This window comes from Sycon ciliatum, chromosome 5 (genome assembly GCF_964019385.1).
Source record: "Sycon ciliatum chromosome 5, ocSycCili1.1, whole genome shotgun sequence".
Classification (NCBI taxonomy): Eukaryota; Metazoa; Porifera; class Calcarea; order Leucosolenida; family Sycettidae; genus Sycon; species Sycon ciliatum.
The window spans coordinates 34034762-34105904 of record NC_088647.1 but is presented as its reverse complement, the minus strand read 5'-3'; the positions used below and the strand labels follow the sequence as shown (position 1 = coordinate 34105904).

General features: G+C 47.7%; 3 protein-coding genes and 2 long non-coding RNA genes across 6 annotated transcripts; 3 read left to right on the top strand and 2 right to left on the bottom strand.

Moving 5' to 3' along the window:
* Positions 1-20498: 20498 nt before the first annotated feature.
* On the top strand, positions 20499-21395 carry LOC135817028 (rRNA 2'-O-methyltransferase fibrillarin-like). The gene has a single exon (XM_065330129.1). The coding sequence runs from the start codon at positions 20499-20501 to the stop codon at positions 21393-21395; it is 897 nt and encodes a 298-aa protein (XP_065186201.1).
* Positions 21396-23589: 2194 nt separating this feature from the next.
* Positions 23590-29793, bottom strand: LOC135818430 (uncharacterized). Its single transcript, XR_010553681.1, has 3 exons — positions 29506-29793; positions 26219-26282; positions 23590-24466 (listed from the first exon to the last, which is right to left on the bottom strand). It is a non-coding gene; the product is annotated as an uncharacterized LOC135818430 (long non-coding RNA).
* A 239-nt stretch (positions 29794-30032) lies between these two features.
* On the top strand, positions 30033-57928 carry LOC135818428 (RAB11-binding protein RELCH homolog). Its single transcript, XM_065331800.1, is given in 30 exon segments — positions 30033-30355; positions 32511-32672; positions 33760-33801; positions 35177-35220; positions 36037-36150; positions 36956-37081; positions 37491-37582; positions 38214-38553; positions 39296-39457; positions 42843-42938; positions 43113-43154; positions 43156-43226; positions 43433-43523; positions 44189-44260; positions 45995-46135; positions 46767-46931; positions 47526-47655; positions 48569-48610; positions 48949-49114; positions 49719-49744; positions 49942-50039; positions 50578-50623; positions 51113-51198; positions 52339-52439; positions 52859-53041; positions 53262-53325; positions 54112-54250; positions 55261-55377; positions 55765-55853; positions 56398-57928. Coding segments are annotated over 30 exon segments (3537 nt in total). The 5' UTR covers positions 30033-30135; the 3' UTR covers positions 56668-57928.
* Positions 57929-58235: 307 nt separating this feature from the next.
* Positions 58236-68730, bottom strand: LOC135818429 (interferon regulatory factor 5-like). Of its 2 annotated transcripts, XM_065331801.1 has the most exons (9): positions 67896-68730; positions 67198-67310; positions 64632-64860; positions 62654-62736; positions 61521-61691; positions 61110-61161; positions 60482-60738; positions 59610-59779; positions 58236-59087 (listed from the first exon to the last, which is right to left on the bottom strand). In XM_065331801.1, the coding sequence occupies exons 1-9, from the start codon at positions 68581-68583 to the stop codon at positions 58625-58627; spliced, it is 2226 nt and encodes a 741-aa protein (XP_065187873.1). In that variant the 5' UTR covers positions 68584-68730; the 3' UTR covers positions 58236-58624. The 2 variants fall into 2 exon arrangements, with proteins under 2 accessions (XP_065187873.1, XP_065187874.1); XM_065331802.1 differs by lacking the exons at positions 67198-67310; positions 67896-68730 and adding an exon at positions 65285-65462.
* Positions 68731-68839: 109 nt separating this feature from the next.
* Positions 68840-70513, top strand: LOC135818431 (uncharacterized). The gene is made up of 2 exons (XR_010553682.1): positions 68840-69736; positions 70042-70513. It is a non-coding gene; the product is annotated as an uncharacterized LOC135818431 (long non-coding RNA).
* The last annotated feature ends 630 nt before the right edge of the window (positions 70514-71143 follow it).

The window sequence follows — 71143 nt, the reverse complement described above, 5'->3', positions numbered from 1 at the left end:
GCCTCCGACTTCTTGTAAAGTTATTATTATTATTATTATTATTAATAATTATTATTATTAATTCAACATCTATGATAAGTGGAAAGGAAAGGAAAAGAAAAGAAAAAATAGAAAAAAAGAAAAGAAAAATTGGACCTTCCTCCTCCCTTGACCATGTTTACCTTATTTGTCTACAACTAGGCACGTGGCATGTATGAACTATAATAAACACATGGTGCGTCGTGCATTATGGCTGATTGTATGCCCTTATTTGCCCTAGTGCGTAGCCCTCGGTCGTGCACCGTAGCCCGCGGGCCTGCGGCCCTTGGGCTACGGTGCACGACCTCGGGCTACGCACTAGGGCATAAATCAGCCATAATGCCCTCCGTAGTACTCCGTACCATGTGTTATTATACTTGGTGTCATGCAAGGTACTTTTGCCCCCGCAGATCACGTGACTGAAATCCCAGGGATCACTTTCTACTTTCAAAGAACTTTATTTTCTACTGCATTTTCAAATTTTTCGTCTGTTCAAAAAATTTATTTATTAAGGACGTTTAGCAACGCGAAAGTTCGAAAGAAAATTCGAGTCTGGGAGTCTGGGAATGAGTACAAAAACAAAGGTCGAAACTTCGAAAACTTGGACGCGAAGTAGTTGCAGTGATTTGCGAAAGTAACTTTCTCTTTTCTCAGTACGCATTTCACTACAGGGAGTAGTAATTTTACAGCCCCCTGCTTGAGACTGAGCAGCATATACCATGTATACGGTACGGTACTATAAAATTCAAATAGCTTCGAGAAAAAGTCGTTTCGCATTGCTAAACCTCACAAGTTTTCTTTTTCGAAAAAGATTTTCGCGAAATAACGCCACCACCAAAAGTTCGAATTTTCGCTGTCAGACTGCGGCAAATTTTGGTTGCCTGACGAAAACAGAACAGCGTCCAGAATTTGAATCGCGATCACACTACACATGTGGGGAGAGTGAAAATTCAAACTTCCTTTCGAGCGTCAAGTGGTAATCTCCACGAACGACGTCAAATACCTTCACCTTGGGGATCGCCAACACCTTCAGTGCAATCCTTGCAACCATCCTTATGAGTTTTGTTGTTGTCCGTGGCCAATTAGCTCCTCGATATCGAGATGAAAAAATCAGTGATTATCAGCGTCAATGGCGTATCAGCGTCAAATCCTGTTTGGAGCGGAAAAGCGTGGTCCGTTCTTGCTTTTTTTTTGGAGCGTCAACTCTCGCTTTTGCCGCTCTGGCGGCAAGTTACTATGGAGATTCGGCTTATAATCCTAGGATTATTTCGATTTTGCCGCAGTCTGACCAGGGCCTGGTAATCACTGATTTTTTCATCTCGATATCGAGGAGCTAATTGGCCACGGACAACAACAAAACTCATAAGGATGGTTGCAAGGATTGCACTGAAGGTGTTGGCGATCCCCAAGGTGAAGGTATTTGACGTCGTTCGTGGAGATTACCACTTGACGCTCGAAATGAAGTTTGAATTTTCACTCTCCCCACATGTGTAGTGTGATCGCGATTCAAATTCTGGACGCTGTTCCTTTTTCGTCAGGCAACCAAAATTTGCCGCAGTCTGACCAGGCCCTAAACAGGGACTAATTTACTTCAAAAAAATTGCATAGCAATAATTGCTACACACCCCGACGTTTGCATAGCAACGCAACAATTTTGCATAGCAGTTTTTTTCCGTCGACAATGTGCACTTCCACCAAGAGTACATGAAAACCGTTTTTGTTTTCATGTACTCTTGCTTCCACGTATACCGTCAACGAACGCCGTGCTGTAATTCCTCAAACCACGACATGGATGCAGCTAATGGGGTCGCTTTCGGCACTTGTGCCAGTGGTTGTGAGACTTACCTACTCAGGGGCGTACGCCGCTCGCCTCCAGGAGTGGTTCCCATGCCAACTGATGAACCAACATTCCACACAATTGTATCCCACGGAGTTTCTGCTTATTCTCCTCAGACTGGGTGAAATTTTCATCCACAAGCTGCTAGACGATGTCATTGCTATGCATTTTTGATTTTAAAAGACTGAACTTTTTCCCGTTTTATGGATGTTTTGTTCAGCATGACGATTGCATGCAGTCTTGAAAGCTGCCTAAGTTTCGAATCATCTGGAGCAAACATCACACAGGGCAAGCAGAGGCCACCATTGCACGCCGGTCAAAAGACTACTACTGACTACCCAAGGTAGCTCCTGTAACAAGGATAGTTGAAAGTGGCGCTGTTTGCCATCCATCTGGACACGCACAGGAAATGAAATTCTTCGCCTTCGGTGGCGCACAATGATTGTCGGTGACGCCGGAAATCTTTTCCGTGTCCGGCAAATGTCGGGGGACTGGATTCCACTGTGGACGTCGACTTTCAGAATATTCCTTCGAACACATATCCCTTCCAACACACTCCCATGTCACTGAAGTAACAACGGTCGCTCTACAGCTTCGCCGACGATTTCTTCCTCAGCGCTGCTCGATGCATGCAGCCTTCGCTTGCAAGTCAGGTGCGTCTCCATTCTCATCTATCTCTTGACCTTCGCCACTAGCACTGGCTACACGCTTTGCCTGCTGCTCAAAATAGCTCTGAATAGAGCGCTGGCCCTCTGGATGTGGATGCTTCATTTTTCTTTTCCACAAAGCGAAAGCATCGTCCAAAACAAGACGAACTTCGTCAAAACAAACTGCAAAGGAATTAATTATTTGACTCTTGAGATCGAGGAATCCGGCGATGTAGAGACTTTGTTGAACCCAGTCCAGTACACTGTGTCCCAGCACCGCTTTCACACCTGGACTAGTCACAGTACTCGGACCGTCAGCATGGTCAGGCGCGGACTCCAGGCGCTAGGCATGCACTTGCACTGCGAGCGCTGGGCGCATGGGCCTGAAAAGGCTGGATCCAAAAAAATTCTGTACCAATATCGAATTTTTTTTACTGGTTCCCGGGCATCCCGGGAACCGCCCTATGTACGCCCCTGCTACTCACCCCCACCGTTAGGCGCTGCATCTGCCGCTAGGGTTTATCGGGTGTTAGCGGCCGTCGTGAGTTCCCTTCGGGAACGGATACGATAATTTACTTACTTTACTTACGAAGCGAGGACGCCTTCTCCCTGCACATCTTGCAAAATATCTTGGTCGCAGCTCCGCCACTCGACTCTGCGCGATTCCATTCTTTTTTGGGATCAAATTCAGCAATCCACTTGTCCACAGTACCTTGCTTCACAGACATGCCGGCAGTGAAGAGGCTTCATCAATAAGGCTAGCAGAATTTTACAAAGATAAGTCCTGAACGGTCGAGATGCCTACTGCTAGTGAAGCAACGCGGTCTATATCTCAAAAGCAGGTGAAGTACTTGTCGACACTCGCCTCGTGCTTCCTGGGCTGCACTTCAAGTAAGTACAGTGCATTTCAAAACTATAGACGCGTAGGTTTTTGAAATATTTCAAATTTGGCTGGAACTTTTTGAGAATAGTTTTCGGAATATTGCTCAGGATCGCTCCACAATTACTCTCATATACATGTAGTTTCTAAAGGATTGGATAACAGACGCCCAATTTGGAAAAATGTATGCACAAAGTGATCACAGATTTTATGTGGTATAGATGCTGGCATAACGGTTTTTGCCTAGGTACGCGTCTATAGGCCTTATGCACATTGTACAGATGCACGAAATCCCGTATAATCTTGTAGAATCCCGTAGACCCGGTTGGGTGTTGAATGTGCAGGACCCTATTGTGTTTACTGCTATTTCCACTATGAAATGGGCCATGAAGGCATTTCATACGAAATCTTTTTCCGGCAGAGATCTAGCTAGTCGTTAGTTCAATCCCAAAGTGAAGAAGGCTTGAAAAGTGATCGTTTGCCATGAATTGTGAGGCTAAATGGGTCAAACGCGCATGTATAGCACACAATGAACACCCAACCGGGTATGTACACACCTACGGCCATAGTACAGAACTTCGTACATCTGTAGTATCCCTGCCCGACCAATACGGAAGCAGTACGGAACTAATACGGAGCTTGCCTGATGTATATTTAGTGTATCTCCGTATGTAAGCGTACGTCGTCTGCTGCATAAAAGCGGCTGCGCATTTCTGTTTTGATGAAGAGAAGATTAGATTAGATTGGATAGCAATGAAAGCTAACTCGAAGAATAAGGATTCAGCCTCTAGGTGAGCACCGGAGAGAAAGTTATTTATTTTGCCTCTTCTTCTTTCACTAACGATTATATCTCAGGTGTGTACCTGAAAGTAGAAGAAAAGTAATTATTGTTGATTTCACCGCGCCTACCACTCGGCTACCTATTACATTGGTGGCAGCGGTGTAGTTTTAAATAAAACAACGTGATTCGACCCCAGACCCCCACGGCTCAACCCGCTGCAGCTCCCTGCGACGAATCAAGGGAGGGTATTCCCCAAGACCAGCAGCGTTTGATTTTCCCCGGCACGCAGTCGGAAGCAGGAGCCCACTCTTCACTTTGGTACTTCGCCTCCGTGGTGGAATGCAGATTTTCGTCAACACTCTTCCTGGCTAGACCATCACTCTTTACGTCACGCAAAGCGATGCTATCGACAATGTGAAGACCACGATTCAAGACGAGGAGGGAGGTCATTTGTCTGACGCCGAGCTAGCCGCTCTGAGTGACCGGCTCAACCAAGATGAAGATAAAACGTGGCTTGCTCTCCGCCGTAGCTCCAGCCGCCGCCGTGGTTACTAACGCTGATTCCAGGTATGGCATTTTCTTTCCTGTCTTCCTTCAGTCTCCCTGTTCTCTTCAGTCTTCCTTTATGCGAGTGTGTGAATCCAGTTTAGTTTGGTAGGCGTCTGATCATGGTGAGCCACGGCTTACCCGGCTAACGTGGGACAATGTGTGTGACAACGCCCCTTATAGGTATAGTGTATTCAGTTCGGTTTTTGACCTGCGATGTTCCTGGCGGGTTGTGCCAGCGTTGTGCAGCAAGAGTGCTGTGGATTTTCAGGTCCAATTTGGAGAACAGTTCTTTCCCCTTTTGACCCCGTGAGATCGTGTGAACCTGGTGTGCTTCTACTTTATGATTTGTTATCAGTTCATTTCTTCTGTCTACTCTAAACGTTATCATTTCCGATATAATTTGCCATCTTCCGGTTGACGCTGTGTTCGTAACTCTTCACTAATTTTTTGAAAACCACGAGGGCGTGATAATCTGTAGGAAGGGAGGGTGTAGTATCCCTGCCCGACCAATACGGAAGCAGTACGGAACTAATACGGAGCTTGCCTGATGTATATTTAGTGTATCTCCGTATGTAAGCGTACGTCGTCTGCTGCATAAAAGCGGCTGCGCATTTCTGTTTTGATGAAGAGAAGATTAGATTAGATTGGATAGCAATGAAAGCTAACTCGAAGAATAAGGATTCAGCCTCTAGGTGAGCACCGGAGAGAAAGTTATTTATTTTGCCTCTTCTTCTTTCACTAACGATTATATCTCAGGTGTGTACCTGAAAGTAGAATAAAAGTAATTATTGTTGATTTCACCGCGCCTACCACTCGGCTACCCATTACACATCTGTACAATGTGCATAAGGACTATAGTTTTGAAATGGACTGTAGTTAGTTAGTTTCCAAGTGCACGCGCTGCGGTGCGCGTGCGGAGATAGTAGAGAGGTTAAGTTTCACGTTTTTTGCCCTTTTTCAAAACGCGGTGCAAATCTCACGTTACATGTACGTGTAATTTTTAGAGGTTAAGTTACACGTGCGACGTGACGTGAAATTTTGCCTGGCAGGATTCGGGTTTAGTTCGCACAAATATCAAATCTTCCAACAAACTTGACAGATCTCGATAAAATTCCGGAAACTCACACAAATTCGGTCCGGATAACCAAGCGAAACTTCCAAAAACTCACGTCATGAACTTACGTGCGGGACAGTCAACTCACGTAAAACACGTCAAATTTTACGTGAGTTTTTTCACTTTTTGACGTAAAAGTTCACGGACGTAAGACTTTTTACGTGAAACTTAAAGGGGAAGTTAAGGCAAAAATTAAAATTTCACCAGTTGTAGTCTCCGGGGTGCTGAGTCGAATGGTCTTGGTCCGAGGAAGCTGAGACGCTCCCTTCCTACTTGAATCCCAATCGAACTCGCGCACTTCCACCGAAACTGGGTGACTGCGCCCTACTAGATGGGGATTTGTATGCAAAATGTCACTAAAAGCGCCATTTCGTTCTTATAAAAGCACGGATGACCGCGATTGGCCCATATGTTGTAGTCTTTTGGACGCTGAGTCGACTGGTTTTGGTCCGAAAAGGCTGCGATGCAGCGTTCCTCCTTTATTCCCAATCGAACATGGTTGAAGAAGCGGTCACGTGGTCCTGGGTGCCCAAATCACCTGGTCACCACGCCAGCAGGTGACAACTTTCACACCAAGGTTCAACTCGAGTTCAACTCGAGTGACAGGACTGCAGTCACTGCACCCAAAAAAGGTCAAACAGGCTAGTAAGTAATAAGTTGTACCCTGCAGGCACGGTGACCAGGTGACTGGTGTACGCAGGAGCACGTGACCGCTTCTTCAACCATGTTCGATTGGGAATAAAGGAGGAACGCCGCATCGCAGCCTTTTCGGACCAAAACCAGTCGACGCAGCGTCCAAAAGACTACAACATATGGGCCAATCGCGGTCATCCGTGCTTTTATAAGAACGAAATGGCGGTTTTAGTGACATTTTGCATACAAATCCCCATCTCGTAGGGCGCAGTCACCCAGTTTCGGTGGAAGTGCGCGAGTTCGATTGGGATTCAAGTAGGAAGGGAGCGTCTCAGCTTTCTCGGACCAAGACCATTCGATTCAGCACCCCGAAGACTACAACTGGTGAAATTTTAATTTTTGCCTTAAGGGGGTTCGGGACAGTTAGGCCCAAAAATTTAATTTCAACATCAGCCCAATCTGACATCAGGTTTGAATAGGTACAGCCTTATATTTTCACTTAGTAACATCAGTTTTTCAATTGCCCGAATAGGTCTTGCCAAAAAACACAATTTTCCTTGATGACACAAAATGACACAAAATCCCAAAATTGATGAGAAATCGTCCATAACATCAGTTAGGACAGAAAATATGACATAAAATTTTACAGACTGTTCAAGGTATTGACTAAGATGATATCAACACCGAAAAATGTACACTTTGGTTGACGATGGGATCCAGGTCGTCATTTCCTGGAGAAGAACAAAAAGACGCAAAAAATGAAACTTTGAATATTTTTTGCAGCTTATTTTTGAGTTTGCCCCATATACTTCAAACACGTTCTATAAGTGGGTTGGAACAGGTTTACCGCGGCGAAAATAGGGGTCACCGTGCATATTCTTGAGAAAAATCCAAAAAACTGTCAAAATTTGCCTAAAATTGGTAAATTCACGTATCTATATTGCTTGTACTTCTCTGCTGCTGCTTTGGTCATAACTTATTGGATTTTTGGCTGTTAGGTGTTGCATAAACTCACTAGAGCCCTCGGCGTTCAGAACAATACAAGGATGGAATAGCTGAACTAGTAAATTTGCCGGAAAACCCTGGGTGCACGCATTATCGATAGGTACTTTTCTCCATGATTACTCTCCTGTTGGCACTTGGTTGTGATACATGTACATGTAGCTATGATAGCGCTTAGCACTGCCCCATATCAAACTACAATGAAAGCTGACATGTTGGAACGAATCAGACAACATTGAGTCCTCTTGTTCTTCAACTATGCGAGCTAGAATGTGATCCCACACTGGCAAAAATGATGGTATTTTACGGTGCGCACAAACAAGTGAAGCACTGTGCCACAGGGCGTTCCTTACAGTTGGGTTGCTGCTGGTTCTTCGCTAGGTGTTCAGCCACCACTAATATAATCTTCCTTGAGACTGTCACCCGCTTCTTACCTCCGACTTGCTCCTTCATCAGTCTGGAAATGGCTGGCTCACCACTTCGTTTGTAGGACAAGACAAAGTGCTTCATCACCAACCCACTGGCAGCTGCCCGCACTGCAACTGATTTAGAGAAGCACGTTGCTTGGACCAACGGTTGAAGGGTGGCCAGCCGCTTTTGCTGATGTTCTGCAAACTTCATCGCCGAACATGCTGATGCAAAAGTGACAGAGTGCTACAGGATACTGGCATCAGGGCGAGCTTCGACAATTTCAGCTAGGGCCGCAACATCCGCAACAGCATCATGAGCAGCGAACTCATTCCCAACGATGAACTATAAATCAATCTGAGGCTGTAGCTTGGGAGCTCCGGTATCGCGGTTTAGGGATCAGAGTGTTCACCAATCACAAAAATGCACACCATCGACACACACATCCGTGCACACATACACACACACACACACACACACACACACACGCACACACACATGCATGCTCTCACACGCAATAGAACACACGCGCACGTACACACACACATACATTCACGCACGTGTGCGTACCCACCCACATGCATGTGCACACTCGTGTGCATGAGTGGAGATGCCCGCATACACATGTAACACCAACATGCCCTGGGAGCGGTCATGCACGTGTGTATAGTATGTGTGCGAGGGCACGTCCACATGAGCGCATATGCATGTGCATGTTCATACATGCGTATGGTGCACACATGCACAAACATGCAGGTCTATGCAAACACACAGACGCTCGCGGCCGCCGCGCATACAGTGTGCTCATACATTTCCATAGCCATAGGGTGGCAATGACTCCCAAATATCATGAGTAAATCTTATGAGATTGAAAAACGCACTTACCCAAAGCAGCTTTGGTGTTGCTTGTGGAAGCACGGGGGCCAGGGTGTTGAGCAGTTACAGGGCTATCTGTATCTATAAAATTCTCCATCCCACACTGCTGACACGGAATGACAAGTACGCTGCCCAGGTCGTACCTCTTCTCTTCAACGCGATCAATGAGCGCCAGAGGTTTGCCACATCCAGGATTCTGGCACGCAGACAATCCCACAGCCAGATACCTGAGATGAACGATTCGTCGACCGTGAAGAGGGGCACTGAACGACCTCTTCGCGGGAGTCGAATCCAGTGGCGTTAGTGATGGAGATCGCCCTTTCCGTTTTTCAGGAACTCGATCGATCGTTTGAGTTTGCGAAGCGTCCCCCTCCTCGGCTTCTTGCATCGTCCAGTACGCAGAATGAGAGGCCGCGTCGTGGGTGACGGATTACTCTCCCGCGTCTTCATCTCCACGACACGTCGGCAGGAGAACCGAGCTATCCAAAAACCGCCAATGTCAAAACAAATCCGCAAGTCCACTAGTGGCTGAGCTTCTTCCTCAAATCTTGTCTCGACTCGAGCACTGCGAAGTCGTGGTCAAACTATTTTCTGTGCATGATCGCGTCCCATTTTTCCACTCCGAAAGGCATTATTTTTCAGAAAAAAATTCGGAAATCCAACATGGCGCTAACCGTCGCGAACCTCCTTGGAAAAATGGGACGCGATCAGGGAGTCGTCAAATACTGGTATTTGACGACTCCCTGGACGCGATCATGCACAGAAAATAGTTTGACCATGACTTCGCAGTGCTCGAGTCGAGACAAGATTTGAGGAAGAAGCTCAGCCACTACTGGCACTAGTGGACTTGCGGATTTGTTTTGACATTGGCGGTTTTTGGATAGCTCGGTTCTCCTGCCGACGTGTCCTGGAGATGAAGACGCGGGAGAGTAATCCGTCACCCACGACGCGGCCTCTCAAACATTCTGCGTACTGGACGATGCAAGAAGCCGAGGAGGGGGACGCTTCGCAAACTCAAACGATCGATCGAGTTCCTGAAAAACGGAAAGGGCGATCTCCATCACTAACGCCACTGGATTCGACTCCCGCGAAGAGGTCGTTCAGTGCCCCTCTTCACGGTCGACGAATCGTTCATCTCAGGTATCTGGCTGTGGGATTGTCTGCGTGCCAGAATCCTGGATGTGGCAAACCTCTGGCGCTCATTGATTGCGTTGAAGAGAAGAGGTACAACCTGGGCAGCGTACTTGTCATTCCGTGTCAGCAGTGTGGGATGGAGAATTTTATAGATACAGATAGCCCTGTAACTGCTTAACACCCTGGCCCCCGTGCTTCCACAAGCAACACCAAAGCTGCTTTGGGTAAGTGCGTTTTTCAATCTCATAAGATTTACTCATGATATTTGGGAGTCATTGCCACCCTATGGCTATGGAAATGTATGAGCACACTGTATGCGCGGCGGCCGCGAGCGTCTGTGTGTTTGCATAGACCTGCATGTTTGTGCATGTGTGCACCATACGCATGTATGAACATGCACATGCATATGCGCTCATGTGGACGTGCCCTCGCACACATACTATACACACCTGCATGACCGCTCCCAGGGCATGTTGGTGTTACATGTGTATGCGGGCATCTCCACTCATGCACATGAGTGTGCACATGCATGTGGGTGGGTACGCACACGTGCGTGAATGTATGTGTGTGTGTACGCGCGCGTGTGTTCTATTGCGTGTGAGAGCATGCATGTGTGTGTGTGCGTGGGTGTGTGTGTGCGTGTGTGTGTGTGTATGTGTGCACGGATGTGTGTGTCGATGGTGTGCATTTTTGTGATTGGTGAACACTCTGATCCCTAAACCGCGATACCGGAGCTCCCAAGCTACAGCCTCAGATTGATTTATAGTTCATCGTTGGGAATGAGTTCGCTGCTCATGATGCTGTTGCGGATGTTGCGGCCCTAGCTAAAATTGTCGAAGCTCGCCCTGATGCCAGTATCCTGTAGCACTCTGTCACTTTTGCATCAGCATGTTCGGCGATGGAGTTTGCAGAACATCAGCAAAAGCGGCTGGCCACCCTTCAACCGTTGGTCCAAGCAACGTGCTTCTCTAAATCAGTTGCAGTGTGGGCAGCTGCCAGTGGGTTGGTGATGAAGCACTTTGTCTTGTCCTACAAACGAAGTGGTGAGCCAGCCATTTCCAGACTGATGAAGGAGCAAGTCGGAGGTAAGAAGCGGGTGACAGTCTCAAGGAAGATTATATTAGTGGTGGCTGAACACCTAGTGAAGAACCAGCAGCAACCCAACTGTAAGGAACGCCCTGTAGCACAGTGTTTCACTTGTTTGTGCGCACCGTAAAATACCATCATTTTTGCCAGTGTGGGGACACGTTCTAGATCGCATAGTTGAAGAACAATTCGTTCCAACATGTCAGCTTTCATTGTAGTTTGATATGGGGCAGTGCTAAGCGCTATCATAGCTACATGTACATGTATCACAACCAAGTGCCAACAGGAGAGTAATCATGGAGAAAAGTACCTATCGATAATGCGTGCACCCAGGGTTTTCCGGCAAATTTACTAGTTCAGCTATTCCATCCTTGTATTGTTCTGAACGCCGAGGGCTCTAGTGAGTTTATGCAACACCTAACAGCCAAAAATCCAATAAGTTATGACCAAAGCAGCAGCAGAGAAGTACAAGCAATATAGATACGTGAATTTACCAATTTTAGGCAAATTTTGACAGTTTTTTAGATTTTTCTCCAGAATATGCACGGTGACCCCTATTTTCGCCGCGGTAAACCTGTTCCAACCCACTTATAGAACGTGTTTGAAGTATCCACATATGGGGCAAACTCAAAAATAAGCTGCAAAAAATATTCAAAGTTTCATTTTTTGCGTCTTTTTGTTCTTCTCCAGGAAATGACGACCTGGATCCCATCGTCAACCAAAGTGTACATTTTTCGGTGTTGATATCATCTTAGTCAATACCTCGAACAGTCTGTAAAATTTTATGTCATATTTTCTGTCCTAACTGATGTTATGGACGATTTCTCATCAATTTTGGGATTTTGTGCTATTTTGTGTCATCAAGGAAAATTGTGTTTTTGGCAAGACCTATTCGGGCAATTAAAAAACTGATGTTACTAAGCGAAAATATAAGGCTGTACCTATTCAAACCTGATGTCAGATTGGGCTGATGTTGAAATTAAATTTTTGGGGCTAACTGTCCCGAACCTCCTTAAAGGGGAACTCCACGAAAAAATGAAACTTTGATAGCCTGTAGAGTTTCGGGCGCTGAGTCGAATGGTCTTGGTCCGAAGCCTCTACGACGAAGCGTTCACTTTGACTTTGAATTAATTGCAAAAACGGGGACCGCGCCCTGACGTCATGCGGCCATTTGGTTACATCATCACGGGCTGCCTACGTTTAGTTGGTATTTCAAGGGAAGATGGGCGATTCCGAACAATCCTCTGTCCCCAGCAATGAAGGCAGCGATGCTGAGGCCAGTGAGGACGACCAACAGCCCACCGCCGCGTATGGTTGGGGCAGGGAGCCCAGATACTCTGCTGAGGAGCTGCCATCGCGTGTAACAAAATTAATGTTGAGGAAGAAGATGCTTCAGCAGCTGCGTCCGACAGAAGACGAGTAGCTTGGCCACCAGAATCTCGATTCGTTTGGGACTCCGACTGGTGCGAGCGTGGACAAAAGTGTCTAGCCATGCCCAGCCTGCGGGAATGATTTTGCTGGTAGGATGCTGCCGTCGTTGTCGACAAGACGGCCCAAGGTTTCTTGCGTAGCGGACCTCGCAGATTACGAGATCGTATCCTTGCATTAGGCTGTGCCCATCACTGCTCTTCGAGGTTATCTCGACATGCAGAAGCCGCCAATGCCAGTGACAGAAGAGTCTGACAGTAAGCCTCAATTAGTTTGCCTTGACTTGTCTTGTGAGGAGCGCGTATCAGCATGATACACTTATTCTTATTTTTTGGGGGAAATTTATTGTTGTCAGGCGCACTACAGCAGGCGTCGCACAAGAAAGACATTAGGGACCTTTCGCACCCCGCGTACGGATACGAAACGAATGCTGATTCGTCACCTGGGTTCGAGGATTCGTCAGAGTCCCTGCGGAGAACTCGTTTTCACGAATGGAAGCCTCTTCATTCGTGGCACGCTCCGAATCCGTCAGGTACACATTTATTTGGATAGATACACATGTTTTGCAAGGTACACATTTTTCCCTTGATTCCATGATCCATGCACGTGTGCGTGTAAAAACCCGTACGCCAAACTACCGGCGCCCGCGGCCGTATTCGTAGTTGCCATGCACATTTGCATGACGACTCGCGAAACCTGAAATCTGTTTTCAACGAAACGATTACGAGCCGAATCAAACTTTCGTTTCGCATTCGTTTCGTAGCAAATGCGAAAGGTCCCTAATGTACTGGTAGTTATCACAAGTTTCATGCATGACACAAACAAATTTCTCTTTGCTCCGAGTATGTCTTGACTTATCTTGTGAGGATCGATGCGCGTAATGTTTGGTGTGTAACTTATTGTTGTCAGGCATAGCACGAACAACGTTGTTCTGTACTATAGTGCTATCACAAGTTTTCATGCATGACTCACATTTGTCTTTGTCATTTTCCCTTGGATTGGTACGAGATCTACAAAGTATGGTAGGTAGTGTTCTGTTGGTGAAGAGAGCACTGCACACAGTTTATGAGCACCATGGGTACATTTGATCACACCCGAACCCATACTTTATCGTTTCAAGCGATAGACTTTGTCAATAAACTCGTTTTCTAGTATACCATGGCATGCAACGTACAAGCGTGGGGTCAAGAAAGTGTACACCAAAATAATGCACAAATTCTGGCAGGAGAGTAAGAAATCTGTACTTTCTGACCAAGACATCTCTGTACTAGTAGGTAATCGAACGCGTCCTAATCAGTATTCATCCCCCAGATCATTGGAATTCAATTTGAAATCAGCAATTATGGTAAATTCTACAAGACCCTCCATCTTTGTACCAGTGGACACTAAATTAGTATGGCGCGCGCACTGAAAGTGCAGGTAGGTACCGGTAGGTGCAATACAGCGCATATGTAGAGTAAATGAGTATTTGACTATAATAATTATTACAGTACAGCAATGTGGTATGTGTACTAGCACGAAGCACTCATCATACACATTCCATATGACATTCTGTGTTTGTGTAGATCTCTACGCTATGCGGCACACAGGCAGTACACACTATGTACACGGCAAATTGGGCAAGCACGTTCGTTGTCGTCTTCCAGCCTGCGTTGTGAATACCATCAGGCAAAGATATCCAAATTCTGCACCACCTCAGCCTTCTCAGGAGGCTTCCACCTGGAATTTGGCAGGGAAACTCGCTTCTCCAAGGCAGGAACATCGAGGTTGCCATTTGCAACCGCTACCACCTCACACATGAGCTTGTCAACATACTCATAGCTCTTTCTGTCGTATAATTTCTATTTGGCCAGTCTTCTTTAGGGGCCGTCCAAGGTTACCAATAATATTTTCAAAACGAAATGTTTTCGTTTGTGGGTGGGTGGGTTTGACGGAGTTTCGTTTTGAAAATAATTATTGGTCTTTTTGGTTGTGCTGTGGCGACGGTTGACATTGACGTCGTCAAGAGCTGCGAGATGTGCGTGTCCAATCATCCCCAGAATTGAGAAACGAATGCGTTTGAGAATGTAGTTTGGCAGGACACTGTGATATACCTGCATGGCAAAAAGAATGTGGAGAAAACACACTTGCTTAGACAATATACTGCTGTATGAGAAAATGGAAACTTCACCGTACAGGATGACTCTTGTTCTCAATTGCATTGTTCGTTTCATTCCCTGTGTTGCCCATAAGAGACGGGAGCAAAAATGTTCAGCAGATGTTTGTTGTCTTCTGGCGTGGAGTGGCGGCATCATTAGATGTACACATAGTCATTTCACTAAGTACACCACTACTACAGCATACCGGTATGTACTATCCTTAGGCTAACGTGCGTGGGAGTGAGTTTGAGTATGTGGGTGCGTATGTGTGTGTGTTGTGTTTGTGTGTGTGCACGCACACGCGCGCGCGCATGTGGGTGAAGGTGTGAGTGCATGTGTATAATATGTGTAGTTCCCACTGTATTCCTTGCACAATAGGTCTTCACTTACTTTTCTTTCGCATACAACCAGAACCCATTCCTTGTTCGAAATTGGATTTTTTTGGCCTGGTGATCCCGCAAGCATGGAACTCGGAGTGTAATAATTTTTTGTTTCACTTTGCTTGCACTATTCCTAGGCTGTCCCTGAGACTTCTAACAACTGCTCTGAGTGATATGGTATTCATGCAACCATGCCTAGAAGTAGGGTAGCTGTTATAAATAGAGACATATCCACGCAATCAACTTACACTGGTTCAGTTTGGCAGGATTGGTGAGACAGTTCGTCGTGCATGCTGCCTGCACATCGCAAGCAAACAGTTCTGTAACCTTCGTACTTGCTGGGGGTCTGTCTGTTTGCGTCCCAGTTGATGACAGATGTGCACAGTTTGAGTACTGCTATGCGCAAAGTTACTGGGGTAATATCGTTCATCAGCTAGCTGCAGTCGGAGTTGATGGTGTGATGTACTCTTCTGATCCTGATGGGACGTATCTCGCCCTGCTTTCTCAGTTGCAGCTTGTTGAGTTCGCTTTGCTGGAGGCTCACGGTTCGGAGGGCACTGGTACACTGATGAGGGCTTTCCTGGACGGCGTACTCGTCAAAACTCAGCTCTCAAGTCCCTCTGGATCATAAATGCAGCGAGCAAACATAGCTCGTGCTGCGAAAATAGGCTTGAAATTTTCACGACGCATTGCAACATCTCGGCGCTTTGCCAGGTCTCCATCCTTTGGGAATCTGAGAAAACTAACCCCAGGAGGATGATGTGATACTGGCACAATCAACAACACAACAATTTGGCATTGCAGCGGCTCAGGCGACTTGGCAAACTACTTTCTGAAGTGACTTTCGTCCTGAAGAAAGTGAGATTCAAAATCCAAGTATTTTCGCACCATGCCACAATGACGTCACACATACATTGGTATGGGGCGTGGCTAAAATTGAAATATCTCAAGAACGCTTTTACTATTTCTCGTAGAGACTTCGGACCAAGACCATTCGACTCATAGTAGGGAGTTCAGTTCCGGTCACTGAAAAGCGAAAAGTGCAGTCACAGCTCGCCTGTACAAAGTGAATGGGCGCCTCGTGGCTGCAGTTCGAGATGCAGTTCGCGGCCCAAGTATCTTCTCCCGCGGCCTTTTCGGCCTTGTCGATGCTATTTTTAGGTAGCTGAGGTCATTACCTTTCCAATGGTGCCACACATGCCATGCCATGCTTCCAAAAATAATGCCTCCGCGCTTGGCGCGGGTGCACTTCGAAGTACTAATTTCGACCAGATCCGTACTCGGCTTCGCGAGGAACACCCGATTTTCGTGTTCAGCGGCCTCGAATTAGCCTAGACCAAGAGGATTCTACAACATTGAGGCTCGCGCTTTATCGCCGTAGAAGGAAAATGATCACAGAAACCAGCCCACGGCGATTTCCTGGTGGTAGACGAAAAAATCGAGTGAACTGCGCGCACACTGGTAGAAGCAGTGACGGTGAAAACGTGTGACTTGTGCAAGTCGGCGCGCACGGCATGCGTGCACACTGCATGCATGCACACATCCTGTATCGCCATGTATGCACCAGATAGTGCAGTGCTGGACGGAAACCACACGGCTCCCATACATACTTGCATTTACTTCTGTGACTACTTTCTCCCCCGTTTTCCGATCTTCAATCGACTATAACTCTAGATTGCCTTGGAATTTTGGGTTCAAATTTTCACAGGTTGTTTCTCGATTCTTCCCGGTTTAGAAAAACTAGCGTTTTATGCAAAACTCGCGAATTTGATTTTTCAATTGAAGTCCCTACTCATAGCTCGGCGCCCGAAACTCTACAGGCTATCAAATTTTCATTTTTTCGTGGAGTTCCCCTTTAATTTTTTGCCGACTACCCGCCAAAAAACACATTTTGACACGCGTGTGTGCTGGACGTCTGCGCGCGTGCGCGTGCTTCGCTTACAGTCTGGTATTCGACTCAAAATCATTTTTTCGCGCGTAGCTACACTGCACTCAAAATTTTGTGTCTCAGATTGTGCAATAATATTTTTGCACATGTGCTCGTGGCCGGCCGTGCACGCGTGGTGGATAACCCAACCTGTCTTTATTGGAGTTACTTGGCTTTCGATATTGCTGTGTCTCTTGATCTCGCTCGTTGATTCTAAGCCTTGGTATATTCCTGATAATGGCGTCCCTCGCTACCAAAGCTCGCGGGAGTATCAATCGGGTCCCAACACAGATCTTCCGTGTTGCTGTCAGATGCCAATCTAATGGTGGATCAGATGATTTCTTGAACACTCCTTCAGATTCGCCATTCAGCAACTACGGACAGGCCCCACCACCGCCTCCGCCGCCGGCACAACAAGGAAACTTTGGCCAGCCCGCTATCAGTGGATTTGGTGCTCCTGGTGCGGCCACTGGCTTCCAGCAGCCAGCACCTGGCGGATTTGGTGGGCATATGCCACCACCACCACCACCAGCATTTGGAGCTGCACAGGGTGGTGGATTTGGTGCGCCACAAGGAGGATTTGGTGCTCCGCAGGGTGGTTTCGGCGGACAGCCACAGGGTGGTTTCGGAGGACCGCCGCAAGGTGGTTTCGGAGGACCGCCGCAAGGTGGTTTCGGAGGACCCCCCCAAGGTGGTTTCGGAGGACCGCCGCAAGGTGGTTTCGGAGGACCTCCGCAGGGTGGCTTCGGTGGTGGTTTCGGCGGCCAAGCACCAGGATTCCCCCAGCAAAATTTCCGCCGACCGCGTGAGAATGCTCCGATTCCGACCAAGGAGCCGTTTGGCCTGATGCTTCTGCGTGTGGGTGGGATGCGCGAGAAAGAGCTGATGGACTTGTTCCAAACACAGAACCCTACTCGCGTCCAGATGCTATCAGACTCGCAGGCACACATCTTCTTCGAGAATCGCGAGGACCTGGTCGCTGCACTGGCCATGAACGGCAAGGAGGAGGTGAGCTTCATCCGCGTCGTGACCAGCCTGCGCCTGCACCGCATGACCGAGATCGGTGAAGCCGGTCCCTTCCGCGCCCACTTGCGCAACCTGCCGCCGAACTCTGCGCTCTCGGATCTGCTTGAGATCTTCAAGGATTTTAACCCGCTCGACGGCGTCATCCTGCAGAACAACGTGTCGCTCTCGCGCTACGCATTCATGGAGTTCCCGACCAAGGAAATGCTTCTCAAGGTGCTAGATCTGACGAACTCCCACGAAATCAAGGGCATCGTCGTCAACCCAGCCAGCCAGCGTATGGCGTAATGACTTGTAGACTCTTTTTTACTATTAAGTGGCATCATGTAACGACGTGATTAGTTGACATGACAGAGCAATCATTGTGTTTGCACACCTGTGCTGGTGCTTGCATGGCTGCTACGGTTCTGTCTGGCTCCTGATTATTGGAGGACATACTTGAAGCGGACAAACTTAGTTGTTAGTTGTTTTGAATTGCGCAATTGCATCAAACCTCCCGTACTGGGCCTGCCCAGCATGCAGCCTTATTCGTATTGCTCGGAATGCAGAGCACTGTAAATGATACCATGTGATCCAGCAGTTGCCGTTTTTGCTGAATGTGCCGGGCTGGGCGATTTCAATTGTACTTTGTTGACTGCTACAGTAGAGTCCCGCGCCCAAGAACGTTGTTTCCAATGGGCTAGCCTGGGACGTTCTTATTTTTCACCGATCCGACTGCGTTCTTGTAACACATTCTTGGAAACAATCCGTACTGAATCATGCAGTAGAGTCGCGCGTCCAAGAACGTTGTTTCCGAGTAGTTAGCCTGGGATGTTCTTATTTTTCAGCAATCTGGCTGCGTTCTTGTAACACGTTCGTAGAAACAATCCGTACTGGATCATATATATCCCACAAGCTGCCAGAAAACCAACACCGCCGTTCTTAGCTTTAGGCTGTGGTGTTCTTAGTATTTCAGGCTGGACGTTCTTCAGCGCGCGACTCTACTGCATGCATCCCACAAAACCAGTACCGAGTTCTTAACTTGTAGGCTGTGGCGTTCTTGGGCTCCATGTTCTTCAGCGCGCGACTCTACTGTATGAAGCAAAGACGAATTAGTCGGTTGATTGGCCCACTTTACAGCATTCTGTACCCGGAAAACGCAAGGGACATTCGCACGTAAACTGCGTGTACAATTGAGCAGAAATTGAGAAAATCGGGAGGGTATGTCACATGTCAGTGGACAGTAGCTATACTGTACATGACAGGCTGTCCCCGTGAATTCCAGGATTGCGCTGTTTGCAGAATTCCGAGAAAATCCCGCTTCATCAAGAGTCCATAAACTGTTTATGCACTCTTGTTAACATGTATCTGCACTGATTCTGCAGAAAGAGTGGGTGGGCGGGCTGAAAAATACTTTTCGTTTTGGAAAAAGAATACTTGAAGTAATTAGCAGTTCCGGACAGCCCCTTTAAATATCGGAAAAAGTGCGGTGCAGGTGTAGAATTCTGCGGCTGATGAAAACAGCAAATTCTGCAAATCATGCTATTGTGTTTGTATATTCTGCGCAACTCTGCGTGGAAAATTAAAAACAGAATCTCCGCAATTGCACAACCGCACCAAAATCAAAAACATTCGTAGCAGCGGGCAAAGAAAGTGAAGAGAATGATTGCCCTCTAGTGCGCCTCTCGGTGCAAGTAGCAGCCGACTGGAGGGTGAACATTGAGGAAAGAAGAGTAAGCTGATGAATACAGCGGAAAGCAAAAATAAAAAGCCTCAAGTTGAGACGAGATTCGAGGGAGTATAACTTAGCGTGCCGCAAAACAAAGACAGTCGGGGTACGGCGAGGGAGACCAAAAACCGTTTTCATGCTGATATGACTTAAAGTAACAAGGCGAGAGTATAAAGATGGTGTAAGACAGTGAGCATACGAGTTGCTGGCGTATTCAATCAGTAGTGGATTGGATGAGGGATAAATAAAATATTCGCTTAGTTGTGTGGTCTACTGTACGGCGGCAGCGGCGGAATGCTCCTATCTTCTTATAAACAGATGTACATACAGTCAACTTCGCTAATAACGACTGCGGATATAACGACAATTCGCGAATAACGACAACATTTCCATGCCCAGAGCAAAGCCTCGGTCCCTTCCAACTGTAATACATATAATGAGACTTCGGGTATAACGACACTTCGCGAATAAGGACACTTTTTTGATGCCCCGCCGAGTGTCGTTATAAGCGAAGTTGACTGTACATGGTTGACTTGATCCTCAAAGGTGAGGTGTTGGTCAATATTCACAATAATCATGATAATGAGGCCAAGATAACGCGCTGTGGCAGAAGGTCGAATATCCTCTGTAATTTCGATATTTTGCTCGGAATTTGCCAGCAATTTCTTTTCGTTGGAAAATAATTAATTCGATATTTTGCTGGAAGAATAGGTCTGCCATATGGCCATGCCGCATGCGCAATACCTCGCATATGCGCCGGCCGGCGCGGCGGCCGCGTTGGCATCGACAGCATGCACGATCGTTGCGCAATTTTTTCTGGTTTCTTTGGCAACACGTGGTGATCACGATTTACCTGCTTTTTTATTTATTCCACTCTCCCTTTTCGTCTCCTTCACAATCACATTGATTTTCTTCTCTCGTTTGCCACAATGGCTTCTTTAGCTTGTGTGCAGGCCAGCAGGCTTTTGAGGTGCCTTCCAGCATCTTGCACAGCATCGGCTGTACGCTATCAGTCCGGCTTTGGTGGCCCACAGGATGGATTTGGCGGCCCTCAGGGTGGATTCGGTGGTCCACAGGATGGATTTGGTGGTCCCCAGGGTGGATATGGTGGTCCTCAAGGTGGATTCGGTGGTCCTCAGGGTGGGTTTGGAGGCCCGCCCAGTGGTTTCCCCCAAGGTGGATTCGGAGGACCCCCGCAACAGGGTGGCTTTGGAGGGCCCCCGCAGCAGGGTGGCTTTGGAGGGCCCCCGCAGCAGGGCGGCTTTGGAGGACCCCAGCAGCAGGGTGGCTTTGGATTTGGTGGAGGTTTTAGGGCAAGACGCAGGGAAACTGCCCCCATTCCAGACAAGGCTCCCTTTGGTCTTCACTTGTCAAGAATTTCCGGCATGAGGGTTGAGGACCTCATGGACGTTTTCAAGGCTCAGAATCCAACTGAGGTGAAGTTCCAGGGAGAAATGAATGCTTTCATTTTCTTCGGCAACCGGGACGACCTAGTCTCAGCCCTGGAACTCAGCGGCAAAGAGGAGATCCGATTCATCCGTGTGGCGACCAGCCTGCGCCTGCAGAGAATCTCCGAGATCGGTGACGATCCACCATTCCGCGCTCACGTCCGCAACCTGCCCCCGGGCATGACGATGGAGGACCTCCAGGAGACCTTCAAGGAATTTGAGCCCGTCAGCGCCGTCGTCATCCAGAATCGCATGACCATGGTGCCGTACGGGTTTGTAGAGTTTAGCACTCGCGAGGCCCTGCTCAAGGCCATCGACCTGAGCATGGACACATCGATCCGTGGCATAGTCGTCAACCCGTCCATCAACCGTGCGTAAGGCAACGGTGTTACCACCAGCCGTGCTGGCTGTATTTGAACTCGAACATGCATGTCCATGTGTCCAGGATATGACTTTGGTATTGGCAAACGGCACTCCTGCTCTTCCCCCAATTTAGGATCATTGTTTAGCGGATACTACCGTTGCTGGCTTCTTGGTGCTAACTTGGATAACCCTGCTTTTATTGTGCTGTTTTTTGTGTGTGTGTCATTGTTTTGATTTTTAAATATTTGTCCTGCATTTGAGGGAATGTTGGCGATAATAGGCTGTTGAACTCCGGCACTTTGAATTCTGTTCATGAGACTGAATGGTTTCCATAGCAAACGATACTCACCTCATAGGGCATTCTTGAAATGTATTGCCGTCTCCGTCCTTGATGGGAAGTCAGTGGCTCAATGTGACCATTGTTTGCTGCTTTGCATTTCCGGCAAAGCCAGTCCGAATTGCATGAGGAGCTGTTCGCCAGAGTGTGCGGTTCTAGATGGTTATGATTCCCTGGTGATTGCTTACTGTGTCTTTTGGGATGGTGTCATGAAATGCAGACAGTGCACAGGGTGTGATGAAGCGATTCATTTCAATTTCCTTTTGTTTGTGCTAGGGCTGAAACGATCGTGGATTTTCAAGTATCGATTACTCTTTAGCTAACGATCGAGTACTCAATTATAATCGTTAGCAAATAGAGTCATAATTCTGTGCAAACATTACTGTTTCCACAAACTATGCCTTCATAATACCAATAAATCTGCATTAGTGAAAGGGTAGCTCCGAAACATGGCAGTTTTGAAGTCAATTTAACCTCAGAACATGAACATAAGTTGCGTCCGGATCTGGGGAGTTTAAAGCTACGGAACTTCACGCTAAAGTCGACGCGAAAGGCTACACAAAATATCTGATCATCAGGAGCATGCGTATGCACGAAAGCGGGAGTTTTGTTTTTATAATTATTATTTCTGTGTATGAACAACGCAGGTCTCGGGAGCTCCTTATAATTATGCTGTATCAGTATGGTCAGCATACAACATGGAACCCTATATATGTAGGGCAAGAGTACATAATGTTATGTACTCCTGCCCACACGTACACGTATAACATATAACACCTTTATTTCGGTGTAATTTAAATTTCGGTAACTTCGGTACTGGTCCTGGATCACCTAATTAATATTTAACATTAGGCCATGGTAAAAAATATCTTTGATTCTCAAGTACGCGCGCATCGATTTTTGGTGGCGCACCGACGATTTTTTTTATTTCTATGCATGCATATGCGTGCATGAAAACGGTCAATGCGAAAGGCATGAATCCGGGAGTAGTAAAATACCGGTATTTTTCTACTCCCTGGCCTGAATAATAAAATAATTATAAATTAATTATGAACCTGTGACGTACACATGTGTGACCCTATCTTTGGAATTAAAAAAATTGTGGGAATTAAAATAAAAAATCGCTCGCTCGCACCGATTTTCACAGGCTCATGACCTGAGAATCAACTTTATTTTTTACCATGGCCTTACACCTAAATTTTCCGAAATACCAAAAATATGTAAAAAAAAATCATGAAAATCACTGTCAAGTTAAAAAAAATCAACTTGTATACTGGTATACCGGTAGTACATTGTACATACATGTACATAACAATGTCATGTACCGGTATTATACATGTACCGGTATGTGGAGCCTTTTGGCCTTGGCGGAGATATGCAAGAGCGTTTTTTTTTTTTTTTTTTTTTTGGTGCCATGCATACCGAATTTATCCTTACACCGAAAGGTCAGGGGTTGGCTTTTACCGAAATTTTACAACACCGAAAATGAGGTGATATACAGTATGTACTCCTGCCTACACGTACACGTATAATTATTACTTGAATGTTTTGTGCACTACATGTACAATAAAATGTACCTCTCTAGTATCTGGGCAAATGGGTTGAACTACTTGTACCCGATCATCTCGAAGTCTGATTTCCTCGGGATGAACGCATCGAAATAAGTTCACTGATCGTTACCTATGGTGGTACCTTTTGCCACTACACTTTCTAGTGAAGGTTACAAGTACATGCTTGGATGGGGATCTCAAATCTGACCTAGCCACCAGGGAGTCGTAAAATACCGGTATTTTACGACTCCCTGCTAGCCACCCAGCCACATTGGTGCAGATGAGCAACATCAACTGCACAGTACAATGGAGACACAAATAGTATAGCGTCGGTGGAATACTATGAATACGAGCTGATCTGCTACAGAAATTATCGTGCAATGTGCACGTCGTGCGCACAGTTGTGCTCTAATGACAAAAAAAAAGACTGGCACGGGATCTGAAAAAGAGAAAAAAGAGAATGTGTTTTGTACAAAGAGAATTTTTTTAAATCAACACAAATTTTGCTAAGAACTCCGATGGTCATCGCGAGCCAAGGGAACATTGTAAAAATTTAATATTACCGATAGGACTATCTACACGATTGTACAGTTTTCTGATGATCGCTTAGTGTGTGAAACTCTGTGTGAAACTCGGAGTAAAACACTTTCTGTCCTCCTATTGTTTGATTGTACAGTAGCTCCACTGAATCCTGCTATTATCAAGGAGTGAAACTAAATTACACTGGACGGTGACCAGAGGTGTAATGTGCTTGCATCAGGCGACCAACAACAGGAGGAAATGGAGAATGAATGATATACAGTACGAAAAAGTAATACACAGATACAATAATTGCAACAACACTGGGAGGCACATATGAGCCATCCACTGCTACAAAATAAAAAAGCACATACTGGTATGTAGACTACTTCAAGAACACAAAATGTCTGAGGTCCTGCCTTGTATGTGTGCAAGAACACGCAGGTGTGGGTTCGGATGACCATCGGCGTGTACGTAATGTCACGTGACTGGGTACATGCTACCAGCCTCAAACCAGCCTCAATACAAAGACTTAGTTACCCCATTCTACGCCATGCGGATGCAAGCGATACTAGTGATACTCCGGCGAGCAGCTGCGAGTATCCATCGCCATAAGCAACGCGCACGGCTGCATGTAGATGGCTATCACAAGTCACTGTCATCGCACAAATCGCCGAAAGCTGCAGTGGCACACAGAAGCCAGCAGAACAAAATACTGTATAACACGTCATTTTCGGTGTAACTTTAATTTCGGTTATTTCGGTAGAGAAACCAGGTACCTAATCTAAATTACACCTAAGGTTATTGTGGCACGGTGTATGCACTGTATGTGAAGGGAACGCTGGTCACCTAATTCTACATTACACCTGAAACCTGGCTGGTCCCTGACACCGACATTTTACTTGACCTAAAAATTACGTGTTATACAATGCATGCACAGCAAGTCAAGCACAGCATGGTATAAGAGGGTCACGGTACGAGCACCCTACGTGTCCTTTCCAGTCAGTTGATCTCGGTTATAAAGTACTGGTTTTTACATCCGTTGGAGGTACGTGACAGTGACGTTTCACTGCACCAGCTACACAATGGTTGATCTACTGTAGTAGCACTGCGTGATCAACCAGGTGCGCATAGGGCAAGGGGGGGGGGGGCACGTGCATTCCCACCTCTTAAAACTTTCGGATTAGGTTCAACATGCACATAATGACCATGAATGACATGCACCAGCCGTCCTACATATGCGGCCGTGACCCCCCCCCCCCCCCCCCCCATAAGAGGGGGACAGGGGCGTACACAGGATCTGGAATGAGGGGGGGGGGGGGGGGGTGCTCGAACCTTTTCCCAAAGAACCGAATAATGCATGATTCCTGTGCATGTGATGCATGGTTGGTTGATATCTTGATTTTTACTGCGCTATTTACCATGATGTACCAAGTTGATGGAAAATGTAGGACCTGTTCTGTAAGATGGAGCAACCATGAGGCCTGCAAGTACCCAATCCCAAACATACCCCTCCCCTTGGAGGACAAACTTTACTTCTTCTGTAAGCTAGATCCAAGAGTACACTACTACTCTTGCTAGATCATATCACGAAAACATTTTCAATTTGACTACTGCTCTTTGAAGCACGGAGTAACAAAATACAAAAATTGGTAGAAATCAGAAACAGCGTCTGAGGTATTCAATGGCAGGGGTCGAGGTTGCGAGCGACCCCTTTAGAAGCCGTAGCATTTGTAGGATTTCAAGGGCCCGAAATAACAAATTAGTACACTTCGTGAACAATCGTTTCGGTCGATTTGTCGGAACAACTGATCGGAGTGTTCTCGGAAAATCGGAATAGAACAAGTCGAGGCCCTGACGATATGGATAGCCTGGATAGTCCTGGCACATTAAAGTACATGTAACACGGGTAACTATGATCAACTAGTGACAGCAAGTGGAAGGCAAAATATCAGTTAGAAAAACCTGATAATTGTGCCACCAAAAAAAAGTCTGGTTTATGAACATCCCCATTTCTTCTTTCAGAGTTTGGGCACAAAACAGGTTTCTAAATATCAAATTCAATCACATCTCAATGAATAGCCTCACTCAAGACCTTTCAATATCAATTTCAATCACATCTCAATGAATAGCCTCACTCAAGACCTTTCAATATCAATTTCAATCACATCTCAATGAATAGCCTCACTCAAGACCTTTCCAATGGGCCGTCATTTGCGTAAATCGGACAATCGGTTGCAAAGTTATGGTACTTTTAGTGGCGTGGGTACATCACGAGGGGGTGCTTGAGCACCCAAAGCACCCCCCCCCCCCCCCTGGGTACGCCACTGGGGAACCAGCTGCGCCCCTGTCAACAGTACACAAAAGTGCATGCAAGCCGTTGCATCAGCGGAGATACGACATCAGACTGGCATCAAGTAGCATACACTCACAGTTTGGAAAGGCAAGGTGCACGGCACGTTCGTTGGAAACATCTCCGAGCTGCAAGTTAGAGGCCTAGAAACAAAGTCAGAGAGCACAGAGCGTGAAGATGATGGGCGACATACACACACATACCAAATTATTCGTTATGTTCCAAATAGAGTTGTACAGGCTGTACCAAGAGTCCTTGAAAATAGCGGGTGATCCCAACAAAAGGTACACATTGTGCGAGGAAAAGATCATCATATATGGGGTTATGCAGCGCCTCCTGTTTGCACTCTCTGCGGGCGGCCAGTTTCGTCCGCTACTACGAGACCTGCAACTGTGACGTAGACCCATGGTGATTACTAGCATTGTCGGTGATGCATGCTGTGATGGTGGAGGTCACTCGCGGCCATGACTCACCGACATGTAGATGCACGTTGTCATACGTGGAGGAGCGTGTGATAAGTAGAGGTTTTGTTGTATCGGCTCCAGAACTAGTGAAAAGCTTCACAGTTGCCTTTTATTCCCTTCATTATTAGTTTCGCTTGGATGATAGCACTGAGGTGCTTCTCTATACTCTCGCCGCATCTCCATTCAGCATTAGTTCTGCCTATTTTGGTGCGTGACGTGCATTGTTCTACTACAAGTATACAACAATTGGATGAGTATTATGTCCGTGTTGCAAGCTTTGTACGCTGCTCATGTATAGCTGCTGCTCCTTTCCCCTCCGTAGCGCAGTGTAGAAAGTTACCAACCCCGCGGCTGTCGTATATGAACCCCTTGATCACTCGCATTGCCATTTATGTCTGACTAGTGTCCTATAAATAATACCGTATTTCCTCGATTAATGGACCATGCTCAAATAGTAGACCCTCCTAGAGGCCTCACGGAAAAATAGTAGACCATGCCCAAATAAGAGACCCGGTCTCTTCAAATAAGAGACCCGGTCTCTTATTTGAGTTCATCGCTTTGCGCATGCGCACTAAGAAAGCACGTGGTGGATAAAAAAGGACGCGATTTTAGGTTGCGCAACTACAATTTTTGTAGTGGCTAGTGCTTTCTTTCATTATTTGAGCACGGTCCACAATATAAGTTCTATATTATGACGTGTTAAAAATCCACCATTTCCAGCGATGTGCCGATGAAAATATTGTGGACCGTGCTCAAATAATGGACCATGCCCAAATAAGAGACCGGGGGTCCAACCCTCTTCAAAAAACAAAAGACCGGGTCTATTAATCGAGGAAATACGGTAAGTGACCTCATGCATAGACCGAGGTCAAACATTATCACAAACACGAATCCAGATCCACTACAGAAACATGTAGAGAGTTTTTTTTCGTTCGGTTCTATTTTAAGTCAGCCGTGAGAGGTTTGCATTTTCTCTGCTTTCGCCGTGAGTTATCAAAGTAAGTTGAAAGTAAGAAAAGATCAACGTTGTCGTGTAAGTTTTGTCATGAGCAAACTGGGCTCCCGGTTCGTCAACAACAAATAGGTAGCAGAGGATGATTTTACCAGAGTGATCCACGAATAGTTGAGACGGAGCAACACGGCTCCAACGAACCGCAGGAATCCAGGAGTGAGGCTCAAACTTCGGAAGTAAATGACGATACTGCAAGCACCTGCGGAGATCAGGACGCTGAGCAAACATCCGATGCGCCACCTGCGCAAGGTGGGTCGGGTGAAGCAGGGTCGAGCATCAGTGCGCTCCGGGCCAGGAAGACACAGGACCAGAAACAATTCACAAACATATGACGAGGGCTGATAGTAAAAGTCCAGCAAGTGCAGATGCGATGCACGGACGATGGTAGTTATTTCGATGTCGAAAAAGAAACGAACAAGCTCGAAGGAGCGTATCAGAGAGCCGAAGGGACAATCAGGGCTCCCAGTTCGTCTACAACAGGGTGCAATGTCGCTGACCATGCTGCCAGGCGAAAAGCCCGCACACATCAAAAGTAGGGTATAAACGCGATTGTATACAATAGCTTGCTTTCAGTGCATTTTCCCAAAGTTGACTGAAGCGTACGATAGAGTTTTGTTGGATAGAGCTTCTGTGATCGTTACCAATGTATCGTGACGCTACGAACGCGGCACTCAGTTGTGCGCTTTGCTCCTCGTGATAGAGAGCATCCTTTCAGTGCTTTCACCCCGGGTTCCAGTTCATTCTTTGCCAGGTTTAGATGAGAGCAGAGCAGAGACGTTTTGTGCAGAGGAGATTGCTGAAAATCTCATCCGACTGGGCAATCGTTGTTTCCGTTGTTGAAATCGACGAGAGCAAGTATTTTCATAGGGGCAGTTTCAAGTACAGAACCGAATGCATGCCATTTTCGGGACACAACACTACCACGTACATTGCACAGCTGTAGTGCTTGCAGTAGGGTTCATTACTTGGCCATACAACAGAGTGAACAGACCAAAAGTTTGGGACACTAATCTTTAGGATGGCAGTACTGTCGGGTACTGTAGAACCGGGGGGGGGGTCAGCCTCATAGCCCAGGCCGTTCTTACTTTCATGTACAGTGAACTTCGCTAATAACGACTGCGGATATAACGACAATTCGCGAATAACGACAGACTTTCCATGCCCAGAGCAAAGTCCCATCCAACTGTGACACATAGAATGAGACTTCGGGTATAACGACACTTCGCGAATAAGGACACTTTTCTGATGCCCCGCAGAGTGTCGTTATAAGCCAAGTTGACTGTACTACAGTCTATGCACAGTTGAGTCACCGTGTATACGTTGGTATGCTGTGCTTGTTGAAATTCTAGCCTGTCCGTTCCTCGTCACCCGACAGTATTGTACCCTGGTTGCTGGTATTTCACTTGATGAAAATGCATGAAAACTGGACTGTAAAAGTTCCTTGAGTCCTTGAGTCCCGATGAGGGTGGTAGAGAGCTAAACAATTGTACTTTTCCGGCTGTGATTACCTAGTGCCAAGAGTTACCGGACTCTTGCTACTGCTACAGTGCTGCTAGCCAGAGAATTCCAACCTCATGAATAATGCGTCACGTTCAAGTGCACAGACCAGTGTGTGTAGTTCTAGGGCCGCGTAGCGCCCGGCGCTATTTTATTCATGAGGTTTGGATTTCTTTGGCCAGTACTGTACTTGAAGTATTTGCTAGTACTAGTAGTAGTGTAGTACTGTGATTTATAATTGCCTGTAAGCATGCGTTGACTTCGGATTCCTTTATTCATTTCTCGGCATAAACATGGATTTTTGAACCATTTTTCAATAAAGTTCTTTGACTACTTCAAGTATACTGATATAATTCCCCCACCGGTATGCAGTTGTGAATTATGGCCACGTACCTGTGCATCGACGGCTTCAGTCTCTTCCAGACCAATCATGTCCTCAGACATCATGGGGTCCACTGCCTGAAGTCTACTCATGACGTCTTTATGAAAGTTCCTTGATGTACTCATCTTGAAGCCAAACCTACACACCAAAGTTTGTTTACCGAGTTCACGAAAGGAAAGTAGACAGCTCGAGAAGACAGGTGAAGTAGGAAGAAAGAGATCTCGCAAGATAGACAGAGCTAGAGAGAGAGAACTGAAATTTTGAATCAAAATCAATCAATCAATCGATCGATCTGATCACAGCTGATTTGGAGCTCCAACATCTTTTTTCGAAAAGCAGCATGCCACCCGAACGCCGCGCCGCGCCTTCCGCCGCGCCGCACTTTGAAACTTGGTGGTGTCGACGCATGAGTTGAGTATCCACATTTCACATGTATTGGACTGTTTGAGTGGAAGCCAGAGTCAAATGCGAAGTACGGAAGACGCTCGGTGTCGATGTCTTGCACAGACTTGCAGCGCTACACTACACTGCACCCAGCACAGCTAGCTGGCCTTTGCTTGGTCGAGCAAATAAACAACGTTTTGGAATATCGAGTGTTCAAACTCAAAGCCTCAAAATAATAGTCGGGGCTAGCTGCAGGGATGGCGGAGCCTGAGGAAGGTGAAGCACCCCACAGGCGCAAAGACCCGAGTGGCTGGGATGGCGTTGCTGAGCGCCTCTTGGATCACAACTACCTGCTGTCAGCGCTAGAATTGTATACTGAAAGCCTTGAAGCAGGTCGTGAAATTCCCAGATTGAGAGATTTCTTTTCAAATCCTGGCAATTTCGTACCAACACAACCTCAGCAACTGAGTGGCTTGGGTAAGTGGTTTGAACTGTGGCATTGAAATCGACACGGGGCGTGAATTTCTTTGGTAGGAGGTATATCTGGCGTTTTCAATTCTTCACAGCAATGACAGATTTCCTCGATCATGCATGCTACGAACAGTGCATACACGTACTATACATCTGGCCTCACTGTTATAATGCACTCTCTCTAGTACTCAATCTGCGGACGGAACTGTTTCGTCCTTTGTGGACTCGGCAGCGCAGCACAGAGAAAACGAGGCCGAACCTGATAGCAATGAAAAATGATTTTTTTCCAAATATTCAGTAGTTGAGAGAAATTTTTCCAAAGCCAGATTATCTACAACAGAACAACACAATACATGATGTATCATCGCACGATTCAGCCGACACCCAACGTCCGCATTGGCGGGTGTTGGAACTTTTCGAACCTTCTCCGTCTGTCTTTATAGCAGCACATGTCCCAGGCCTATGAGAATTACATTCCACTAGCATATCGACCCGTCATTCTTCCACCGTATACTAAAACATTCATTGGTTTGAGGGAAAGATGCAAATGGGAAAAGTCCGAAGAAGACTGTCACCACCAGGACTCGAATACCAAAAACCCGTATGTTTTTTTGTACGGTCATCCATCACAATGAGCCAGAGTTAGTATATGGAGGAAGTAGAATGTGAGAACATACCAACGCAATGAGTAGTCTGAGAAAATGTGAACATTTGGAGAAGCCTTCTTCTATTATAGGAGATTTTCCGAGTACTTTCCAAGCTCTCCGAACTTAGGAGGTGGTTGAAAGTTGGAGATTCCCATGTTTATGGATCTATGCATGTGGACTGCCACAAAATACACGCGTTTCCAGGCGTGACAGAAGAGGTCATGTACCGTACTGATGTCTCTTACGGTCGCGGCCCGCTTGGCCGTGTACCCTCCAGAGATCGTTGAGAATAGGATAGAGATCCGTTCTTTTATTCCGTCTGTTTCTTCGTCTTCCAAGAGAAATCTCTCGAAGAACCAGCTGACAGAAAAGAAGTCACCGGAGGCTTTTGTAGCCTGGACACGTTACCCTTGCGTTCGTCGAAGGGCTGGCTATTTCAAGTATTTGTACCGTACTTACATGCACAAGCGAACAGGTGCTTATATGCGAAAAGTCGCTTCTTTTGGCAGAATTGAGAAGTATTGTTTTTGCTGACGTAGAAGCCTGCGTGCATAGTATGGATGTGCACCAGGCCATAAAATGCACATGGCCCTTTATGGGTGCAGAGGCCAGTCTTCATGCACTTTCATGTGTGCTGGTTTGGTCATGCATGGGCGTTCCCTGCTTGGGTGAAAAGGGATTCTGGCGTAAATTGTTAAACATGTGAATTATGTAATAAACGTTTTTGTTCAAAATTTAGCACACCTGCTTATATTCGGATATACGCACATGCACTTGCCATGGACTGCTTTCCTTACCTTGTCTGTATGAGGCACCTAAAACCTGATCAAGAGACCACCTGGTTTCTGAATGCGACCACTTAGTCTTTTCTTTGGTCCCTACGGTGTGCTGGAGTCACGTTGGTTTCAGAGACGCGATGGACTACAGTCCGTTTATCTGAAACTGCTGTCCTAACCTGTTGGCGGAAAATTTGCGGGAATCTTGCCAAAATCACGGATTTCTAAGAAATCTGGGGAAATTTTGCATCCGTTGAATCTCAATTTTCCCCGAGGACAGTAAGATTGGTGCATTCCTCTCGTTTTGCTGCTGCAAGATGGCATTGCTCTGTTCTGCTGCTGGGCTGTTCTTTTTTGATATGCGTTTCACGGACAAATCGCCAGCATGCGCCACCTGCCTTTGATTGTGGTCTGGAACTGATATTCTAGTTGGTTTTATGAAGCCTGGGACTTGCAGACATTGAGATCCCTAAGTTGCAGCTTTTGTTTTTGTGTCCAAGATATTCTGGGGCTTGTGGGTACATGTATCTGATGTTGTGTTTATGCGTCTGCTGTTTTGTTGTGCTGCATGTGTGCTCTGTGTGTGTGCATGTGTGCGCATGTTTGCGTGCACGCGTATGTGTGTGTGTGTGTGTGTGTGTGTGTGTGTGTGTGTGTGTGTGTGTGTGTGTGTGTGCTGGGTGTGTGTGTGTGTGTGTGTGTGTGTGTGTGTGTGTGTGTGTATGTGTTGACCTACAGTACGCTCTGCGAGTTGCTCCACGTTTGATTCGCTGGACGTGTCTCGCTACTCTGACGATGGCAATGAGCCAGGCGATGACCGTCTGGCCGTGCTCGAGTTTGAGCTTCGCAAAGCCAAGGAGACGATAGCGTCGCTGCGCGGCAGTCTGACGCATGCCGCCGGTAGGTTGTCGTATGCTCCACCATGTGTCTTGTTCCGGCACCAAATGTCTCGGCCCGCTCGTAGAGAGTTCAGCAGTGAATGCTAAATGCCACTGTGTGATGATCACTGAAATGCGTGAAGCTTGAAGTTACGGTTACGCAGTCTTTCGCCTCTGTTGTACGTGTGGCTTGTTCTGATGTACCCATGGCCATGGGTGGCTGAATGGCTGATGATGTCACTTTCACTATTGCCTGTACAAGTACTGAAGTAGCGCTCTTTGATCACATATACTGCTATGAGCCATACTGCAAGTGAGCCATTTATGCCATCATTATGACGTCGTGAGTCAGTAGTTATGACATCATGGCATTTTCTAATCCAACTAATAGCCGTCTCTCTATGTACTTATGTGATATCTGTCGAGACCATGCAAAGAACAAGACACATACACACACATACTACCAATGAATATACCTGAGCTTCTACCGTACACACGCGCACACACAGTCGTGCTCAGACACACATGCACACACGTACACGTGTATACACACATGCACATTCTCTTGAAGCATGAGAGAGAGAGAGAGAGAGAGAGAGAGAGAGAGAGAGAGAGAGAGAGAGAGAGAGAGAGAGAGAGAGAGAGAGAGAGAGAGAGAGAGAGAGAGAGAGAGAGAGAGAGAGAGAGAGAGAGAGCAGAATGTTTGCATGTGGTCACTTGCATCAGTTGGGTTGTAGAAATTATAGAATAGAGGAAATTTGATAACCCCATGGATTGTGTGTCTTACAAGCAGTGACAGTGTTTTGTGTATGTGTCATCCACGTCCTTGCCATTCACAATGTACATGTAACTGGTAAAATAACTGTTAAACTGTTGAATTATTGTGAAAAGAAGAAGGACAAAGTGTGACGAGTTATGACTAACTGTCCACCAACGTAACCAGATCTTATACAGTCAGCGAGTGCGACAAAATGGCACACAACTGACAAGGAATACTGAGACATTCTTCTTTTCACAATAATTTAATTGGCTCACCATCCGAGTTAAACTGTTGAATTGTTCATTGTTGTATCCACACTTGCCATGTTCTTGCCATGCGCTTGCCACAGCCGGTCGTGTTCGCCGAAAGTCTGCCGCCTTCTTGTTCTCAGGTTTGTGTGCATTGGCACTCGTGTGTGTGTGTGTGTGTGTGTGTGTGTGTGTGTGTGTGTGTGTGTGTGTGTGTGTGTGTGTGTGTGTCACTGTGTGTGTGTGTGTGTGTGTGTGTGTGTGTGTCACTGTGTGTGTGTGTGTGTGCGCGCGCGCGCGCGCGTGTGTGTGTGTGTGTGTGTGTGTGTAGTGTGTAAGATAGTAAGAGGGAGCGAATGTGTGAGAAAGCACTGATGATGTTAATCCACTGATCAGGTTTCAAAGCCTTGCCATCCATGAACATGTCATGTACTTCTCTGCCTTGACGTGTCAAACGTTTTGCATTGCGTTTATCTCTGACGATTGTCCTATAATTTTGAGCCGTCTAACCGAATAAACAAGTGACACTTTTTAAAGCTCTACTGAATTCAATGATTGCCCATCGGTCCTTTGTGCCATACACAGTCTGTCAGCCAGCTAGCCACTGCATTTAAGAGACCACCCACCTCGGGCACCATGCCATGCCTCTCAACGTACATTTTTGACCTGTGTAGAGAGACCACCTGTGTAGAGTGACCACCTTTGTAGAGAGACTTATTTTCTCTTCACCATGGGTTGAACTGCAAGATGTACCACTGACTTGACCCTTTGCCATGTTCAAAGTTGTTGTGCGTGCATTTTTAGCTTTTGGTAATGTTTTTTTCCCCCTATTGTTGGCTGAGTGTGGCAATGCATGCTTTCGGAGATAAGAGCTGTTCGAAACAGATGTACAGTCAACCTCATGAATACCTCCCTCTAGTGTTACTAGCAACAATTCGTGAAGAAAAGGAACTATCTTCAGAGTTCTGAAGAAAATGTTGAACGGTCTCTCCTGGGATGACAGCTACACCATAGCTCATTGGTTAGAGCATCGCTGGCCTCAAGCGAAGGTCCCTGGTTCGAGTCCTGGCGGTGACAGTCAATATTTTCTTCAGACTTTTCCCGTTTGCATCTTTCTCTCAAACCAATGAATATCGTCAGGCCTAGTAACCGTTTGCTCTGCAATACCGCACCGCTGTGTGCTGTAGTTGTGCTGAGATATCACTATACAGTCAGACCTCGCTTATCCGGTCCTCTTTTACCCGGATCCCTCGCCATCCGGAAGAAAATAGCTGGTTACAGATTTACAACATACATACGTGATGCATCCAACGTAACCGGTGTTCAGGTATCCGGTTCCCTCGCCTATCCGGATAATTTGTGGAAAACGGATGCGTGCGGTTGAGCGAGGTCTGACTGTACTATACTGGGATGTTGATTCAATGAATGCGTCTGGGATGGAGCTTGACTCCACTTCTCTCGTTGCTGATTGGTGGCCATGTGTTTGAGATGTTATCTGTGTGTGCCTGGTCTTTGTAGAAACTGAGCAAGTGCCGAGAGACACGAATGTCCAAGCAGTTGTGGTGAGTGCATACCCATGGTCGTACCGTGCCCCAAATTTCTCACAATGACTACGGATTTTTTTATACGTCGTTTTTGAGTAGTGAAATGTTCCGGAGTACGAAAATTATGTGTTTGCCGTCATTGCCTTAGTTACAATCGCAAACACGTCATATTCCCGCGCTATGCCTTTTTATTTTGAAAATTTGTACCAAAATCAAAAGTTCCTGCGGAAAATCGATGTTTCTCGTACCAAATTTGTACCCGAAAAATCTTTCTGCACTCGATGACGCAAAACCTCCATACGAAAACATGGTTCGTATGAAAGCCAGTCCACATTCTCCGTGCCGAAAAATTGCATGAAGCACGCCTCGAACAAATCCGTAGCGTCCGTACGGATTTTGGCACGGAAAATCGTACCCCGGAACCTCTCTTATAACACTATTGTCTCCACTGTTGATTGCTAACGCCCACTTCCTGGTTTGTATGATTGCACTTGCCGGAAACTCCGAATTTGACGTCCAAGTGAACTCTCTGCCTCTGGGTGTGTGTGTGTGTCTCTCTCTCCCTCTGTGTGTGTGTGTGTGTGTGTGTGTGTGTGTTTCTCTCTCTCTCTCTCCCTCCCTCCCTCTCTCCCTCCCTCCCTCCCTCCCTCTCTCCCTCCCTCCCTCCTTCCCTCCCTCCCTCCCTCCCTCCCTCCCTCCCTCCCTCCCTCCCTCCCTCCCTCCCTCCCTCCCTCTCTCTCTCTCTCTCTCTCTCTCTCTCTCTCTCTCTCTCTCTCTCTCTCTCTCTCTCTTCGCTCTCTCTCGCTCTCTCTCGCTCTCTCGTGTTGTTTCCAGGAAACGGCCAAACCACACGAAGTGCGCGCCCTCAACTTCTTAACCAACCAGTTCCTGCTGAAAACTGGCATGCGTCTGACTTCCATCACCTTCTCTGATGAAGTAGAGGCTCAGGTATGTGCTGTTGCAACCCAACATCACTCTTGTCCTGGGTTGTTATGTGCTGACTTTAACCCCTTGGAGTCCATGGTTCGATTTCGAACCATGGGCATTTTGTATGCATGTGGGTGCAGTCAAACTTTCGGTTCTCGGCCAAATCAACAATCGAAGGGTCTAGGTGGTAGAGAAAACTCACAGCTATCGCCTCGAACAGGTCCGAAGTCTCTCCGATGAAGTTTGAGTAATCGGCGAGCGATCGAACATTTTGAATTTTCTGCGCTGCGTGCTGCGAGTCAGCAGTGCGTGAAAAAAGGGATTTTCCCAGCTTCATGACAGGCGGCACGTGCCAGGACCGGCGCGGCGTGAAGTCACGGCAAGGTAAGCTTCTACTCGAAAAAATTTGAACAGTTCCGAGCTAGAGTCAGTGAAATGGCTACAGGAGACCGATTTCGTCTCAGATCTGGAGCTGGACTCGCGTTTGGAGCGCGTTGTGGCGGACAATGAGTATTGCTCTTGGCGAGTTTGGGCTCATTGTATTTCTCTCATCAAGAGCTTCCCAAGGAGCCCAAGATCTTCAAAATCGGTGAAGTAGAACCAAAGTTATGTTTGAAATTGAGCGCGCATTTTCGTCACTGCCACAAATTCCGAGGAAGCAAAAAAAGCTATGGACTCCAAAGGGTTAAGTTGGATGCATGGCTTGGTGTGATAGCCCTGTGCTTGAAACACCATTCCACAATCAAACCCCTTTGTGTTTACATCTGCACCTGCACGGTGCATGGCTATTTACTGATGGAAGCACTTGCGCTGCTGCTCTTTGCAGGACCTGGAGAGCTGGGACAATGTCGGTCTGGACACGCCCCAGCCGCCAGAGCTGCTGCAGCTCTACCGCAACTACAGTTCCCACGTCGCCTCCAACTTCACCGTGCTTCAGGAGAACGAACGCCTGGTAAGTGCTAGCTTGTGGTGAGAGAGAGGAGGGAGACCGAGACGGAGAGAGAGAGAGGGGGGGGGAGAGGGGGGGGGGGGGGCAGGGAGAGAGAGAATGAGAACATTTTTACGTTTCCTGGTTATTTTATTGGATACAAGACTGACGAATTCAGTGAGCGGTGTGTACTGCAGATATTCTTGGAAGTTATGTGTTCATATTGATGTTATGTATTCGGACCCGTTTAATGGCATGGACGTTTGATTCCTGGTGTGTTGGAGGTCTATCCCCATCACAGCATGTCCAGATTACATCCATTTGAGTTTGATTTGTGCACTCACTTTTTTCTTCTTTTTTTCTTTACTTACATCACGCACTTATCCCTACATTGGTTGGTTGCTTTCCTCTACTCACTCGTACCCCATGGCAGGCTAGCGAACTGACCGCGCTTGAAGCCGAGCTCATAGCGCTGCGACGGGAGAACGAGAAGTCGCAAGCGAGGATTCGAGATCTCGAGAAGCGGTGAGCCTCTCTCTCTCTCTCTCTCTCTCTCTCTCTCTCTCTCTCTCTCTCTCTCTCTCTCTCTCTCTCTCTCTCTCTCTCTCTCTCTCTCTCTCTCTCTCTCTCTCTCTCTCTCTCTCTCTCTCTCTCTCTCTCTCTCTCTCTCTCTCTCTCTCTCTCTCTCTCTCTCTCTCTCTCTCTCTCTCTCTCTCTCTCTCTCTCTCTCTCTCTCTCTCTCTCTCTCTCTCTCTCTCTCGCGTCTGTGTGTTTGTTTTTACAATGTACTTGTATCTAATATTTTTGTCTGTGTAGTGCCATGCATCCACATCGATAGGATACTGTTGCCGTTAACTTCAAGCTGACCTTCTGGTGTTGTAATGCGCGGCTCGTGCGTTGACTGGATCTCCGATCTGGCACACGGCTCATTGCTATCGTATTGTCTGGAGTGTAAGCCACACTTTAAACAACACGAATTCACCCACTTCGATGATCAAATGAATGGTGATAAACAGGCTGGGTGTCTGTATTTCGTGACAATAAATCTGGGTGCGACTTATGCTGCAGTTTTGCCTATACTCTGGAAAATAGGGTAATGTCTTACGAACACCGTTGCATCGTGTTGTCTATCTTGTGATGTGTTGCTCCACATCAGCCGTGCCAACACGTCGACAGCGGGCACGAACTCCACGCCGCCGCCGTCGATCACCGTCATTGCCAGCAGTGAGAGTCGCCACACCGTGGCCGAGCCCATCATCGAGGTGCCGAGCAACACTAGCATCGGCGGCCAGTCCACCACCACACTGGAGGAGTCGCACACGTCCCACACACAGGTTGACTTCACCACCACGTCGAACAGCACCGACCAGGAAGACACGACGACGACAACGACGCAGGAAGGTGACAACGAGCAACAGGAACCGCAGCACGCGGACAACGCCAGATCGGGCTCGTTGGGCGAGATCACTGCCGAGGCGGTCGTCACCGAGGCAATGGTGTGTGGTGGGCCGGTAACTGCTAAGTACTACAGTCAGACCTCGCTTAACCGCACACATCTGTTTTCCACAAAAAAATCCGGATAGGCGAGGGAACCGGATAACCGAACACCAGTTATGTTGGATGCATCACGTATGCTGTAAATCTGTAACCAGCTATTTTCTTCCGGATGGCGAGGGATCCGGATTAAAGAGGACCGGATAAGCGAGGTCTGACTGTAGTATTGCATAGCGCAGTTTTGAGGGTGATTTTCTTGGCGCATATTCTGACATGTTACTTCAACGTAAGCAAATGTGCAGAATTCAACTTTGCACTCTGGTATAGTGTTGTGGAAAGTTAAAGCCTGATCTTGGTCTGTGGAAACTGATGTGCCCGTTGCGAAGTCTATTTCGGATTTCTTTGCCTTTGGCAGCAACTTGTTAACATGGGCTAGCGCCAGTGCTGAATGCTCTCTGGCTGCAGTATGCAGGCTTGGCACGCAGCCTTGGAACCTTGAAAAGGCCTGGAATTTGAATATAAAACTTGTTCAAGGTCTTGAAAAGGCCACATGGAAATGGTCAAAAATCATTGAAAACTACACGTGTATGTAGTCTTGAATTTTTGAATTTTCCGTGGTGCGTGCTTACCATATGTTTGCATCGATTTGAGCTGCTTACTTTCCAAGTCACCTATTCACCCATTCATTCATTCATCCATTCATTCATCCATTCATTCATTTTTCCCATGTTTTTTCTGTGACAGTCAACAGCGGACACTGGACGCGTGACTGCCGAATCGCCGAGTGCTGGTGACCCAATGGCGCGCCAGATCTCCCTGCGCAACAGCCGCTCCATGTCGACCGCTTTCCGCCAAGCTCTCCTGGCGTCGTCTCAGACGAACAACGACAGCCGCCTTGCCAAGGAGGTAGGTGTTGTGTGGGCGGTTATGTGTGTGTGTGGGGGGGGGGGGGGGGGTGGAGGTGGGGTGTATGGGGGGGGGGGGGTAGGGGGATTCATTGCTAGTGCTTACGTGGTGTATCGCTGCCATACGGCAATGCTGTATTCTTTGTCCAGAGTGAACTGAAAGAGTGCTTTTTCTGTATTCTAGATACATACTTGTGATATTGCTTTGGAAACCTGACACCATGTGCATCTTAGCAAGTGTTTAGCTGGGTGCGTGCATTCCTGTGCTAGCACGTACCAACATTCATGCTACCGTATTATTTCTAATATAAGCACGGTCCTTTATTTTTCAATGTACCTCCGCCCCGTGCTATTAATGGAGACGTTCCTTCATTGGAGACTGTTCCATTATTATTTCAACCTCATTTCAGAGGCATGTTGCCATGCCAAATTCATGTATGACACACACATTTCAGGGTTTTTTTTCGCCGGTACAGATAGTGAATTTACACAGTGTGCTTATAATGGAGTCTGAGCGCTTTATTTTTTGAATGCCGCCCCAAGGTGTTCTATTATTGGAGACATGCTATTATTGGAGACTGTGCTTATACTAGAGATAATACGGTAACTTACTCTACTTGTCAATTGGGATGGCATGCCGGCCACTTTCCGGACGTAGCGCTCGGAAGCCGTACTTCGCCACCGCCCTGCTCGTCGTATCACCGCTTCACGTGTACGCCTGGACGCCAGGAGTGTCGCCCCAGCAATGCGCATGGAGTGGGAGCTCACCTGGTTACAGTTGAGAGCCTGACGGAGTATAACATGGCCCCAGCTGGCCTGGCGCCACCGTCCCAAAACCCACTGTCTGTCATAATAACCACCGAAGCCAACATCTGAAGCGTCGGTAAATCGATCAAGATCAGGGGATTTGGACCACTCGAGGTCATGAAAGAATGAACGGCCATTCCAAGTGGCAGAAAACCTGTGTCACCACTCAATGTCCAGGTGAGCTTCAGCATCGAGGAGCTATGCAGCTCAAGTCGATGAGACGCCAGATGAAGGTCCGACCAGGAGGCACCACCGCGGCAGCAAATGGAAGCGTGCCTATAGAAGACCGTAGTTCTCTGAGGATACAATGCTGAGGATTCCCCTCCCTCCACAAATTTATTTGCCACCTCTACCGCATGGGCATCGGCGACGGCGAGCCACTCCTGTCTGTCGTCCGAAATATTCTCGCCTTTTCTCAGGTTCTTCGTAGCGCTTTTCAGCCAGTCTGACTTCAATGCCCTCCGCACCTTGTCCAGGCGCTCCTGGAGCCGGGCATTTACAACGTGTTGGTGCTCATACGCCACGTTCCTCCATTTGCTGGGGCCCGTTGAGGTGGCACGAGCACGAGAGCGATGGTGCTGACGGCGAGCCTTCTTGCCGGAATTTTTTGATTTTTTAATTTTTTTTGGATCTGGATCTCCTGGGGCTGGGTGAACTACTGCTGGTACTTGACGATGATCGGGATGACGACGACAACGATGACGGCGGAGAACGTCCGCCGCATGGAGACTCCGTGATTTGGGCCTCGAGCAGCTTGATACGGGTTGCCTGCTCCTCCAGGCGTGCCGCAGCCACATGTACCTTGTTCGCGTTCTGCTGCACGTCATACTGCAGTCGTGCGGTGCGGGCTCTGCGCTTGCAGCACGACTTGTCCTTTTACGGTGAGGCATGTTCGCAAAAGGATCTTGAAAGTTGAAAACGGGATTGGAAAGGATACTACACTTGTAAGGCAAGAAGAAAAAGAATGCCGCAGCCACAGCGCATGCGCTGGGTGTCCACTGTAAGCATGAGAGAACCCTTCCCGTGACGAATCACATGCCGAACGGTGCCATCCATAGTTTTATTCATACGGCTGAAGCGGTCAGCTGGAATACTGTCAGTAATGCTGTGGCCAGTTCTCGGAAGCGAGTAATCATAATAGGTTCATCCTGCATTTCAGCGGCCCGTTGCCCCCAAAACCATTGTCCTTGGTAGAAACCGCCGAAGCCAACAACAGAGGCAACCGTGAATATCTCAAGGTCAGGGAACTTTGGCCACTCGACATCATGGAGGAATGATTTGCCATTCCAGTTTGCAGCAAAGGAGCGCCGCCATTCGATGTCCATGTTGGCTTCTGTGTCAATGTTGATTACTGACTGAAGAGACGGAGCTGTGCAGCTTAAATCGATGGGGCGGCGGATGAAGGTCCTGCCAGAAGGCACCACCTTGGCGGCAAAGGACAGGGTGCCTATCAGCGACAGCAGTTCCCGCTTTGTGCAGCTAGTGTGTGTTGACCACTCACTCAAAGCCGCTAGAATGGCAGATAACTTCTCGTGAGGTAGCCGTATCACCTGCTCCACGCTGTCGACTTCTATGCCTAGTACCGTCACCACTGTTGCTGGGCCGACCACCTTATCGGCGCCAGTGGCGACTGGGATGCCGAGGTTGTCAAATACCTGCAGAACCGTTGCTTTCAGTTTAACTCATTCCATTGACCACATAAGCACCAAGTAGTTTTATACCCAGAACGACTGGGTTGATGATTTTCTCCCTGAGATAGTGGAATACCATGTGTACAGCAGAGATGGTGCATAACGAACATACCGTGACTATAAAATCTTCATACCCACATCGAAGGCCACAAGCGTTTGACAACCATAACTGATACATAGATGATCAACGATCGTCCCTGCACTCAAAGTCGCTCTAGCAGTAGTAGCCAGTTTGGATAATTACCACCCTACGTTGTCGATGTAAACACTGGCTAGATTTTTGGCAGATGATCACAGCCATTTCTGAGTTGGCTGTCAACGCCAGTCGCTATGTTGAGGCCAAAATAACTGGTCCTCTGCTCTGAGTAGTCCTCGGTTGGCCTTATAAACTCCAGGAAATTCACTACTGCGACGGTGAGCTTCCCTATCTACCCACTCAACAAATAAATATTTCAACCAAGCCTGATTGATCGCGGTTTGAAGTTCAGCGCTTGTCTACGCAGCCTAGCACAACTGATTCTCTTGTAGAGAAAATACCAGCCTGACAAGAAAAGCACTTGTCCGCAGGGAAAGACACACCAAACTACACTCAACTATCTACTGCAGCGCGTATAACATGGTATAAAGGCCACAGTAGCAGCAGTGCAAGAAAGACCATCACTGCGCATGTACCCCTGTGGGCTAACTTGGCATTAATACTCAAAGCCGGCATTTAACAGTCGATATCCTAGTGGCAGCACTCGTGATGTCATAATCCCAGAGTCACATTCCAGTTGTTCATGTCGCCATTGGCTACATGTCCAAGATAATGCATTGCTGCTGTGTTTTGGTCTGTGTGTGTGTGTGTGTGTGTGTGTGTGTATGTGTGTGTGTGTATGTTGCGCTCAGGTGACAAAGCTAATGAGCGGTGGTCAGGACTGCGTTGTCGTTCTCGGCCGTGCTCTGCCACACATCGTACCTAACGTTCTACTCAACAAGAGAGATGTAAGTGATGTCATTGTGTACAGCAGGCCAATGCATGTGATGTCATGACTACAACATGTTAATGCATGTGATGTCAGAGTACAACTTTTGATCCTCTCTTTTTTTTAATTGTAATCGTTGGCTCTCCGTCCGAGTGGGATAATGTTCACTGATTGTTGCTGGTGTGTGGTACAGGAGCTGATTCCGCTGCTGCTGTGTGCGGCTACGCTGCATCCGGGAAGAGAGGGATCGCGACCAGCTGCTAAACTTCCTCTTCAACCTGATCAAGAAGCCGAACGCAGAGCAGAGGTGAGTGCACAGTAAAGGTTGAATTAAAAAAAACACTGGGATAGCAAGTACATTTATCAACTCCAGTAGCTGTAGATAAGTAAATGGCCAGGTTAGCAAGGCCGAATCAGAATTCTGTGCAATTTTGGCTGAAAACTCTCAGATTTACCGCTGAGTGCAACATCCCAATGATCTCTCTGCTGTGATTGCTTTTGCTGTGTGCTCAGGCAAATGATCATCACAGGTTGTGTGGCATTTGCCAAGCACAATGGCCCTATTCGGTTGGAGGCTGAGCTACTACCGCAGTGTTGGGAGCAGGTAAAGGCAACATGGACTCTCTTCTGTCTCTCTGTCTCTCTGTCTCTCTCTCTCTCTCCTCTCTCTCTCTCTCTCTCTCTCTCTCTCTCTCTCTCTCTCTCTCTCTCTCTCTCTCTCTCTCTCTCTCTCTCTCTCCTCTCTCTCTCTCTCTCTCCCCCTCCCTCCCTCCCTCCCTCCCTCCCCCCTCCCTCCCTCCCTCCCTCCCTCCCTCCCTCCCCTCCCTCCCTCCCTCCCTCCTCCCTCCCTCCCTCTCTCTCTCTCTCTCTCTCTCTCTCTCTCTCTCTCTCTCTCTCTCTCTCTCTCTCTCTCTCTCTCTCTCTCTCTCTCTCTTTCTCTCTCTCTCTCTCCCCCTCCCTCCCTCCCTCCCTCCTCCCTCCCTCCCTCCCTCCCTCCCTCTCTCTCTCTCTCTCTCCTCTCTCTCTCTCTCTCTCTCTCTCTCTCTCTCTCTCTCTCTCTCTCTCCCTCTCATGCTTCAAGAGAGAGAGAGAGAGAGTGTGTGTGTGTGTGTGAGTGTGTGTGTGTGTGTGTGTGAGTGTGTGTGTGTGTGTGTGTGTGTGTGTGTGTACACGTGTATGTGTACATGTGAGCTGCGGAAGCTCGGGTGTATTCATTGGCATTATGTCACTGATTGTGTATGTGTCTTGTTCTTCCCATGATCTCGACAGATATCACATAAGTATGTCGAGAGACGGCTACTTGTTGCAGAGTCCTGTGGAGCGCTTGCACCATATCTCCCGGTAAGCAGTCATAGCGGACCCAATGACCGATCTGTTTGATATCTTCACTAGCATTTTTGACGCAAAACGCCTAGTCTTCGGTCTTTGTTGAGTTCTTCTGAACTTTCCTTGTCAATCCAGAGGCTTTCTGTGTAGAGCTGCATACATTTCTTTGCACCAGGAGGGTGAGGCAGCAATTTATTCCGCAAACTTTTTATCAACATAATCCAAGGTGCAAAATGGGATTACTCTTCAAAACGTGGTCTCTGGCAATACACAGTGCACTACAAGTAGAGCAAGTACTTGGTCCGGCTCATCGCAATTGTCGCTTATCTATCGCCACTAAAGGCCGATTCACAATACAACTTTCTGCGACGCGACTTGCGACACATGCGACGAGCTGCGACAGCGACACACGGTTCACAATATTCTTCATGTTTGCGACATCATCATGCACAAGTAGTACTATGCACGTGCACTGCACGTGCACCCAGGGTCGAAACTGTACTCCATTTGTGTATGTCGCGTGTCGCATGTCGCAAAAGTTGAACTTTCTTCAACTTCTGCGACAGGTGCATTGCGACAGCTTGCGACAGCTCGCGACAGGCAGTTTCTTGTCGCAACTGTCGCAACTGTCGCAAATCGCGTGTCGCGTTGCAGAAAGTTGTATTGTGAATCGGGCTTAAGAACAGGAGTTTTTTTACCGCTCTGTGAGAATTTCCAATAGGCATAGTGAGGAAGCATGATACATGAATACTCTCCGCCACAAGAAAAAAATTTCAGCAATGGAATCAGGTGCGGCGAGTCGAAGAAAGGAAGCAAGGTAAGCAAAATGCACGAAATAAACCAGCAAAGGAGCTCGTTCTTGCACTAACACTCTTACAGGTCCAGAGTAAAATTCAACTCTGCATCACTCAAGCTGCTGCGCCGTTACATGACTCGTCATGAGCTGACATTTGTTTGTGTCTAGCTGCTGGCGTAGACTGGTAGTGGTAGAGTATCCCTTGCTTTGTCAGCCTGTCGTATGGCAGCAATGGGAAAGGAACAGTTGTGGCTGTCACTTCGGTGCTTGAAGGAATGGTGGGCAGTGTGACCTGTGACCGTGTGTCGCCACGACTCTTGTAATGCTGCTGCTAGGTCCACCAAGCGAAGGAACACCAACACATCGGCCGGGCGCATCGCATCAAAAACACCTTTCTTCTTCAGCATGACGCTCATACTTCTCTGCCATGCACGCGAGCGTGACACGCTCTCGTGGATGTCAGTTGCCCCCCTACCACAGTTCCGGTCTTCGGGTCGCTGCGCTTGGCTTTTGGCAACACAGACAGTGAATGGCCAGATTCCCACTTCCCAAGAAAGTCGAACACATCGCGATTCAAAGCGCTAGTCGCGATCATTTTTCTTTGGTGCCTCCTTGGATCTTGCCATCACAACCTCCCAAGCAAAAGTAAGTTAGATATCGTGATTGGACTGGGTTTTACCTGTCCAAAAGTGCGTGGGAGATAAGCGACAATTGCGATGAGCCGGACCAAGTAGTCGACTATGTTCCTCACAACTGGACATTTCCTATTCAGCTTTTCATTGCCGAAAAGAAGGGCAACCCAGGATGTCGTTACCGTCAACGTTATGTACCGAGCATTGCTCTTCTGCTGATTGGTTGTTACCATGACAGCTCTGAGTTACAACAATAGGCCCTGCTTTTCTGCGTGTACCTCTTGTGTACTGAGCATTGCAACATTTTTTTGTTTTGTCCAGGCTGGGCTGCGGAGTAGCTTGTTGCTGAGTATGCTGAAGCAGATGCTGGTGGAGGATAAGTCTGACGAGGTACGGGCTGCGGTCACGCGCACACTCGGCCTCCTAGTGGCGTTCATCGACGATGCAGATAAATACAACCAGGTAAGGCGGGCTGTAATGTGCCTGTGACAATTTGACTGTGATACGGCTTTGATAATATTATGTCATTGATACGGCAGTGTTATGAGTGTGATATGGATGTGCTGTGGGTGTGATACAGCTGTGATACGGTTGTGAATTGGGCTGTGATATTATGTCATTGATATGGCTGTGAATTGGGCTGTGATATGGCTTTGATACAGCTGTGATGTGGCAGTGATGTGGCAATGATACACCTTTGATACGGCTTTTATATGGATGTGGCATGGATGTGGCTCCACTCTAAATTAAGCCAAACATCAACAACAACAACAACAACAACAACAACAACAACAACAACAACAACAACAACAACAACAACATGTGGCATGGATGTGATAATATTATGGCTATCGGCTTTTGTAACGGTGCCCTTGAACATGTCTCTTGGCTTGTACTGAAGTACGTTGAAGCAGAATGCAGCAAACGTGTGCTTCTCCCTTCGAGCATGAAGCTGCTTACTTTATTGTATTCTGTTCTCTTGCTGCCTAACACGACTCGTTAAATGGACATGGGTCTCTCTCTCTCTCTCTCTCTCTCTCTCTCTCTCTCTCTCTCTCTCTCTCTCTCTCTCTCTCTCTCTCTCTCTCTCCAGTGCTACGACCTGATGGTCAGCTCGCTGTCGGATGCAGACAAGCTGGTGGTCGATGCCGCCCGTCGTGTCTTCCTTCCAGCACTGGCTGCATGGGCGTATGAGCTGCAGATCCTGGAAACCAAGCTGCTGTCATGCCTGCTCGTGCACATCAATACACACTTGACGGTAGGTCATGGTTGTGCTCATTATATCATTGGGATTCCCACACTGAGTGAGAGTCAATGTTGGCTTGATGTGGAGTGGATATGGATTGCCAGTGCGCCCTCACAACAACTCAGTAGGCGACTTCCACTGCTCAAAAAACGCTCAAACAATGCTCAAACTGTGCTCAAACAGTGCTCAAACGGTGGTTTAGAGCTCTCTAATTCAGAAGTCAGAACCATTGGTTGCAACTCAAGAGTTTCACGCTGAGCCATCCTCAGGCAACTTAACGCCCGCAACAGTAATGAATTGATATTGTGGGTGTTGAACACACCTCAAATCTGCAAACCACCAAAATTCATCCTGCAACAGCAGTAACCCATAGCTAATGCATTACCAGGTATGCCATTTCTATTTGGATCTTTTTTCGAGTGATGTGTTCATTTTCGGAAAGTCTCCAATAGTAATTTTGGACCTTTTCTTGTATGTGTGCATGTGTGTTTGGGGTTTATGGTTTTTCAATAGCAATTTTGGCTTTGGTAGTTGCTGATGTATTGTTTTCGGAAGTTTCCAATAGCTAAGTTTTGGGCCCTTTGTGATTGGCGTGTTTGTTTTCAGAAAGTCTCCAACAGCTTGAGTGGACAGGAAGACTTTGAGAAGGTGTTGCGTCAAGAAGAGATTCTGGTTATGTGGGTGAATGCATTTGAAGCATTGCTGACGTGGCAGATTGCTTCTTTGCTGCAGAGTGGTACGTTGCCCAGGCTGTGCTGTGTGTGTGTGTGTGTGTGTGTGTGTGTGTGTGTGTGTGTGTGTGTGTGTGTGTGTGTGTGTGTGTGTCCCATATGGTGCAGTGGTATGTGCAGCGATTTCCAATCGATAGGTTGCGGGTTCGATTCCCGACGATTATGGTCACGCATGTCTTTCTTCTCTTTCTCAGACTCTTTCTGACTTTTCTTTCATTCTCCTGGGTGGTTACCAACAGCCAGTGCATGGCGGAGTATGTGGTGTGATGTGTGTGCGTGAAAAAAATGAAAAAGACCAAAAAGAAGGGATTCACTGGCCAGAAAAAGCCACTTCATAGCTGTGAGGTGTAGACCAGGCTGAATAGTGGCGGTCAATTATTCAGCCTTGCAAGCTGTTGAATGGTGCAATCCCAGCACAAGCTGCTATGGCTTCTGCTGTAGCATTGCTATCATCGCCTCTGGCGATGGGCGTCAAATGGTCAATGGTGTGTGTGTGTGTGTGTATGTGTGAGCGTGTATGTGTGTGTGTGTGTGTGTGTGTGTGTGTGTGTGTGTGTGTTTGTGTGTGTGCATACGCACCCACGCGCGCACACCAGCTAGTTCGGCTGATGGGTACGCTTATGCCAGATTTAGTTGGGTCTGTTGGCGTGTTGCCAACATGCTCAATGGTTTGAAGATGTATTGTTGTACCTGCCACTTTTGTTGGTTTCATGGTTCATAAACTGTCTTTTCGATGTATAAAATTACATACCTGTTAGGTGTTAACCATGGGCTACTTCTGGCTAGATAAACTTTTGTGTAGTCAGTGGTGCTAGTGAAGCCTATACATTCGTTGCAAGTTATCGGTTATCGGTTGTCTGCTTGTGGCTGATATTCTGTCATTCTTTTACCACTTCTTGTATGCTATGCTATGTCCAGGTCCGTATGCCCAGGAGCCGTGTCCGCCTCTTGAGGATGCAAGTACGTCAAGAGTCTTAGCTTTGCTTTGAGAATAACTTCGAACTCAGGCTCTAGATGAGTGTGTGTGTGTGTGTGTGTGGGAGGGGGGTGTACGGTGCTATTAGAATATTTTCAAACTTAGGGTCTATGTGTGTGTGGGGGGGGGGTGTACGGTGCTATTAGAATATTTTCAAACTTAGGGTCTATGTGTGTGTGGGGGGGGGGGGGGGGGGTATTCAAGCTGACAGTATTCTGCAATGCCTTTTGTCCAGCTTGCATGCTGTGCCATTGCACTGACTATATGACTTCTTCCTATTTCCTTCTGTTCACATTGCTTGTATTGCCATGGTCCACCACAGCTGAGCTCCAGCTCCAGCCTCAGCCATCCTCAGAACCTCTGCTGGATCTGGCCGTCATTGTTGGCAGCAGTGAAGATGTGGTACGGCTGCGCGCCTTGTTCGAGAGCTACACGGCAGAGGAATCCTGGACGCAGTGGAAGGAAGTGAAGTGGCTGATGACGGATTTGTGAGTTTCTCTTGCGTAGAGTTGTCTAGTGCTTGCTCAGTTTGCTCTTAGCACGGACTTGTTGTGGCATGGGGCTGTGCACACACACAGTGGTGCTCACGACTTGTGCATTGCACATTGAGCATTGCCAGTTTAATGAGTAATGCGTGTGACCCATGGTGTGAGTCGGCTGGGATCAGCAATGCTCTGTTCAGCACCATACGCAAGCACACGCAGGTGGCTGTGTGGGGTGCGCTGGCATCAGCACTGTTCTGCACCCTGTATAACCATGCCCAGGTGGCTGCATGGGGTGTTTATGGTACAAACTATGCCATTGCACAATGGGCTTACTATTCAGATGCTGCTATGGCTGACCGTATGCTTGGCATGGCTGACTGCTCAGTGTGTTTTTCTTCACTTTGGTTCAACTCTCTATGCAGCCCATGCACTACTGGTGCTCTCGCCGTGGCAATTTTAATCTGCATGTGAAATATCCCGGAAATGTGCGTGTGGTCTGCACTGTGCTGTGCATCATGAAGTTACGTCCGATCGAGCACTCTAACTCCAGTTACTTACCAGCTGCCTCTGATTGTTTCCGTGTCTTTGCGTGTGTGTCCATCTGCAGCCTTCCAAAGCTGACTGACTTCTTGAGTAAGTTTATGTGGCTTTTCGTCTGACATCCTGACGGATCTTCTCGGTTGTGTGTGTCTGTGTGTGTTTTTTATTCCATGCCCACATTGTGTTTTGTACGATCACGGTGTTGCGTGTTGGACTGTTCTTGTCTGTGTGCGTGTGTGGCTCTTATCCTCTTTTATTTGTGTCTTGTGTGTTGTCCGTACCTTGTGCAGTCCAGCTAAGTGTGGGTCTTGGCAAGGCAGTATCGGCGTTCATTCAGCTGCTTCAAGGACTGTGCCAACTCCTGGGCCGCTCGTTTGTCAACAGCAAGGTATGGTAGTAGCTGCCAAAGTCCTAATCCATTGATAATCCAGCATATCAAAGTCGATTTCCCTACAGTGCTAACATTTGAAGTTATTTTTTGAGTTGCTCGTGGGGGGCCAGCGGGCGCTTTCTTGCAACTCTGTGTGTACTGTCTTCATGCATGCAATGCATGCACAGTAAAACCTGCCCTAACCGGACGCCCTTGGTGCAGCAGAAACTGTCCTGATATGACAGGATTCCGCTTGATCCAGGGACGCACGTTCGAACCACAGCACTTTGGTGCATGGAAATTTGTCCGGTGGTACAGGTCCGGTCAATACAGGATTCCGCTTGGTACAGGTCCGGTCAATACAGGATTGCGCTTGGTACAGGGTCCGGTAAACACAGGTTTTACTGTATACCCAGTATACTTTCTACAAGTCTTATCTGAAGCAATTGTCTTGTGCGAAAGCCGGGCCTGAGTAGAAAGTGCTAGAAGACTTGCCTTAAATATGCATGGAAAGCAGCCAGTCACCCTGTGTATTTTCCCTTGTATGCTATCACAGATCAGGCCGTTCTTTGACACAATTCTAAGTCCTGAGAATCAAGCAGGTGAGTACAGCAGACTACTAGTAACTGTCCTATGCTATTCTTGTATCAACAATTCAAAAAATGCACCAAAGTACTAGTATGTACCGTATTTCCCTGAAAATAAGGCGTACTTTTTTACGCTAAACTTCAAGGGGAAAGAAGGGGGTGACTTACAACCGAGTGTGACATCCTACTGTATGTGAACGTGTTGAAACAATATTGCTCTAACCTGAAAATGGGTATGCGACTTATACTCGAGTGCGACTTATAATCGTGGAAATACGTCTTTGCCTGGTTTGCTAGTTGTGGTAGTGCTTGCCGTGTCATCCTGCAACTCTCGATGCTGTGTTAATTGAACTTAGTTCATCGCATATGCACTTGTGGTGGTGTGTCTGGGTGCTAAGCATGCTGGTATGTGTGTGTACGCGTGTGTGTATGTGCATACGTGTGTGTGTGTACGTGTGTGTACATGTATGTGCGTGCTTCTTGTGCTCCTTGCACTCTCTTCAGATCGGCCATCGTCTGCACGCATTGCAGCGCTGTCCTCTGCGCTTCTGCCGTGCTTTGTCTGCGGTGTGCTGAACTGCTTCCCAGAGGTGAGTGGACTGTGCCAGGACCAGAAGAAGATGAATTCTCTTCGATTCATAATGAATCCTTTTCCATTTGAGTTGTGTCTCCATGTACTTACCTCCCAGTACCATATAGCACGGTTGGGTGACGCAGAACGAACAGGCTAGAAATTCACCGAATTCTGTAAAGTACTGTCAGTTGCCGAAGAACTGAGGGGTCAGCCACCTAGCCTAAACCGTTCTTATGTTCATGTAAACACCGACTCTATGCCCAGTTGAGTAACAGTGTATACATTGGTATGCTGTGCTTGGTGAAATTCTAGCCGGCTTGTTCTTCGGCGCTCCCCGACAGTACTGTATACCTGTATGTACTTGGTGCCTCAGTTACATGCTGTCAACTTAGCGAATAACAACCCTCGACCTTGCATGAGAAAAGTGGCGTTATTCACGACGCTGAAAGTATGCTGTCAAATGGTCAGTTGCTTATCAACCATAACACCACACCGCTGCGCTCTCCGGCCGACCTCAACACGTCGCCACAGCACACCATCAGCTGCTGTCTGAAGGAGCAGAGTACCAACTGAAGTGTCGTTTTGCTGATGGTGTGCTGTGGCAACGTGTTGAGGTCGGCCGGAGAGCGCAGCGGTGTGGTGTGGTGGTTGATAAGAATCTGGACAAGGCCGAATGCTGCTACTTACCCCTCTTGATTATTAAATGGTCAGTTGGTCTGAAGATTATGGCGTTATTCACAAGTTGTTGTTACAGCCCGGGTCATTATTTACGAGGCTGATTGTAGACAGTTCTACATGAAACGTAAGAAAGGCGTAGGCTACGACTCTGACGACTCTCTCTCTCTCGCTCTCGCTCTCTCTCTCTCGCTCTCTGTCTCTCTCTCTCTGTCTCTCTCTCTCTCTGTCTCTCTCTCTCTCTCTCTCTCTCTCTGTCTCTCTCTGTCTGTCTCTCTCTCTCTCTCTCTCTCTCTCTCTCTCTCTCTCTCTCTCTCTCTCTCTCTCTCTCTCTCTCTCTCTCTCTCTCTCCCCCCCCCCCCTGTTTTCCGGCACCGGACAGCACTGTATTGCAGCATTGCCACTGAGATAAGATACTTCAGTCTTTGGGTGGTGTCGGTGTTTTCATTCTGTTCGTGTTCTTCCCCTGTCGTTGATACAGGATCAGGCGGTGATGACATCTACGCTGCACAAGCTGATGTGCTACATGGCGCTCAACGTGCTGCCGCTGGAGTCTGTGCAGATTACGTTCCTTATGCTCAGGTAAGTGCTGCCATCTAGTGCCACCTGAAATTCGTGGTTGGTGTGGGGGTATTTCCCTCGTTCACATGTAATCAGCACGAGGGGTATTTCCCTCGTTCAATATGATCAGCATGAAGGGCATTTCCCTCGTTCACATGTGATCAGCAGGGATGGTATTTTCTTTGATCAGATGAGACTACTGCCGTCTGGCCGAGTTGCACATCCGGATGGATTTCACCAGGATATAGTGACCTGCCACTCATCAGCATGCACCCCACCACTCATCAACTCACATAACCTGGTTATGCACGAGTGTTGAGAGGTAGGCTACTTCTATGCATGAGTTTCAACAAGTAGGATGTTTCTATGCATGAGGTCATCCAGGAAACACTGCCACTAGACTATAGCCTTGTTCTTGTTTGTGTTTCCGCTGTGAACAGTGAGGACAAGAATCTGCACATGGCACTAGTTGAGGTGTTGTGGGAATCACTGCGTAGTAGCACCATACAGATCCGCTGCGCTACAGCCAGCCTGGTGGAGTTGCTTATCAAGGACATGGACGAGACATTGGTGGCGACGCGGTTTGTGCCGGCACTTGTAACCCTGGCTTCGGACGATGACATGTAAGAGTGTGTGTATTGGAAACAGCCAGGTTGTTTGTGGAATTGTACGTTTGTACTCTGTGTACTGTGTGTGTGCGTGCGTGCGTGTGTGTGTGTGCATGTGTGTGCATGTGTGTGTGTGTGTGTGTGTGTATTTATGTTCTCTCTCTCTCTCTCTCTCTCTCTCTCTCTCTCTCCCTTTCTCTCTCTGTCTCTCCCGGCTACTGGCCTTGCCATGCAGGGCTGTGAGGGTGGCGTCTGTGGGAGGTTTTGGCAGTCTGATGGAGTGTGCCAAGCAGAAGTCGGTGAGTACACTAACCGCACACTTTTCCATGCTGTGCCCATCATAATGTCCTGTTCAACATCACAGTGTCATCTGTTAGTTCATCAGCTTTATAAGAACTCTTTCTGCCTACTTCGAAGTAGTACTTTGTCAGCAACCTTTTTGGCTGCTGTTTTGCTCAACTCCGATACCGGTCTCCTTTAACTGTGAATCAAATCAATTTATACTTTACCAAATGTTCGGGCCCTAGCCATCATCAGGGTAAATACACTCATTGTGTGGAGTTGAGGAGTGATGATTCATACATGTGGAAGTGGCTGCGTTTGAGTTTGCGGACAATAAGAAAAGGTGCAGTGTTGGCGTAGTAACTAATACTAACTATTACTTCCTGTGCATGCCTGTTGTGAAGCCTAAATCAGAGCCATTGCTCCAGTGCATATGATATGTGTACATGTACATGTAGTCACTGCCAACAAAAATCCCGACAAATCACTGCGCCTGGTTGGCCAAGTCGTGTGCTCCAGCACTCTTGCTGAACACATTTCGTAGCGATGCACGGCGCTAGCCCCGAGTAATTATTATTTGTTGGGATGTTTCCAATGTAGTTACGTGTATAGCTGGTTGCTGAGAACGGGTTTATTCACAAAGCCACCAATCACGCGAAACCAAAGTAAGGAGCAAAGCAAAACGACAACCCGGATTCGGCAATAAATAGAACACTCAATTGAAGTGTAGCTGTCTGGTTACTAGCAGGCAAAGCGGCAATGTGATATCTGCTTCATTTCTTGGCTTTGATTTGTATTTTCAGCTGCTGGAGAAGGCCCAAGTCCAGCTGACGTCGTTCCTCGATGAGCCAACCTACGAGGAAGAGCATGCTATGCACGTAGAGATCATCAAAACCCTTGGACGCGTCGGTCCTAACTCCGATCCCATGTTCCGTGACCAATGTAAGATTGCAGTGCCATGTGCTCCCTCTCTCGGTGTCCATGTGTTTGCTTTCCATCTGTACATGTTCATGTGCTCCCTCTCTCGGTGTCCATGTGTTTGCTTTCCATCTGTACATGTTCAGGTCAGCTTGTCTACCTCTCTGTATCAATCTGTTTGCTTTCTCTATGTTATTGTGCATACCGTATATTCTCTATTATAAGCGCCGTGCTTATATTTCTTCAACACCCCTCTACCCCGTGCTTATATTGGAGACCGCGCTTATATTGGAGACCGTGCTTATATTTTTTCAACCAATACATTCATACAGAGCAAGAAGAAATACATGCTAGATATCATGCATGCAGCATTGATTCCACCAAGACCGTGCTAATAATAGAGACTGTGCTTATAATGTTTCGAAGGGTGCTCACAGTGTGCTAGTATTAGAGACTGTGCTAGTAATGGAGACCTGTGCTTATAATAGAGAATATACGGTACTTGATCGGTTGACAGCACGTTACAAGGCGGAGGACGCACTGTGTTGAAAACAGTGCTCCGGACTACAACCATCGTCGGCTTACCTAACACCATGTATATACTTGTGTCTGTCTCTGACTCTCTGTGGCCCCTTGGTCTATTTGACAACCTGTTCATCTCTTCCACGACAGCGTCACCCTCTTTCGCCACTGACACTGTGTCTGTGGAATGGCTCGTTTGCTGGCGAGCTTGTCTTGTGACGCAAGCACACTGTGAAACGGTTTCTTGTGACAAAATACTTATACAGTGGTCCCTCTAGAATCCGGCAGCCATTGTGCTACGGAAATTCTGCTGGATTGGGGAGGGTGCTGGATTAGAAAATCTGATTTACTGCTGCAATGTGCATGAAAAGGACATTTTGGTAACTGAAAATTTATGCTGGTTTATAGAGGGTGCTGGTTTATAACGTGCTGGATTTAAGAGGGACGACTGTATTTTATGCTTCGTTGTGATGTTTACTACGTGTGGTGTTGTCTTGTGTTTGCTTATGCAGTCGTACTGCCAAGACTACACAGCCTGGCAGCGAAGAACAACACGTCGACGAACCGCACCAAGCGTCGTGATATCGCCATGGAGCTGCACGAGGCATTCCGAACTCTGGCCTGCTGCTGTATCCTCTTCTCGTGTTTTGAGATCCATCATGCACGGCACGTGCTTGTGTGTGTGTGTGTGTGTGTGTGTGTGTGTGTGTGTGTGTGTGTGTGTGTGTGTGTGTGTGCGTGGGTTCGTGTGGGCGTTTGTGCGTGTATGTGCATGAGTTTGTCTGCCCGCTCATGTGTGTGTGTGGGGGGGGGGGGGGGGGTCATTGCAGGTGTTGCGATATCATCTCTGATCTGTAATACGCTCTCTGAATGTGTCCCCTACTGGCAAGGCGCTTTCTCCACTGAAAAAGGCGAGGAATATGCACAGTTTCCATTGCCATCTGATCACACGTTTGCCTTTTCTGTGTAGTCCGATTGTGTTTAACTGTCCTTGACTTGGTCGTTTATCACATCAGTCATTCCCGCTGATCAGATAGGCGAGCATCTGCTACCGGCGTTGCGCTGTCTGCTTAGCGACATGCAGGACATTGATGTAGATTCAGTGGTGAGTACTGGTGTTGTACTGGTGTTGTACTGGCCAGTGTACTGGCCATGTATTGATAGCGTACTGTGTAGGCTGTAGGGACTGCTGATGTGTCCCTATCATAGAGACCAGTGCGTGTACTAATAGCGCCTTGCACGGTCAGTAGGGACTTCTAGTTTTTTCCCTATTAGGGAAACTAGTGATAGTACCTTGCACGGTCAGTAGGGACTTCTAGTTTTTTCCCTATTAGGGAAACTAGTGATAGTACCTTGCAAGATCAGTAGGGTCTACTGATCTTTCCCTATCATAGAGACCAGTGTGTGTACAATAGTACTGGTGCCCATAAACAATAGTTACTGTCTGTTTGGTCACTGGCACTAAACTGCTAAAGCAACTCAATGACAACGATCCTCTTTTTTTTTATTTGCTCAGTTTCCTTTCGATTCATTACAACACTGCACTGCCTTCCTCGGACTTCGCCGTAATTTGCACGACTTGTCCCCAGTCAAAGCGTCCGATTGCTGAGTTATTATTACATACATCAATCTCTTTCTTTTTCCTGCAGGAATCCGTCAAATCCCTTATCAGCGAAGTAGAGTCTAAGACGTCCGACTCCAGCTCAATGCACAGGGCATCGCTGCCCGGTTCCGAGCAGCAGGGCGCCAAGACTCGCCTGATGCGCGCCCTGATGCGTCGTGACTCCTCGCAGTCGGTGAACTCTGGCGGCCTGGCCACCTTGCAGGTGGCGTCTCCGTCATCGTCGGCGGGCTCGTCCGCGAGTCCCAAGGTGTCGGCCTCGCGCGATGTGCGCAACTTCTTCCGCCTCAACAAATAGAACCACACAACTGACTTATGCCCCATGGTGTTGTTATAGCAACCGACTGATCTCCCATGGTATTGTCATGGCAACTGACTAATTCCCCGTGGTGTAGTCATGTTGCTGCATGCTAGAGCACGTATAGACCTGGAGCTATTCGGGCTCACGCTTGATTCATTGGACATATTTATAGTGTGGAGAAGTCTCCTCAGGCAGGGAGATTCACATGCCTTTGGATGCTATGTACATGGCTTCATCAGCATCATCAAACTGGCCTCTAATGCCCTATAGATTTAGGATTTACAGTTGTGCTTTGCATTTTCTTTTACCCTTGCCCCTTGGCACAAAGACTGTTCTGCAAAACATCGCCCATCTGCAAATGGGTGGCTTTTTGCTCATGTGAAAGCCGTGGTGGCTATTGTTCACCACACGTCTCGCACTTGTCCAATTCCTGTGGCCATTCAGGAAACCAATAACAGCCCGGCAGCTTTTTTCTTTCTTGTTTTTTTTTGTTAAATTCCTCACCGCTGGTATGGGGTCGACTGGCACTGTCTTTGCGAACCCCTGTTGGCGTTTGCTCTAGTTTCTCATACTTTATATCCTTTCCCCTCGCTCCTGCTGTCGATCTTTGGCACTGGGGTAGATATGATAATGTACTTGTAGGCAGACAATGTTATTCAATTTCTCTCGTCTTGTCTCGTCTTGTCTCGTCTCTCTCTCTCTATCTCTCTCTCTCTCTCTCTCTCTCTCTCTCTCTCTCTCTCTCTCTCTCTCTCTCTCTCTCTCTCTCTCTCTCTCTCTCTCTCTCTCTCTCTCTCTCTCTCTCTCTCTCTCTCTCTCTCTCTCTCTCTCTCTCTCTATCTCTCCCCCCCCCCCCCACACACACACACATTTGTGTACACATAAAACAGAATACCGAATAATTTTATTGAATATTGAGATGGAATTTGGAATTTACTATTCGAGTATCCACACGATCATGGTGTGCTGAGCACAGCAGCGCCAGCGGGTGTTATCCCACTGGACGATAACGTGTCTGCGCCCACCAATTTGTTCTTTCTATCATCATACACTATCTCCGTTTCCTGATTCCGTGCATTTCTTTCTCCTGCTGTTCCGCCTTGACTTGTCTTGTTCCATGACTGAATTTTACTATTCCCAACCTTGTCTTTTATGCCCCCCCCCCCCCGTTTCCTTTTGCCCATCTCCATCTTTTCCCAGTATTGAATTCTATTGGATGTAACATTGTTGAAAAGTACTAGTAGATCTCAGTGTTGGATATCTGTGGGTTGAAGAAACCGTTGTTCCATGTGTGTGTGTGTGTGTGTGTGTGTTTATGTGTGTGTGTGTCCGTGTGGTCATGCGTGTTCATGCACGGGTATGGTGTGATGTGGTAGGTGGTGTGCTTGTATGTGTGTGCGCCCGCTCGCATGTGCTGTGAACACGCAGCAGCAGAGGCGACGCTTATCGCTCCGTCGCTTGCACCTGCACAGCAACGGTTGCGGTGCAGCGCCGCACACTCCGTTCTCCACGCATTTGATGAAGGAAGATGACACAGCTATGTCATAGCATTTCTTGCAACCATGTCGTTTCAAATAATAGACATTCTCATAATCACAGAGTCTGGAGGAGCACACTCAATCAATATAGAGCACTAGCAGATACATGTAACACGAGTCTGATCTCACTGAGCCTCTCAAGGCCACTGGCACGTGCATGGCTGATCACCGTCCAGTTAGCAATGCAGCTAGAAACAAGGCGTCATACATACAAGTAGGATTACGCGTATCTGTTGAGCCACATAATGTTACTGGTGTCAAAATAGTGTCCAATGCTAAAATTAATCGATATCAACTAAAAATAATGTATGTTCCACATTGTACAGTTTGTATCTCAAGATTTCCTACAAGTACTTCGGGGTCAACAAATCAGGAACTATGCCTATGGTCACTAGAGAAGGCAGAGAGCTCGCTTGCTAGTTTGCAACGGTGATTGCGGGCAGCGCTTTGGCCACTTGCTTGGCGTTGGAGCGCTTCTCCTTGGTCTTGCGCATGTTCTTGGCAGTTGTACCACCGCCACCGCCACTCCCGGATGCGGCCACGGCTGCGGCACCTCGATTGCGACCACCGGAGCCGCTCTGCAGCATCGGGTCCTGAGCTCCGGCCAGCGATGCCTTGTGTTGGCTTTGCAGAGCGGCGGCCATTGCCTCCCTCGCCCGTCGGTCGTCCTCGTCCATGTCATCCACCGACATGTAGTCGGTGTCGAATGGCGCCCTCTGCTTGAAGTACTCCTGGCGCAGCGACTCGATCATCTTCTCGCCGAGACAGTGCGTGATGTTGAGCGAGATGAGGTTGTTGTCGCGCATGCGCTCCGGGCCCCAGTGCTGCCCGATGCTCATCAGGATCTCGTAGCACGGCGGCTCACGGGCAGTCAAACGCCTGTGCAGCACAGTATATAGAAACACACGTACGCACGCACGCACACACACACACACACACAGTACCCGTTCAGGCAATGAAGCTGAATCAGTATGTGAAGCCATGCCGATAGGGGAGAGTAATAAGGTGCAGGCCAGCTACTACTTGCGACAATCTACACCAAGCAATTCTAAATTCCTGCCATCGCCGGATGAATATGTCAACGGTGCTTTACCGCATACCGGGTATGTGTAAGCGGCTCTTTCGGCATTCTGAATGCCATTCTAACCGAGTATGGTCGATACGGGTATGTGCCTCAAGCCAACTTGTCATGCGTGCATAGCAGTGGTGTCACAGAAAATATGGTCATTGAACCATGAAGCCTCGCCCTGACTATAGCACTACAGTTGAATCACTGCATATTGCAAACGTCCGTGATCCGTCATGAAAAATGCCGGATACATTTCCTTTGGCATTTTCTACGTCGTGTAAATGCAGCTACAGACATGTGCACAAACAGAGAGTGCCAGCACTGCAACGTACCCGCTTGCTGCCGGGAGATTCTTGTAGCGCTCGTACGTGGCGAGGAAGCGCTCAAAGCTGAAGATAAGCGTGCGCACGCACCGCTCCAATGCGATGACGTCGCCGTCCTGGCTCTGGTAGTATGTAGTTGCGGGGCACAGGCGTGTGGCGTATACATCATTGTTATCCATCTGCGTACATGTAAACATGCATGGACATGTACACACACACGTGCGCACACAAGCATGGACATGCATGTACACACACACACAAACACACACGAGCGCGTAACAAAGAGAGGCAGCATTACGTCGGAGAGTACGATAATGACAGCCATACCTACATGCCGACCTTTCCATATCTATCCTTGCTTACATTCTGGGCTTGGCAAATTATCACTGCTGGAACCTGCCCCCCCCCCCCCCTACATTGCAGGTGACAAAACTCCTTGTGCTGAGTGCTGGTAATCAGTAATTGCTGGTGTCAGCCAGTGGAGTGCATGCTGCAGGACTGCTCCTACTTCGTATTCAGATACATTCTGAGGATTGTTTTCAAAACCTGGACATACCCGTGCAGCCATTCGAAACTTCTCCACTCCCTCCAGTCTCTCACTGCAGAGTGCAGTATATTCCATATTCCATGCACATGTACGTTATCACATTTCGTACGCATGATTGAAATAATTCCACAAGCGGCATGGAATCGAGGTGAATGTGGTGTCACCAACCACAGTGAGTTCTAAAGTGTAATGTGAGTTTACTCGCGGATGACAATGCATTAGGGAAGCGCGCCCCCCCCCCCCCCCCCCCCCTCCTTCCATCCAATATGCCCCCCCCCCACACTTCCATCCAATATGCCCCCCCCCCCCCCCCCATGGTGTCAAGCTCTCTTACCTGAAGAATAATACCGCGGTGCGTGTGCTCCAGGACCTTCCACATCGACGGCAGGATGCTCTGGGCGGTGCGCGGCGGGGGCAAGCTCAGCTGCAGCAGCTTCCTGGAGCCGAAGAGACGCTCCTGCGTGACGGCGTCGAGAGAGTTACGCGGCGGCGGGTGGCCGTAGAACAGACGGCAGCCGTCGCGGTGAGCGATGCGCATGGCGGCCATGGCGCAGCTGCGGTACGCCACCTTGACGTACATCTCGTACGACACTGCAACAACCAACACACACAGACACAAGAAGGACAGGCTCACATCCACGGTAACGCCACATCACGTGATAACACCGGGTGAAAGCCACAGAACCGATGCAATGTTCATCTGACGCGTGTCCAGACCGTGTATGAACATCCCTCAGAAAGGCAGTACGTGTATCTGTAATGTTGTGTCATGTTTGGGGTCATGTACACATGCACTGGCTGGAGCACATCCACCCTGAGATTCAATAACCGGTCAAACCCGGTTATCCTACTGTGAGGATACCCGGTCATGCGAGAATTGTAACCGTTTACACCCCTACATCACATACATCTTACTGCATTTCAAACTTGCTTGCTTACTGCTACGCGGTGTACACGCTTACCCAGGTTTTGAGGCGTTGGAATTGTCAGGAATCGATTCAGATAGTGTTGAGGCTGCAGACAAACAAATATGAGTAGCACCACACGGGAAGACAAGCGCAGCAGCGGAGAGTGAGTTTTTGAATTCTAAGACCACGGTTCCCACACACTTGATCACCTTAAAAAGGCACTACCAGTGCCCTCCGCATACAATGTTGAATACTTGGAAGGTAGATACCATACTGCATAGATTGTCTGGGTACTCATAATTGTGCAGTGAGCACAAATCACTCATTTTCCAGGAATTGTTGGTGCTGGAGCACGCTGGGAATGAGGCAAAGTACCAATCCAGGGGACGGAGGAGAGCGATGGCAGTTCAAAACTCCAAACATACAAACAGGAACATCGGGCATGATGATCTGCAACTAACTTACAAAGGTGGACAGGACTGTGCTCTGTGTGTCCCAGCTGCCGGCGATCGGGGCCGTCGCTGAAACCTCCGTTATGCTCGCTCCAGTGGTGGCTTGGGCAGTTGCGGCGGCTGGCCATATCGAATGAGTAGGATCCATGACTGACATGGCCATGGGGTTGGTCAATGGTGATGACTGGCGGGGAAAAACGTACCAGCAAACGTAGAAAACAACTGATATAAGATGCTAGTACCAGTTACAACAAAGGGATTGATCAGCCCATTCATCATGTGATAATCAGACCACTCATCATGTGATAATCAGACCACTCATCATGTGATAATCAGACCACTCATCATGTGATAATCAGACCACTCATCATGTGATAATCAGACCACTCATCATGTGATAATCAGACCACTCATCATGTGATAATCAGACCACTCATCATGTGATAATCAGACCATTCATCATGTGATAATCAGACCACTCATCATGTGATGATCAGACCACTCATCATGTGATAATCAGACCAGTTGTTGTCACCCTACTATAGCTGCTATCTGTATGGGTGAAAGCACTCCGTATGAGTAGATGATGCCTTGATAAAAGCCCGTGGCACACAGTGAGCACTCTAACTATGACTTTATATTCCCGGCGGAAGCACACCAAACCCGACTCATGCCATGGAACATTCAGGTGGCGTGTGGACAGTGGCGCATTGGACGAACTAAGCTACGTGTACAATGTGGATTTTCATCAGGCCCTATAGCTTGGCTAACCTTCACACAGAAAAGGACCACTACCACTTGAATACAACAGTCAACTGCATCACTATTTTTTTCGTTAATTCTTCACAAAACAAAATCTAGAAAGGAAAGGGACATATGGATACGAGTTATTAAAGAGTAACTGTCCACCACTGTAACTAGATACTATATACAGTCAGAAAGTGCAACTCTTAACTCATAACTCGTATCCATATGTCCTTTTCCTTTCTACATTTATTATTGGCTCAACATCCGGGTTTCAAAACAAAATCTGGTGCGCCATAAGTTGATATTGTGACTTCTGTCTTTGCCGAATCTGAAAGTGTAATCGGGAGAGCAGAAGACGCTTGGTGCACCCAGGGCAAGTCGCCAAACACACACACTTACAGCAATCTGCTGAGGCGTTGGCTGCGACATAGAAGTCATGGCTGGGTGAAGATGCTGCTGGTGTTGTTGTTGCAGGTGGGTAGCTGGAAAGAAAAAGAACAGATGCAATAAACAAAAAAAGCGCCGACAACGGAATGAGCATACCGTACCTTGGTTTTTGTCTCTGCAAGTGCATGCACACTTATTACACATAGCGAACCAAAGTTGGAGATTATGAAGATTCACAGTAAAGCATAACGTCTTTAAATGCACAATAATAGATGAAGACACCAGGGACTTCACCACCAAATCAGTGCGTTGTTTGGTTTATTTTCCACGTCTCAGGCCACAATATACACACGGACACGCACACACACACACACACACACACACACACACACACACACACACACACACACACACCCACACCCACACCCAAGCAAACACACACACACACGTACACACACAATGTGTACCCAGGAAGGAAGGGTAGTGGACTGCAGTTATACTTAAAGATCTAACACACACAGGACCTAACATATGTTTTACCACCGTGGTCAGGTGATACGCACCCAAAGCAGAACCCAGCAAAAAAAAAAGAAGCAAATCAAGCCAGTTTGAGGCAGGTGGCCACTTCCTTCCACAACACATGAGCAGCAGGCAATGGATCAGCCTTTCAACATGATGGTTGTGACGGATGTACATGTAACCCTATTTGCACTAGGAGGTGCTACAACACACACTCACACACGCCCGCACGCACACACCACCACCATCACCACCCAGGAAAGCATGCAGCAGTTTGGACCACGTTTCTTCCTCAGACAATGGCTCGCACAAAACATCTATTCCGGACTTTGTTCCAGGCCCGTACCGTGAGTGTGTACGTATATGTGTGCGTGCATGCGGGCGCGCGTGTATGTGTGTGTGTGTGTCCACGTGTGATAGCTAGTGTGGTCGAGGAAGAGATGGGTGGGGGGGGGGGGGGTGTCAGATATGAATAACAGAGCTGCTTGATGAGTGCATGCGAGACACAGCCAGCAAGGTTGTGAGCACAACACGTGACACAAAACACACGACACACCAACTCAGCACAGCTAGTCATGGTCGGACAGGAAGGATCTAAACACGCTGGTCTAAACCGAGAGCACATCTGCCAGTTCTGATGTAAACCGTTCACATCCGATTTGCCTGACTCACCAGCCTGTATTCACGGCGAGTGACCAGTGGACAAACATCTTCGGCTACATGTCCTATAGTGGTTGCATTCAATCCCCATGTGATGGTCTATACGCCACTGCCAGATCATTTCAACCAACCACTAATCCAATCTTCTCACATCCAATCAGCATTCATCGAGTAGCACCTATACAGCCCAATGGCGAAACTGAGACATCTTCCGGAACGAAACATGCATGCTTGCACTAGTCTATATATTACACGCGACATGATTGGGCACATTCATCTTCCTGACAGTACAGTGCTGTCGGTCGCCGAAGAACTGGGGGGGGGGGGGGGGGGGGGGGGGGGGTGCCAGCCTCCTAGCCTAGACCGTTCATATTTTCATGTATCTCAGTCCGGGAATTCTAGAAAGACTAGTGCATTATAGCCCAATGCTGTAGTCTGCAATACAAGGTCTCTCTCTCTCCACAGAGGATACACCGCAGTAATTACAACATTCAGTTGATTGTCGTGCAAAAGCAGGAAGCAATTACTATGATTTGCCGCAGGCGCATACATTGCGGTGTACTGCACGATTTGTACGCACGGAAATGTTGGAAAACACCACAGTACTGTACATGCAATCGTACTAGTACAAGTTCAAGTTCATGATTGATACGAATGGCATTGTTCCTGCACTTCACTTCAGTTTGTTTACAATGGATAGATCCATGTACATGTCATTGTACACCAACTTGAACATGACATAAGTAGTTGTGGAATGATGCGAACACGCGCCAGTCACCGACTCCGGTTCACTCGAGCATTTCGTACTCACCTTTTGCAAGGCCGCTGGAATAACCTGCTGCGACCTGTGGAGACGCTGCGTGGAAGCCGGGTCCTGACATACTCAAGTCAAGACTGCCTGGGACGTTGGGCGCGGCCATGGATCCTGGCGTTACACCAGTCACCGACACCGCTGCGCCATTGCCCGCCACAGCACTCGTCAAGTCGCTCAGCGCATCATAGCTATTCGTTTGCGTGTCCGGCTCCAGCAACGCCAAAAACTGAACGAGACACAAGCACACCAACGCATACAGAGGAAACAAAAGAGATATTGCGATGCCATCGACTATCAACAGAGACACTTCACTAAGTTCACCAAGTCACGAGCAGAACTTGTCGTCACAATTATCGAAAACTAAACTAACATCAACAGATTGAACCATTCACATAGTAGTCCGCTCGACACGCTAAGGAAATGCCAGGGGATCTAGCAACACATTATAGCAAGCGTGATAACATCTGAGAGCGCGTAAGAAAATAAAACAGGATGATGTTAGCGCCAGCAGGAGTGATCCTAGCGATCGGTGACTGGTCGATTGCGGCTGAAGTGAAAAAACTGCGCGCATTCAAATCTTTCCCATTAATTTTGAAATCAGTTTGCATTCTAGCAGCGACACAAATCTCAAGCACAGTTCTAGCGTGTACCTCCTCAATTCCGTTCATCGTCTTCGATGGAGAGAAGACGCAGCTGAATGGCGATGAAGACAACTGACAGCTGAATGCAGGATCAAAGATATCCTCAGTCTGTTCGACACGACGAAAACAGCAGGTGCCCTGGGAAAGAACTCCAGGAAAACTGAAAATCGAACGAAAGGACTTGCTGTGAAGTGTGAGTACGGTCACTCGATGCGATGATTTTCCGTCCCTCTGATCAGGCGTAGATCTACGTACTGCATGTAGCGGCAACGCCATGGGGGCTTCTGAGTTCTGCTCTGTGTACGTGTCTGTGTGTTTTCGGTTCCTATGCTCCCCACTGCGTGCACTGCATGCACACTGTCACATGTTGGCTAGGCGCTAGGCACACACGTACACTGACACAGAGACTTGCATCATTCGTCGCATGCCTGGTCGCTGACCGCGAGGCTGTACTTTGACCCCGAATCACGTGATGAAAGGCCACCTGACGCACTTCGCGCGAAGCAAAGCGTTGGTTTTTGCGATTCCGAACGAATCCTCAGCTGATTCCAGCATCATGAACTATGGTGATTTATTAATCGCAGCGATTTGGGTGATTTCAACTAATTCCTCCTTGTAGTCGCGGCATAGGCGCCTCGAAAGTTCACCACGATGGGCTGTTAGCATGGTTAGGGTCAGGATTAGGTAAAACCCCTTGAGAGACTCCATTGACAAGCGCACATCATGCATGAATGTAGAGGCACTGTGCGTGACCACCCTGCTGCCAATCTAGGCCACCAGGGGTAGTGAGGGTTTCCTCTTGCGCTCAGACAACACATGATTGCCACATCATTTACGGATTTAGAACAGTATGCAACTAGAAAGAATTCCGCTTTGTTTGTCAGCGACGCCCCCTCCTGCTGATAACAAGGAATCTCTGTGCAGGATCCTTGCCATAATGAAAATTTATTTGAGTTGGTCATCGCATATCCAAAAAATATCTTCTTGTTCATTTGAAAAGTCACGCAGCTCAAGACCTTGCCTTCTTCGCAGCACAGCTATCGATGCATTTGGACATCAAGCATGAAGGTGCAATGCACTGAAAGCGAGAATGTTTCGACTTGACTTGAGTAGAAGAAGCCCCTGTAGATCTACAATGTAGATGTAGATGTACATGTACATGTCCACGTAGCAGTAGTTGTGACGAACAATGCACTACACGTAGCAGTAGTTGTGACGAACAATGCACTACACGTAGCAGGAAAGCTGCGGGTTGTCAAAAGACACAGTGCCCCTGCTGCCACAAGAGTAATTTCCTGCAGGAGATATGACTGATTTCCTCGTGGAACTATTACACGGCGATATTTATAGGATTTTTCGTGAGTGGCAGTGAATGGTGCAATTCCCTCGACACACCAAGGTATTCTGGTCATTCATAAGCAGCAGGTAAACGAAGCTCTAAAGAGAAAATCGTTATCAGCGAGTCTTTCAATTCCCAGAGAACACTGAAGTTCCTACAATATAATTATTTTATATGTTACGACCCTGAAGTTCACTGACAGCAAGTGAAGTGCCTGGGACTGCACAGCAGAACAGACACGAGACAGTGCCATCCAGAATACGTTGTGAAACATTAGCACTATGATTTACATGTACGATCCTCTCGAAATTGTTACGAAATAGAGACTTCCAATGTCCAGTGGCAAAGTTTCTTTGCATACATGTACATGTACATCCACAATTGCAGTTTCACTTCATGGATGCTGCACAACTCCTCAATCCTCGCCACTGCTTTTCACAGGTTCTTTGGCTGAGGAACAGCTGTGGAGGGCATGTGTACCCCTCATATCATACACAAAGTATGGAAGGCCATGTTAGTGCCTGACCAATCAAAAACTCCTTCTGGCAGTGCTATTAAATCTAGTCCGACGACCATCACCTACTTGTTTTTTTGGGCCCTGTGTGGCCACTGGGTATGGCTGGTGACGTACTGGACGCTGGATGCAGTGTGTGCCAGGATTAGGACGCACGGCACCAGGGCACGAAGGCCAGACCCCTGCAAGTGGACACATGCAGAAAATCAACAAAAAAACCGAGAACGCAACCATCGTACAACACAGATTCACGGGCAGGGGCATGGGAAGGTATTTAGCATGGCATGGCCAGCCATCAGTATCTGAAGTACATGTACAATTTACTCGTTGGGGAGGGGTGGCTGAGCCGGACCTTTTGGACATTTAGAGCCCAGATCAGTGTATTTTATTGGTTGACGGGGTACCTGGGGCAAAAAGTGGTGCAGTCAATACCATAAACTCCATTCTGAGAAACTCGCTGGTTTCAAGTTCTGCAGCTGTTGCATGCAAGCTGCTCGTATGCAAATCAGACAATGTTCATGCAGACACGGACTCTCTGGCCCGCACATCTGGTTTTCACCAGCGAGCAAAAATGCAGCAGAGGTATATTTCGCCAATTTTTGTGTTTGTTTTCTGGACAAATGCGCGCTACAATGTGAGTAGTTCCGTACTGTAGGGAATGATCAGGATGCTTTCATGGCATAAACCATAACATGGACGACTACAATACAGCTGTGGAGACCATCGTCCACAATGTACACTAACTAAAATCAGTTCCATGAACTTACACGGCAAGCTTGTAGGACGTGGCTGCTGTTGTTGCTGTTGCTGTTGTTGTTGTTGCAGTGGCAATGTTTGCCCTTGCTCTGGCAACGCTTCTTCCAGCAGCATGCGCGTCTCCTCATCGCTCAGTTCGTCGCTTTTGAACTGGAACGTCTTGTAGTCGCCGTCCACGAAGCCTTCTCCGATCTCTACCACTGTGTTCTGGACGTTCTTGAGGGCGCAGCGAAAGTTCACCTTCCACAGCGGCTGATCTCTCTGCTCCATCTTGTCCGGCGATAGTTTACCCGTGTTCAACGCCCAGAGTTTGAAGAGCTTTCCGTCTTTGATGCCCTCGTATCCAGAACTCTTCGCATGCTTCCAGGGCATGCGAAAGGTCCGCTCCTTCCGATCCACATACTCCAAGCCGTCGACATCGCCTGACGACAGCAGATGCTCGAGGAAGGGTCGCATGCGCATTCGACTTCCTGGCACGAGCGATTCGAGATTTCCAGACGCGCATTGCCGAGACTGGGCACGCGGAGTGGCAAGGCCACCCGGCGATGAATAGGGCTGTGATAGTGGGGATTCAGGAGGCGAGCATGCATTATCAACATCCATGATGGTGTCTTCCACTTCGCTCTGAATAGATTTGCAGTCATCATCGGACTGTGGCGGGGTTGGCGAGTTGACGAACTCGTCCGATACGGGAAACATGTTTGCAAAGTGTTTGGAGAAGTAATCCAAGTTTTACTTTGGCGTTGACTGCTGCGATCAAGAAGAAGATCCCTTTCCCTGGCCCTTTCAATTCTAAGCACTGGAAAAGCCATCTTCCTTCCTTTATATCGATCGGGATGCCGACTTTTCTTGGCTGGCCGAACGACACAAGGAAGATTTACAGAGAAGAAGGCCTGTCGTCGCAAATTCACAGGCATTGGACTACAATTAAAAGTTACTTGCGCAGGTATTGTAGATAATTTCGTCAGCATCCCGGAATGGCATTTCTTCGTTGGTCTGGCGACGAGATTATCTCACCGGCACACGAATTATTTCACGTCGGACAACAGTTGGTAAGGTCGTTGACGTTTGAATGGCCCTGCACCATAGCGGATGCCGTCGTCCGCGTCAACTGTCCCCTTTCTCTGGAATCGACCCGTCGGCTGGGTATGCCTGAAAAGCCAGTTTTCCTAGGACAAAGCGAGGCCGCAAAGTGACATAAAACCCGACGCGACCTGCCAAGGCGCTGTTGCCCAGGGAGACTCCAGACTCCAGTCATGTATATTCAGGGAGCTCCTTACTTAGACTTTACCCATGATGGGTCTTCAGTCAGTTCTGTATGGCTGTAGTGACAAGGGGATCATAGACTGATAGAGCTATCCCGGGAGAGTAGAATGAATGGGATCGGGAGCTTAGATTTTCACCGACTAGGTGGAGAGCAATGGTCGTAAAATCCACCTGGCGAAATGGTGGTAAATACACGATATGCCCGCAGTACAATCTCCAAGCTGCAAAGTTCTGGAAAAGAACACTCCTTCCCGGGAGCGCGTTTTGTGGGCAGGCACTTTTGGTACTTTTCTGGTATGTTTCATGTTTGGTGTAACAGAATTCGACTAAATGCCTGCCATAAGGCTTGGACAGTGCATAGTTCTGCCAATTTCACTTTTGTCACTTAGGGTATGCCACGTTTCTATGCAGAATGAGCGCAATTGCGCCAATTTAGCCCTATAAAGATCAGTCTATTCTTATTATTCTTTCATTCAACATCATATGCCTCCACTGATGAGCTCAGGAGGAGCGAAACAGCTGTCTGGAGGGTCATTGTCAATATCAATCTATATACCGGAATTGTCCTCGCTGTGGTGATGGTGATGTGAGTGCAGAGTTTGGATCGGCCAAGAACGCGATGTGGTGGTGTGATGTATTGAATTTCACCCCTTTTCAAGCAGAATTTAGAAATTTTTGGACATAATCAGCTGGGTTTTACTGAACGCGGTGGGTCGGAATGATCTACAGGGTATGTATCGCACATTACGTATACCGGCAGGGGAGCAGGGCTAATTCGCTACAACTCTCTCTGAGGTTCACGCTCCGTTCTTCTGGGCACATATCCCACAGATATTGACGGGACCCCCACCCACACCCCGTCCGTCTCTATCTCTCTCTGTTGAAATGCAGCATGGCATGAAGAGCACACACCTCATCAAGAAATCGATAACTCTGGAGGACATCTATGTTGCATGCAGGAATTGTTGGACCAAAGTGGAAGTGACATGCGTAGTCGAGCCAGTAGGCCTCCGCAAGAAGAGCATTTATTCCTCGCAGCCATATCCTTATCCTTCTGCATTTATTCCGGTGTGTCCATGCGGCATTTTGGTGTTAGTTCTTTGCAATATACCGGTACATGTCCTGAGAACCTCGTACGTGAATGATGCTGTGCTGGGGATGATTCCCCGCGAGTTTAGAGGGCTCCCCCTCTCTGTCTCTCTTTCTCTCTCTCTCTCTCTCTCTCTCTCTCTCTCTCTCTCTCTCTCTCTCTCTCTCTCTCTCTCTCTCTCTCTCTCTCTCTCTCTGCCCCTCTCTCTCTCTCTCTCTCTCTCTCTCTCTCTCTCTCTCTCTCTCTCTCTCTCTCTCTCTCTCTCTCTCTCTCTCTCTCTCTCTCTCTCTCTCTCTCTCTCTCTCTCTCTCTCTCTCTCTCTCTCTCTCTCTCTCTCTCTCTCTCTCTCTCTCTCTCTCTCTCTCTCTCTCTCTCTCTCTCTCAACCCCCTCTCTCTCCTCAACCCCTCTCTCTCCTCAACCTCTCTCTCTCTCTCTCTCTCTCTCTCTCTCTCTCTCTCTCTCTCTCTCTCTCTCTCTCTCTCTCTCTCTCTCTCTCTCTCTCTCTCTCTCTCTCTCTCTCTCTCTCTCTCTCTCTCTCTCTCTCTCTCTCTCTCTCTCTCTCTCTCTCTCTTCTCTCTCTCTCTCTCTCTCTCTCTCTCTCTCTCTCTCTCTCTCTCTCTTCTCTCTCATGGATACGAGTTAAGAGTAACTCTTCATCACTGTAACCAGATACTATAAACAGTCAGAAAGTGCAACAACTAGGCACAAAGCCTGTTTATACAATGTAGTCTGCCTTCAGTATCTGGTTACAGTGATGGAGAGTTAACTAACTCGTATCCATATGTCCTCTCCTTTCTACATTTATTATTGGCATAACATCCGAGTTTTAGATTTCTAATCTCTCCGAACAAATTTCTAAAAGTGCGAAGACTCCACTGTAGCCATCCACTATAAGATCCGT

Excerpts from the sequence above, each read along its gene's own strand:
- LOC135818429 (XM_065331801.1), bottom strand. The coding sequence starts at position 68,583 with ATGTTTCCCGTATCGGACGAGTTCGTCAACTCGCCAACCCCGCCACAG. Across the intron at positions 62,737-64,631 it reads TTCCAGCGGCCTTGCAAAAG|CTACCCACCTGCAACAACAA; the intron begins GTGAGTACGAAA and ends TTTTCTTTCCAG. Across the intron at positions 59,780-60,481 it reads ACCGCGGTATTATTCTTCAG|ATGGATAACAATGATGTATA; the intron begins GTAAGAGAGCTT and ends ACATGTACGCAG.
- LOC135817028 (XM_065330129.1), top strand. The coding sequence starts at position 20,499 with ATGGCTTCTTTAGCTTGTGTGCAGGCCAGCAGGCTTTTGAGGTGCCTT.